Here is a 72,089-nt window from a genome sequence, read left to right on the forward strand (position 1 = left end):
ATTAAAGTGCAATAAAATAAAAATGAAAAAAAAAAAACTCGGACACAACTCCAAAGCTTGGTCCAAATCTTCAAACTATGATAAATGTTCAACTATGTCCAATGGTTCAATCATAGCTTCCGTAAATATATTTCAAAACAACTCTAATCTTAACCTTCAACACAAACACTAGAACAGAATAATAACATAGTGTTTCATCTTCCTTACCACTTTCAACTCTGTCAATCCATCAAATGGCTGATACGTCGCAATCCCACTAATACTCAATTCCCCACCTTCACCACTAAGGAAACTCTTGGAATTCTCCAACACCCAATTATGTATCAAATCCAAAGACAACTACAAAAACAACAACAAATCAATTTGCATCCATTCATCCAATACAGCAATAAATAAAATAAAATAAAATAAAAAGCAACCTTATTTTCTGCTAGCCCAAGCTGAATAACCCCATTAGGATTCTCAACACAATCATAAGGGTCCTCATTCACCTTCTTTAACCCAACATAATAAGCCGAATCCTCAGCTTTCACAATAGAATTCGCTCTAGAAGAAATATAAGCAGGCCCAGTAGAGGCTCTAGGTGAAAGATGAGTTCTTGACTGTGAACGAGTCAACCCAGTTGAAGAATTTAACTCATTGAGTTGACTCAATGAAGTTGAAGGTGATAATATATGACCAGTTGGTGAAGAAGGTGTTGGTGAAGTATGATTATTTGAACGATTTCTTCTTAAATAAATTTGTAAGAAATAAAATAAAGCACATGGGATTATTGAACCTAAAACTAGCCCACCCCTTCCTTGTACTACTCCTTGTAATGGTACTATAATTCTCATTGCTGTTTTCCCACTCTCACTATTACTACTGTTCTTCTTGGATTGGGTTTTTGAGTATGGGGTGAGTTGGAATTGGGTTTGGGTCATGATATTTTCTGAAACTTTGGACTCTCCGTCCGTCTGGCTGTTGAAGCCAGAGAGAAAGAGTTTTGAGGCTTTATTTGTTTGGTTGAGTGTGAAGTGAGTTTGTGAGAGATAATAAGGTTAGAAGTGACAGGGGGGAGAATTTTGCGCCGTACCTTGTTCGGAGAGATTGCCGTTGGATTTTTTCCCCCTTTGTGTGATGTGACTAAATTGTCCTTTTAAAGTTTTTGAATTTTTTTTTTTTGGGATTTTTTTTACCTTTTTGCCTATATTTGTCCTAACTTACACGCATTGCATGTTTCATATAAATACGTGTTCCAGAAATATTGGAGATCCAATGATTTTTCTGCTACCTCATTAATATGTTGGTTGTATTATCAAAATCAGGTAATTGACATCGATTAGTATCCACCGATGTTTACAAGTTGAAGAAGAAGCATTTCTTTCCCATTTATGCCTCCACATATAAGGGTTGAATTCACAAGGTTTTACCATCCAATTACACGATTTTAAATAATTTTAAAAAAAAAGCCGAACTCATCATTTTACACTAAAATATCTTATTTGTTTTAAATTGATTTGTTACACGAGTTTTTATTTGAGCTCCAGCCGTATATAAGACAACTAACTCGACATCAAAGATGTTAAAAGTTCCACCCTTATCCACATCTGTGATTTATAATTTTAAAAAAAAAAAAATATCATCCACAAAGACCACAATGTCATATTTGTTGAAATTGATGTGGTATGGCCGTATGACATATTGACATCAAAGATGTTAAAGTACAAATGGGTTTATGAAATGTGGTACATCCGTACATGTGCTTCATGACTCCAGTAATAAATGTGAGGATAGATGTATAATAATTTCATTGAGAAGACAATCCCTCCCATGAAGCAGTTACTATGTAACAGACAAACATTGGTTGTTCATCGGATTGCAAGGTTGAATGTGTTGAACACTTGACCAAATTAATAACACATCTCAAATGCATAAACTAACAGTGAAGTTAATTTTCTGTGAGAAAAATATCTAATTAGCATTCCAGAGCTGAAGGACATTGGTAGAGAAAAATCATAATGGACTTTATGGTAACATCACCACTAAAATACTAAATTGAGGAGATACAAAAATTTAGTAAGCAGTCGTTAGTGGAACGTGGGGTTTAACATCTCTAGGAATCTCCACTACAGGAAGAATTTAACAGCTTGTGACGAAAATTGGCTTTGGTTGTTTCTCAATTAGCCCTTGGACACTTGATGCCAAATATTCGATATTTGTCGTTCCCAATGTCTACCGCTAATCCACAACTTCGTCTCTAATCAGGGCCCTAGTTGCTTATAAAAATAATAATAAGGGTCCTAGCCAGTTTTACCCATAATGCCAACACCGCATGTCTTAAGTTGCTGTCCATTTTCTTTTGGAGTGATAAAGACACTGAGGACTTTGGTCTGCTTCCACTTCTCAAATATTTGAACATCCCAGTATCCTCTGTGAGAAACTGAGAATTTCTACGATCAACACAAATTTCGTGGGAAACTCATGATTTTGACGGATTTTAAGTTGCTATCAAATGTGACCGAAGTTCAATAGCATAATGCTTAAGTGGATAAAGTGATGTGGTTATTGTTCATAAACTTCAAAGTCATTTCAGAGTTTCAGACTATTATTGGGGCCGAAAGATCTGAAGTTCTGAACACAAACAAAAATGAAGCTAGAAGTTTATGGTGGCAGAATGAGAGTCGTCAATAATGATCCTCTCCTATGAATTACTTCGATCGGGCAATTTGTATGCACGCCAAATACTATGACTTGTGTATTAAGCCGTTAACTGTAAAGTATGGTTTTCTAGTAGCAAGCTAGATTGTTTCTCTTTTTTTCGATAAGTTCAAGCTAGATTCTTGCCGTTGCCATAAAAGAAAAGTAAAATGAAAGTTTAGAGGCCAAATTCAAAATTGCAAGCCTTGAGTCATAAAGTTAAAATTCAAAACTTTAATTACGATATGGAGTATAGTTTTTTACGAAATTTTTTATTTATCTTTTAAACATGCAACTATGCTTAAAAAATAAAATAAATAATAAACCAATTCATTTGGGTATATTGACTCTCGGTATGACTAGTGTTTGACTTAATGTTACTTAGAGCATCTCTAAGTGGTGGACGCATCAACTGTCATGTTTGAGGCTAAATTTGATGCAAGCATCCGCAAACAATGACCAACTTTAGGTGGAGGCAAAACACAATCGCAAATTTGACATAGGACCTACCACGCACGACAATATCACTGTCGTGTGCCATTACTACTGTCGCGTACTATTAAGTTAAAAAAACAAATTTCAGTTTACTGCTTCATTCTCACCCACACTCAAATTCCAAAACTATATCCACAACCATTTCATTTTACTATGGTTTATTCTTCATCATTCAAAAAACTACCCAATATACTGATATTGACAGATCAACTCAACAATCATATTATTTTGATACACTCAATCAAGAGAGGTGTCAAATTTACATCTCAAGGAAACACTTTTCATTATCAAGCAAGCATCTAAATGCAAAGTGTCCTAAAACACTGCATTGCTAAAGTTATATGCTTATATATAGAAGGCATGATGAAGATGGTGAAGAAGTAAATTTTTTGAAATGCATGTATGATACATGCCCTAATATTGTATATAAGCATATATTGTATATGATACATGCCCTAATATATATATATATATATAGAGAGAGATAGAGCCACTCCTATTATAGCTACTCCATCGACTTACAAATTGAATTAAGACCTAATTTTGTGTGGATATGATGTTCTCACAATAGATAGCATGCCTACAAAATTTCATCCTATTTGGATATGTCTAACTTTACAAAAACTAGTGTTCAATTTTAACCATTTATCTAACGATCTAGAATTTCTCAATTTCATAATAATATTTTATTAGGTTAAACGTATTTGAATGAGCCAAAATTTTGTGGGCATATTATTCATGGTGGGAAGATCATATCTACAAAATATCAGCCCTTAATTTAATTGGTAGGATGAGATATGACTTTATATATTTTGGGAGTGGCTCTATCCCTCCCTATATATGTTGTGGCGATGAAGATTATTGGTATAGGTATTGCTCCTATGCACATATATCATGTCTAAATGGTTGTGATAGCGTCAAAGAGCTGAAGAAGTTTGTGAACCTTGAAAGAAAATGTATTGATCTATTGAAGTGCATAGTGTGGAAAATGTGAGTGGTTGGGTATTGTAATAGAAAATGTTAAGATCGAGCGGTTAAAACTATTGTAATCAGGTTATTTTCTATGAATATATAATGTGTTACTTTTAATATAAATGAATTTTTATTTTCTATGAATATATGATAGTTTAATTAAAATATATATAATAAAAGAGAAATTGATAAACATCATTTATTGATGATTATGAGAAAACATACATCTACGAAATTAAATTAAATTACAATAATTGACTCAATGTCGATCACCTTTAATGCTCCATAGAATGCTCGACGAGGCCGCTTTTAAGTCTATCAAACATAGTTTTTTTATTAAACTCATAGAGTCCCTTCAATGTAGCATTTCCGAGTAGGTGGGATATGTGGCCCTTCTAGATCAAGAACGTACCTCCTCATTTTATAATTCTTATTCTTAGCTTCAATTATCACATTGTGCAATATGATACATGCTCTGATAACACATGCCATAATTTGCAAGATTTTGCCAAAATCCCAAATTTAGATTCAAAACCCCAAAAACTTTTTAAATATCTTAATTTCCTTATAGCTTTTTGCATCGTTGCAAATCACTTCGTCTTTGGAGCATTAGGTTTTGAAATTGTTTGTATAAGTGTCGCATAGTCAAGATAAATATCATAAACTAAATAATAACCCATATTGTAGTTATGATGATTTACATCAAAATAAACAATAATTAAGTAGGGAAGTACCATTGATCATGTGCTCAAACACCGGTGAGTTGTCTAACACGTTGTCATTGTGTGACCCTGACATCCCAAATAAAGAATGACATCTCCACAGATCTTCGGTTGCAACAACTTCAAGAATAACAGATATTTTTCCATAACAACCACTGTGAGCACTTTGTCATCCAGTTGAACAATTATGTCTTCCCATTGCATGCAATCAATGCTTCCCAACATACCAAGTCATCCACGTTCAACATATTGTGAAAGCAATATAATTGTTATGTGTCTGCAATATTTGCCTTCGCAAATAAACTGGACTGTACAATTTGATAATTGCATCACATAAATGCATCAACGTCTGGTTTCAATTTCAAATTGATTGCTTAATTGGAAATGTATAATTGATCGTCAACTTGATCAGCCACCGTACCATAACAAAAAATACGCAAAGCCGCACTCACCTTGATTAAAAGATCTATCTCAGGTTTACCAGCATTATTAACTCTAGGCTGAAAGTACTTAAAATGAGTATGAATATTGTTGAAGATATGAATAAATAAATGTTTCTTCATACGAAATACGAAAGCGCTGTTATTATTATTATTTTTTTTGAAAAATAGAACGATCGATGAAGTAGTTGGTCTTTCAAGATTTTCAAAGTCAAAGCATAGTTTATATGTTTCACTTTTCCGACCCTTATTTGAACCACCATGTGGTGCCTTCGGAGCATGCACTTGTGTTTGTGCAAGTACAACCAAAATGTGTTTGATAAAAGGAATGACATTAACAAATTTTCTCATCAATAAGACTATATACCGAGTCTTCCGCCGAAAAAAGAGATGAAGATTAAAGAGAAAACGTTCATACGCTTAATGATTTATTTTTTGGCAATATGTGTGTTGTTTGTTGAGGATTGATGTGAAATTGTTGAGTTGTTTGAATAGAATGTTAGTATTGAGTGTATGTAAAATAAAGACGGAAATGAGTGTAGATATATTGAATTTAAATTCCAACCGTTTTTTGCCGATTTTCTCCTATTGGATAGCTCGATAGTAGGAGTATTGCGCGACATTAGTAATGTCACGGTGGTTATGGTCAAAGTAAAAAAAATAATAATAATAAAATAAAATAAAAAATAAAATACGACTACACAGTTGATACCTACATAGAGAAATTCAAAATGGTGGAGACAATATACAGACGATGCGTCTACGTAGAGATACTCTTATATAATCCTCTTTGTTTTTTTCAGAAAACATTCTGCTTGTTATTCACATCTTTCGTTTTCAGAAAAGGAGGCACCTATCACTTTATCAGTCCTCCCTGATTCCCTGATAGTATCAATGCGACACAATATCCCTTTGTGTAAACTGTAAAGTAACATTTGGACACGTAACTGTGCCTATCGGAGCTTTGTTCTCATATGACAAAAGTCGTGTTTGGATAATCATTGATGAATAAGCAAAATAAAATAAATGAAAATGTGCGTGCCAAGGAGGGATGCATATAACTATATATGACGTGCGTTCGAATTTGCTTAGACCAGATGACTACCAAAAAAAAAAAAAAAATTGCTTAGCCAGATGATCCGGCAACATAATTTAAACTCGAACTGACAACCCTTGAAGTGTGGAACTGTCAAAATATATATATAGTAGTAATAAGTAATAACACTAATGAGACCACACTAGCTTCAAATATTCGTCTGTGTTTAAGGCTTACTGTAAAAGCTAGTAAAATGATGAGTAAATGATATATGCACGTACATTAATTCGATAATCATTGCATAATAATTGTGTTTAAAGTTGACTACTTGACTAAGCTACGTCGTCGCTGAAAATAATTATTCATGAAAGAAAAGCATGATGTTAAAAGCGTTGGGCTTAAGAAATTTAAATAATGGTATGCATGTGTTAAGTGTTTTATACAGTTAGAATTTAGAAAGGCCATTTGAATATCTGAACAATGTGATTATTAATTTATTATAACCCTTTTTTTTGGGTTGTTAATTTATTATAACCCTTCTAATGAACTTTTAGACACTAAAAGAAGTAAATAAAGAACGAATCATGACCTTATTTAGGGGCTATTTGTTTTTTTGGGTTAAGTTATAAGAGGGTCTTATAAGACCATGTGTTATAAGAGGGTCTTATAAGATGATCTTATAAAAATTTGTTTTTCATTTTAAGTTCCTCCGGCAAAAATAAAAAAAAAAATACATAACATCTTATAGATGGTTATTTGACAAAATATAACCCTACTTTTTACATGGATTTAACATGAATAGATTAATTTGAAACAAAATATAGTTTGATTTTCGATTTCAAATCAATTTTGATAATTAGAATATCAATTTTAGAAACCACTTTAGTTGGCGTTCGGTAGTGGTGTTTAATATTACTGTAAAAGTGGTAGTGGAAATAATATTGGTCTTAAACACGATGGTAGTAGTGGTAGTGGTAGTAGTAGTAGTAGTAGTAGTAGTAGAAGTGGTGGATATCTTAATGACGGTGGTGGTAGTGGTGATAGTCTTAATAATGTTGACTAGTGGTGGTGATGGTAGTAGTAGTGGAGGTGATGATATTGGTTTATTCATGAAAGAATAGTGATAGTGGTGATGGTGGTTTTAATAACACCGCGGTGGTGGTGGTGATAGTCTTAATAATACTTTAAATAATGGTAGTGCATGTGGTGGTGGGTTTTAATAGTTTGGTGGTGGTGGTGATGATGGTGGTGGCCATTTGGTGAATTGGTGATGATGATGGTGATGGTATTGGTGGTGGTGATTAATGTTAATGAAACGGTAGTAGTGGTGGTGATGGTAGTGGTAGTGGAGGTGATGATATTTGGTCTTAATAGCGGTGTTTGATGATGGTGGTGGTGGTGGTGGTGGTGTTAATAGCACGGTGGTGGTAGTGGTGATAGTCTTAATAGTACGGTGATGGTGGTGGTAGAGGTGATGATGGTGGTGGTAGTGGTGGTGGTTTTAATAGCACGGTGGTGGTGGTGGTGATAGTCTTAATAGTACGATGATAATTGTGATAGAGGTGATGATGGTGGTGGTAGTGGTGGTGGTGATGATGGTGGTGGTAGTGGCGGCAGTGGTGGTGGTGGTGGTTTTAATAGTTTGGTGGTAGTGGTGGTGGTGGTAGTGGTAGTGGTAGTGGTGGTGAATTGGTGATGATGGTGGTGGTGGTTTTAATAGTTTGGTGGTGGTGGTGATAGTTGGTGGTGGCTAGGGCAATGGAATTATTTGGAGAAGAAGATAATGAAAAGGAAAGAAGAGATAAATGAGGTTAGGGGTATATGGGCCCATTTTGAGTCATTTTTTTCAAGTTATAAGACTTATAGAATTGAAGTAGATCCAATTTTGGTACTTATAGAATTATAACCCTTATAAGACATTTCTAGTAGAATTTTATTATAAAAAACAAACCAAAAAATGTCAAAATCACTGGGCCACATCTTATAAGAGGTTATAAGACCTCAATCTTATAAGACAAAACAAATGGCCCCTTAAGCATCACGTATGGCAAACTTGTCTCCTTTTATTTTCAGCAAGGTATGGAAACCGTGTTCAAGATTCCAATTCCAATTCTGATTTCGATTCCGTCAGAATTCCACCGGATATTTCAGTTTTTAAAAAACCCGGAAAATACAATATAGGATTGAAATATTATTTATTCCGAAATCTTGTCGAAATCAAACTTTGACATAGGTTGAAATATTATCAATTATGGTTTTTGAATTTGTTGAAATTTCAAAAATTCTGAAATCCCAAACTATGATGGAAACACACTTCGAGGCTTCAAGCAGCTCTAAGAGCATTCCCAATGCAAATCACAATGAAGGGGAATAAGGACTTGTCACCCTTATGGAGCCAAAAACCCTTGCCCAATGCAAGGGTGTCAAATCCGGTAACTTTTAACTTAGTGACAATGAGAGTAGTACATGTTACGGAGATAGTTGTTGAGTTGTGAACTTCGGATGAGACCTTTTATTCCGTCTTGCGTCTATTTTTGGTTTTTTTTCGTTGTTGTTGTTGTTTTTTTTCCCCCCTGACAAGATGTTTCATTCCGTCATACAAGTTTTTTCTGAGATTTTTCATTTTTTTTTTCTTTTGGACGGGATATTTCATTTTGTCCGACGTTTTTTTTTTAATATTTTTTCATTTTTTACATTCAAACAGAATGAAACATTTCGTCCAAAGTTTTAAAATCACATCTACATTGGACAACCCTTCATAGCTTTTCACTAGAAAGATAACAAAGAGGAGAAATAATCCTACGTGGAGGTGAAAACTTGTTGCTTGCATTGGAAATGCTCTAACTGCATGTGGACTTGCCACAACAAATAAGCAAACAAAACATCAACTTCCAATGTCTTCCACGCTTATAATCTTATGCTCCAAGAAGAACATATCCAACCGTCCATGGCACACATTATAAATTACCATAATGGTACACGTGCTACGCACGTTTTATTATAACTAACTACTTTATTACACATGCCCATTAAAAACAACAATTTGTTTTCATTTTGTATGTTTTTTCTCTCTCCCCTCATCCCGCTCTTTCTCTCTCTATCCCCTATTCTATTTATATTTTGTGGACCCTACACATAAATGAAAAAAACAACAAAAAAAAATGTTATAACATATATATACAACACATGTCATGGAAGAGGAGAGCTGCAGAACCAATAGAAAGCTCCATCGGCTCACTCACCTACACCACTTATAAGTAGTAGAGATTATACAGTACTCAAAGACATGGATTTTGGTCGAATTTTTCAATCTCAAAATATAAGAATCCCAATTTTTAGACAACATAGATTACATTATTTGAATTGAAAATAATTATTATATTATGAAGTCTAGCTTGTTCTAGAATTTGTTTGGTTGTTGATTTTTCAAAATTGTTTTTACTTGAATTGTTTGTTAGAACTTGTGTGGATATTTTAGAATCATTGTTGGGCTTGAAAATATTGTTAAAATGTACCCATTGATATAGGTATGGACATTGGGTGTTTTTAGACCCATTTGAGGCCCATAAATTAACTTAAACAGACTTAAAACATTGAATAAACAAGACCTGCAAATTTCCTCTGTAAAAATCTCATTATTCAAAAACAAAACCCTAGCCTCCATTAAAAAGAGTATTTTTGATTGAAAGAAATAAAAAGAAGGGGAAGAAGAAGAAGAAAAGGGATTGGAGAAAATGAAGCATATATGAATATTTTTTTGCAAATTCAATTTCGGGTGAGTAATCTAAACCTTATTTTCATATAATTGATTTATTACTATGGTTTAAATTAGTTGCGTATTTAATTCTCTATAATGATATAGAACTTTGAGATTGAAATTATTTGTTTAATCAGAGGCTTTCAGTATATTGAGTTATTGGCACCAAAAGTTTAGCTTTGATATATAGGTGTTGTTGTGTTCAGGAGTACTTGTATATGGTAGTGAGTAAATCATGTGTTTATTGATTGATTGGTAGTACTATATAGGTGTAAAGACTCAAATTCTCATTAAGGGTATTTTCGTAAATTACATAGCAAACCTAGGGACATTTATGTAATTGGTCGGTCGGGTTTACATTTTAAACATACATAAATTAATGAAACTTAACTCCGACTCATAAGCCACGTTAGGTAAGCAACTCACATACGAAAATTTGACAAAAATATCGGTTAACGACTTTTCTGCGTTCGAAACTGGCACGAGTTAACAACTTACACGCATGAGTGGGTTATCGTTATAGCCTGTGGTGGGATAGAATGTAGGAGATTAAATTAAGCTGGATGGGCCGAAAAATAATTACGACGCTAAGTCAAATTTGTTAGTGGTTAGGAGTTTAAGTATGACTTTAAGCCTAATTTAAACATCTTGGGCTTGGGCCTTAATTAGCTTAACAAGTAAAGACAAAAAAAAAACTTATCGCACTAAACAAAACAAAATCGCACGACACCAAAATCGCACCCAATTCTCCAATTTCGCCACCTCTTAAAACCTAGGAGAGAGAACCCTCAATTCTCCCCAATTTCAGTGATTAAAACAAAGAATTGAATACCCAATCCTTAACAACAATGCTTAACGAGTGTGGGGATTCAAAATTGATTGGAATTTCATCGTATTCCCACGAAAGGTGAGTTTAATTTCGTTTCAAATTAATATTTAGATTCAATTTCGATAGCTTGAGGGTGTATTGATGAAATTGATTTAATCTGGGGTGTTGAATGTCGAAGTAGCAGTTTTGGAGGAGCTAGAGTTGAGTGGAATATCGGTGGAGCGAAAGCTAAGGAGAGATTTTGTTGGCTTGGTAAGAATTGTATATATTCATTCTATTTTGAGAAGTTATGTTAGTTGTATATTTGCTTAGGATTAGGTCGAGTGAGGAACGATGAATAAGGAACACAACCGTAATTGTTGCTAGATTTAATAGGAATCAAAGGGTGTAGAATTTGTTGTAGTTGGAAATTTGGAAGTGATATGATTGGTGTTGATGTGAGATACAGTGCTAGAAATGACATGTAGCTCTGTTAACTGTAGTTAGAGAAAAAAAAATCGGAAACCAAATTCGTAGTATCGAGATTTCTTCTCGGCTTGCGTTAGATAAGAATTTCTCGTTAGTTGATCAAATCTAATAACCGACGTATATGTATATGATGTTATAGGAGTTAAATAAGAGTGGATTCGGTTAAGCGGGTTGGATTCGGTTAAGTGGGCTTGAGGAGAACGGAGTTTGCTAAGGTAGGAACTTACATACCAATATATAGCATGCTTATTTTCATGCATGATTTGATTGTTTTAAATTGGGAAAGATAGTTTGCGTATCAACCATGCATGTATATGTGATATTCATGTTTTGCATTGTATTTACTCGATATAAACTAAACATATGAATAGCTTTCGTGTGAAATGGTTTTGCAAAATCTGGGTAGCGGGGATTTATTTTCTTTGTTAAAAGAGCAAAAACTGGTTTTGGGAAGGGTTCTCGCTCTTGTCTCGATAAGGAGACGAAGAGATGGATTTTGTAATCGCGGGTAAATTACCCGGTTGTTTGTAACTATGTGTGAGGTTCTGGATTATTCCACGGATGGTTCGTTGTTATTTACGATGACTCGCCGTTTGGGAATCATCGGTTATCATTTACTATGACTGGCCCGTTTGGGAGTCATAGGTTGCATTACTCGATTGTTGGAAATCCAGGAAGTCACACATACAGAACCAACAGTTTTAAAAGAAAAACTAAATATGTATCTATAGTATTTGGAAATAACCGGTAATATGAGTATATATATATATATTACTATGCTTATCACGAGAGGATTTAGAAAAGGAATTGTTAATTCCTATAAAGAAGGAACTGTTGTCACATTTCCGGAGACGGCAGTTCGCTTTAGGATTCCAACTGTGGTGTACACCTTTCGAGGTGGTGGGCTACCTTTAAAGGGATATATCACTGGATGTAGTCCGGGAATTCCTTTTCTACTTTTCTAGATAACCATATTTGTACGTGTCACGCTGTATGGTGCTTAGCTTGTGTGAGGTTACATGTTACCTCAATGAGTTTTAGACGCGAGGAGTGAGAGTTTAGTACACTCATGGATGTGTGTCAGGATCCTGAGCAGTATGCAGTCGTCGAACGGTTGACCACCGTAAGTTAGGTGACGGCCGTATGGGGTTAAGTGGTCACGAGGCCCATCCGAGCCCTAAAAAGCTTGGGGATTTTGTGTGTCTGAACACAACACAACAACGGCATTTCAGCTCCCTGCCGGTAAAATCAGAAAACAACGGTGCATGGTTCACATTGGGAATCTTGAACCGATATATGCTGTGGTTGAAATTACCGAGTACCGGTACCCCATCATTCTAATAGGATCAAAAACCACAATAGTTGTATGATGTTTGTGAAAACTATATTTTGAATATTAACGAATCATGTCGAAATGATTTCTACTAGTTAGTGATGTATTATATAGTCACGATATTTGGATATTATTATGGAAATCTGCATGTTTTAAATGTTTTGCTATAAGTAGTCTATTTATTAGTTATGCGCGTTTCTACTGGGCATAGTTGTTTGCTCATCCTACATTAACATTTCAGCCGAGCCAGATGCGGAGGAGGCTTTCCCTACCACTAGTGAGGATGGTTATGGGGATTTGGATGATTTCCCCTATGCTTGACGAAGGGCAGAGTCAAGTTCATTTTGGGTTGTATAGAGTCTAGTTCATTCTTTGGTTGTATATATTGAGAGCTAGCTCATTTTGGATGTAATAACCGATGTATTGGAGTGTAGTTAATCTTAAACATTTTTGGATATGTATATGGACATCACTGTTGTGTATAAAGTTAAGATTTTACATATATATGATTGTTGGAAGGGTATTATGCGATGTCCAGGTTTTATAACAGGTTTTCGTATACGAAACGTCGATTAAACAAAGAAAACTCTGCCGAAATTTCAATAGAATTGGGATAGCGACCGCCTCGAGATTCATCTCCACGTCATTGGGATGCATGATGGGTCTCGGGCGTTACAATAGGCCTACAACTGTTTTGAATGATGTGAAGTCATTGGATTCATGTTATAGTGTTTTGATTTTCAGAATTTCAAAACTATTCTTAGTAATTTAAGCATAGAAAATTAGTTTTTGATCTTTTTTATATGAATCTAACGCCTGTCTACTGTAGACACACATATCTACAACTTTCATGTTTTGTAAAATTTAATATCTTGTCGTTTTGCATATTGAAATTTAAGTTGAAGTCTGACGCAGAAATTGAGACTGAAACTGAGCAGTCTGCAGTAATAAAATCATATAAAATAAAATATTTACTCTTTTGTGTTGATTCTAAAACCATTAGAATCTAGACTTATAGAGGTACAACCTCATACTTTGACCCGAGTTCATACTCGTGTTTAAGATTATGAAAACTGACTTCACTATATGATAACTGTTTGTGTACATATTCTGGATATGTTGCATTGTAGGAAGTGTATAGGACACTATACTTTGTAGATTTGTGCAAAACCAAAACCTAATGAAACCTTAGAGAGTCGTTTATCCGACGCAGTGAGCCTCACTTAATTTGGATGAGTGACGGAAAAGATATGACCTCGACAATTCTATGCATCAGAAAATAATTTTCTGCATAGGGTTTGATCACAAATTGCATAAAGCTAGGGGGAGAGTTAGAGTTTTTGTAAAACATGAAAAGGTGAGTTTTATAAGTCTTCTTTCTAACTCAATTGGCCTCGTCATATTCCGAGGTTTGTGGAGGTAGATATGATGTCTGGAAGTTTGACTGGCAGAAAACAATGCGTCAGAAATCAGTTTTTATGCACTGTGTTATAACCTAGTTTTCGTATACTTAGAGTGAGATTGAGTATTGTTGTAAAACATAAAAAAAATAAGTTCTGTGTGTTAGATTTTCAACACAAAAAGCCTTGATGTATTTGGATACCTATGGAAAGAGTTGTGACATTCGGAAGATAGTCCGTCAGAAATCTAGTTTGCTGAAATTAGGATTTTTATTGTTTTCAACCTAAGTTTTTTTTTAAATGGGCTGAGGTTGGTGTTTCGACCCCCACCTACGTGGCAAACGTCCATTAGTAGGGGTCTCTATTTTATTCATTTAATCAACAGGGCTAAAGCCCAATTCGCAATATCATGGATCAATGTACATGCCCGTTAACTCATGTGTCTAAGGTTAACCTTAGCCACATGGCTTGCCACTAATATACATTGATTTATGTCCAGATTCATTTCTTATCAAAGAGATAATTATCAGTTGAGAGTTATATTCTATCACAATGACTCAAGCTACAAGAATACTTGAACTACAAGGATTCTCTACTCTACCTATATAAATACATATCTATTTTTCATTCCGAACTACGTTCTTGAGACTTGATCCCACCGATAATTTGGATGCGTAGGCAACCGCGAAGGTACGATCTCATCATTCCCCGATCACCATCATTTTTCTAATTACTTTTATACGTTCTTCGTCTTTTTATCAACACTTGGTGTTTTGATCATATTTGGTCGAAACATAATTGGCGCCGTCTGCGGTTCTTATTCAAAACCGACGATCACGTTCTACAAAAGTTATGATGAATACTCGACGAGCCTAAGTTCTCGATGCACTTACTGACGATCATCGCGAATGTGTGGTTCCAGGTCAACCTGGCGGTATCGAACTACTCCCTCCTATTCCTTTTCAACATCCGATTGCATTCGACCCGGCTACCGTTCCACCGATGCGCCAAATTATTCAAATTCCGAAGTTATTGCCTCGGCGATTCTTTTCGTCATCCGTTGCGGATAATGTCCGTCATATGTCTCGAGGAATTCTTGTATTGAAAATATTACACCGCCTTGTTTCATCTTTGTCGGGCGTCTTCGCTTATTTCAAAGAAGGAATAGTCGAAGTTTATACTTGTCGAATATCCATTTGTGCAAGTTTTTTTCGCAACGCCTACGGATCGAGTCGCAGAATGGAAAAGTTACCTTAAGCGTTTACAACATTGTCTCGACACTCATACAATTAAACGAGACAAACTTTGGTTTTGCTAATGACTGATTTTCTTATTGATGATATTCCTATGTTGAAAGCATTACTCGATGAGGAAAACGTCAATCTAATTGTCATTACCCTCGGGCGATGACTTGAAATATTTATCGGATATATCGGTGATTGCTAGATTTACACCGATAGTTAAGCATAATAAGTCCGCCTCGGGTCTTGTTTTTTTTGTCATCTTGAAGTGAATGAAGACATAATTCTGCGAGGTCTCTACGTTTGAGTTTTTAACGCTTCACATTATATGGCCGAAAATGAAACTGTCATTTCGCGGTATCGCCTGAACTCTTCGTTTAGGGAGACTAAGTTACGATTAATTATTCTAAATTAGTCGCTAGCCACTTTGAATGATAATATCGCGCTTGCAATGATAGAATGGGCATTTATTTGGACTTATTCAACGAATTGCATGAAATTTTACATCAATCATCATTACCGTATCCGATCCGTTATGATGAAAGGCATTCGATTCTATCGCGATGCTTATCCGTGGAAAATCAAGTCGTCAACATGCGGCGACCTTTGGATTAACCATTTATCTTTGTCGGATGATTCCAACGAGCTTGGCACCGATAATGTCTCCGGTATCTACCGACGGCGATCATCATGCAACCGACGATGCTCGAATTCCGGGGGTGAAGTCTAAGCTCACATAGCAATGACCCAATGGTATTGGTGGCCATACATGCCAAAGGATGTTAAAGCGTTTGTCAGAAGTGTGTGCCTTGTCAAACACATGGTATATAATATGGGTCAACTTCTGCATGATGAGCCATCCAATCCATAAACCTTGGTCATTTTGCGAAAATGGGGCTTTGACATTTTGGTTTATTTCCGCCAAATACGACGGTGTTCATTTCTTGCTTGCTCGTCGCAACAAATTATTTTACTAAGTGAAGCGGACAAAATTAACAAGTTGAACGAAAAATCGGACAAAAATTTGTTAGTCTGTTTCCAGTTCAATTGTTTCTTTTATGTTATTATCTTTGTACTTTTCAAGATTTGGTGATCAATAAAGTCTTTCTTTCACTTCAGTTATAATGGTATAATTATGTTTCCATCGCAACATTATTATCGCTACGACTTAATCTGACGAAGTTACCGCGTTTAGCTTCGTCAGTCTAAGTTGAACGTTATTCACGCACTTAGTTAGTTACTATCGCTATTTACAACAAATCGGCAAAATTACCACGTTTAATTTTAGTCGATCTAAGTTGAACGCTTTTACGCTCGCTTAGTCGTTATTATCGCTACAACAAAATCTGACGAAATTACCACATTTAATTTCGTAAATGGGTCTAAGATGAACGTTGTTACGCCGCTTAGTCGTTACTATCACTACAACAAAATCGGCAAAATTACCCGCGTTTAATTTAGGTGCCTAAGTTGAACGCTTTTCGCCGCTTTCGTCGTTACTATCGCTCCGACAAAATCGGCGAAATTACCACGTTTAATTTCGTGGGTCCTAACTTGAACGCTTTTTAAAGAGCTAGTCGTTATTATCGCTACAATAAAATCGGCGAAATTACCACATTTAATTTACGTCGATCTAAGATGAACAATGTTACGCCGCTTAGTCATTACTATCACTACAACAAAAATCGGCAAAATTATCACGTTTAATTTAGTCGATCTAAGTTGAACGCTTTTACATTTCGGCTTAGTCGTTATTATTGCTCTCGACTAAATCGGCCGAAATTACTACGTTTAATTTAAATTCGGTCCTAAGTTGAACAGCTTTTCGCATTTCAAGCTTCGGTCGTTACTATCGCTCGCGACAAAATCGATGAAATTACCACGTTTAATTTAGATGGGTCTAAGTTGAACAGCTTTTACGCTTTATTTCGCTTTTAGTCGTTACTATCGCTCAGACAAAATCGATTTAAATTACCACGTTTAATTTCGTTAGTCTAAGATGAACGCTTTTTTCGCCGAATCGTTACTATCGCTACAACAAAATCGGCGAAATTACCGCGTTTAATTTAGCCGATCTAAGTTGAACGCTTTTACGCTTTCGCTTTTAGTCATAATCGCTACAAAAAATATGACGAAATTTTTACCACGTTTAATTTAAAATTGATCACGAATTGAACGATTTTACGCCGCTTAGTCGGTTACTTTCGCTATGTCAACATCGATGAAGTGCCCGTTTAGTTTAAAATTCGGTTATCGGAGCATTTTTTTTTTGTTCAATCTAATTTTGCAAGCTTAAAGTTAGCATTGGGGGCGTTTCATTCTATTTCGTGTCATCTATATAATTCAACAACATTGTCAGTTTTCCACAGGTATGTTATCTAACATCACAATGATATTCAATAGCCAACACATACTTTGTTTTATTAAAAAAAAAATTTTAGCTCTACGGTATTACATTCACGCAATCACATAATCATTGGTTTGGGAAAATCTAATGGTTCCTTATCAGTTTTCACTTATACAACTCGTACAATTTTCTTACGGTCGCTTGATTCAATCTTCGTTTTCTTCTTCGAAATCTGTATTAAAAGCCTTTTAGCTTTCAGTTAAATTTTTTCCGACAGCTTCATTATTTTTTCTAAGGCATTGAGCTGATCTTTCTCGACGAAACTTCTGTCAGCTTCTTTAATTCTTCAACGGCATTAACTGACACCTTTCTGCACGAAACTTTTCTACGTTGACTATTTGTAAATATATTTGACTTGTAAAACCACCGTTTTTACGTGCGCGAAACTTCGCATTACGTCAAATGTCAAATTTTCTGAGCGAAAATTTTCTCCAGCTTCTTTCTTTTTTATAAGGCATTGAGATCTTTCCGCTCGAAATCTTTTCTTTGTCGACTTTTTCCTCGGTATATTTTGCTCGTACTACCGCCGTTTCTCCGTGCGGCAAAAAATTCGCATTACGTTAACTTTCTGAGCGGATTGAAAATTATCTTCACCTCTTATTTTTATTTTTATTTTTTTTTCAAGGCATTGAGATCATGCGGAGCGAAACTTTTCTTCGCGGTATTTTCGTGAATTTCTGTCTCTCGTCGTACCGCTGTTTCTACCTGCGACAACAATACAAATTTTTTCGTCAGTCTTTCAGACTTAACCAAAATTTTACGACAACTTATAAAAAATACTAACATACCTGTTTCATGTTGTCAATAATCATTGGCACGCTTTTAAGTATTTTTTGAGTTCATCCACGGTGAGCGACACTTTTTTTTTAGCCATTGGTTTTGAATAGTCACCCGACATTCTCTATCATTCTTTCCTTTACAATCCAGTTCTTTTATTTTCCGCTTTGGTTAACTATTTTCCACTATCGAAATATGCATTAAACCCGGCTTTTAGCTTTTTCGGTTAACTATTTTCCCGCAGTCATTCTTTTTCTAAGGCATTGTGCGCTCTTTCTCAACCGAAACTTATGTCGACTTCTTTAATTCTTCTCGACATTAATTGGCGTCTTTTCTGTGCTAATTTTTTCTCCATCGACTCTTTATGAATATAATTTGCTCATAATACCCGTTTCTCCGTTTCTCCGGCGAAATTCGCGATTACGTCACATTTTTTTGTGAAAACTTTCTCCGGCTTCATTATTTTTCTAAGGCATTGTGCCGATCTTTTCTGAAAAATTTTCCGAGAAAAATTTTCGTCGTATTATTTTTTTCTATGGCATTGTGCCGATCTTTCTCCGAAAAATTTTCAGGAAAAAATTTCCGTCGACCATTACTTTTCGAAGGCATTCTCACGATCTTTCTCTGAAAATTTACCGGTGAACTTTTTGACAACTTCATTATTTTTTTTCTAAGGCATTAAACTTTCTTCGAAATGAAACTTTCCGAGGCTCGTCCAACTATTGTTTCTCCGCGCGGCAAAATTACCATTACGTTAACTTTCTAAGTGAAAACTTTATTCAAATTCTTTATTATTATTTTTCTCGGCATTGTGATCTTTCCGTTTCGAAACTTTTCGTCAATATCTTTTGTTAAGTAATTCCGCCGTTTCAACCTCAGGGACGGCCAAATACAAATTTTTTCGTTAGTCTTTCGGACTTAACCAAAATTTGAAGCTAACCTGGAAAAATAAAATATTAACATATCTGTTTCCGACACCGCTTTGTCATATTCTCCGAACTTTTCTCCGTCTTCTTCGGCAGTTCAAAATAACTAAATAATTGCTCAATTTTTTTGCTTAAATTACACTCCCGCAATTTAATTGTGTGTAAGTCATTACTACTTCATCTTCTTCGACTTTCGTTTCAAATTCGTACACTTCATCCATCTCAAATTTCTCGACTCCTAGTATTTTCTGTATTTCCTTAAGCGACCATCGACGCGGTTCTAGATAGTCGCTGTATCTGTCACCTTCTTTCCACCTCACCAAGTCTGCGATCGTCATTGAGTTTCTTCTCGAGTTTTTTTCGCCCGTGTAGTACAATAGTTATACCTACAAAAGCAAATAAAACCAGGTCGGATAGGTCAAAAATCGGTCGAAAAGCTCAAAACCGGGTTCATGGGCGGGGTTAATGTAACAGGTACGGTGCCCTGCCTTTGCGGGTGTTGCACTATATCCCGTTTGTTATTACTATTTCCGCATGCATGGACCAGGTTATTTAGTGCGTTTACGGTGCCCCTCCTTTTACTGTAGGTGCACTATATCGTGTTTAAAAGTTTCACTTTGTGAAACCGCCAGCACAACACTTCTTCTTCATCGTTCGTCTGTTTTTTCACTTCCAGAGCCTCCACATGAGGGTGAACGGCAAGATATCAACAACTCAAGGCTTACACGGTTGCATAAGCCATAAACGCAATGATGTTACTCCAACTTCGAGCCTACTGGCCGATCCGCAATTGCTAGAACTTCGTGATGGAGTAACATCAACGTTTCGACTCCATATTTCCCGGGCTGTTGTTTTCTCTTTGTGGTTCCTCCTACTCTCTAGCATCACGAAGAGAAGCCACAAAATCAGTTGACTCGATTGCAACAACTTAAAAGTACTAACCTTTTCTTCGTCGACCCAAACCTTTTCTTCATCCAAAACTAACGCCGGGCGATCGCGGTAGCTTACTACAATGGTTTCATTACCTTTGAGAACACGGTGGTGTGTACTTTTGATTTTTATCGTTTATCGGTAGATCGTGGCTTCTCTCTAAGATTTTTTTTCGATGATTTCTCTGTATTGTGCGTTTATATCTACCGGTCCGGTCCAAAGTTTACGTCCGTATGTAATTAAGCCAAACCGACTTCGATGGATGGCTTCATTTGGTAAGCCTTATCCAATCGGATAGAAACTATGAGTCCTAGTTTCGTGGTATTTTCAATTACACCTCTTCTCGTTATTTCGGATATATATCGACTTCAACTTATTTATTTTCCACTTATTTCGACATATATCGAATTAAGCCGTTTTATGTCCGTTCGTTTTGGATAATTCGCGGATTTTTCCTCGTTTAATTTTCAACGGTATAATCCAAATATCGCTATTCCGTTGGCACGCTTCATCGAATTCGATTTCGCGTTATCACGCCACGCCGTTGATGCATTTTAAGCAGCTCAATTTCTTTTTGCACTTTTATTTATGTGCATATTTTATTCTATCTATGCGTTTTCGGCCGTTTTTATTTAACTACGTCATTGCGTCCAATACACGTTAATTTAACATTTTTTTTTCGCTAATTCACGACTTTTTTCCGATTGTCCATTTTCTTATCGTTTACGTTCACACGACACTTTGTTATACACTCCGCTTACTCTTTTATTATTTCACGTTTTCCGTGATTTCTCTTCTCTTCTTTGCCATGTGAACTTTGTTCGCCTGACAAAGAGGGGGCGGTGTTTCGACCCCCACCTACGTGGCAAACGTCCATTAGTAGGGGTCTCTATTTTATTCATTTAATCAACAGGGCTAAAGCCCACCTCGCAATATCATGGATCAATGTATGCAGGCCCATTAACTCATGTGTCTAAAGGTGAACCTTAGCCACATGGCTTGCCACTAATATACATTGATTTATGTCCAGATTCATTTCTTATCAAAGAGATAATTATCAGTTGAGAGTTATATTCTATCACAATGACTCAAGCTACAAGAATACTTGAACTACAAGGATTCTCTACTCTACCTATATAAATACATATCTATTTTTCATTCAACTACGTTCTTGAGACTTGATCCCAATCGATAATTTGGATGCGTAGGCAACCGCAAGGTCTGATCTCATCATTCCCCCGATCACCATCATTTTTCTAATTACTTTTATACGTTCTTCGTCTTTTTATCAACACTTGGTGTTTTGATCATATTTGGTCGAAACAGTTGGGACTTCGAGTTATACATGAAAAAGTATGTCTACATACCCTAGTTTCTAAATAATGAAGTTACATATCATTTGGATGAATGTAGTAAAAACTATAGCTTTGACAATGTGGCTGATAAAAACTACGAATGTTTGATTCCAATCTTGAAAGATTTGGATACGTAGGCAGCTTTGAGCAAAAGTGCAGCCACTACACTACACTATATTATATATATTATATATTACTTTTTGTGATAATTATATGTGTACAATGTTAGTACTTAATTGTGTATGTGATTGTTGTTGTTTAAAATATATTCACGAGACATTTAACTAATGCGTTATTTCTGATTGAACATTTTGATATCTAAGATTTATATAATTGATAATGAGGTGAGTTGATTAGTTATTGTGTTTGGAATATTTAGTAATGAATTATTGTTTGAGACGATATTTGTTTTGTAATGAAATATTATAATAACTGATAACTCTCGAGTGTTAAAATCCGGTGTAAAAGTGTCCGGTGAAAATTTAATGTGTCGCTCACATCTTTAGATCTCTCCACGCCTCTGTGATGAAAAGAAATGTTTATGACTAATGATGTCATGTGAAAAGCCGCCCTAGAAAGGAATTAAGGCATCCGTCTTGCGGGTGGGTTGTATTCCTTGAATGTACGGGAATGTAGGTGAGTATTCCTTGAATATGGCGGGAATGACCCAAGGTATTCATTGAATGTGCCATGAATGACCTGTTAGTGTTATGATAGGTATTCCTTGAATGTGGCGGGAATGACCTAAGGTATTCATTGACTGTGTCATGAATGTCCTGTTAGTATTATGATGGGTATTCCTTAAATGTGGTGGGAATGACCCAAGGTATTCATTGAATGTGCCATGAATGACCTGATATTTTGTTATGCCCAAAGGAGGCTTCGTGATTATGTGTATGGAAAGCCCAGAGATGGTTGTGACTCACAAGTTACGAGTTTACAAGATGAAAGTATGTTTCCTGGAGGCGATATCCCGCTTGGGACATATGTCTTGTAGTGGTACTCAGTGTGAGTGAGGCACACGGATATTTGTGATTTGACAAATGTGTGTAGTGCAAATCGTAGAGTAGGAACTAAAAGTTGGGCTGTGTCTTTTAATAAAGGAGTCAACAAGATAATTAATAAGCAAAGTAAAATATTGATTTTACGTGTGATGGAGTTATTACATATGAATATTTATGTATTATGATGTACATGATATCTTATGAGAAATGTATATGCGGTTTGTGTGAGTTAATACTCATGATGGATAAATGTACTCCCTAGTTGTGTTATATTTCCTCGTTCTCATAAGTAGACGAGTGGTTTTTAAGAAAAATATTGGCTTTAAGTATGAGTGAGTTGTTGGACTTGAATGTTAATATTGATGATATATTATGTCAGATTGTGTATTCTCATGGGTATTATGAGAGAAGTAGATATATGAATTAAATGTTTAGGTTTGGGAAACATAACTTTGTTTTGCAGGATGGTAGGACTTAATGATATTTTGTGCAGGGACGCTGTCCTACCCTTATACAGAAGGGGATATCGGTAAGATTTAATTCAATTACTAAATTATTAAAATAAGTTATTATCACGAGTTAATAGAATGGATGTCTTGCTTAGGAAGAAACTATGCCGGTTGAAATGACGGAACTACCTGTCTTCCAAGCTGAGAATGGTTAAGTTATTGGTACATATAAAGTATTTGTTTGGATAATTAAAGTATGAAATTGTTTTTATGTTGTTGGTCTTACTTATACCAGCAAATTCAATTTGCTGATCCATATTTGCTTTGTTTTGCAACGTGGGTGTGTTCTTGGGAACATAGATGGTGGAATGCAGCGGATGAAGACGCTTGATTATGATTCGCTCACTGGTATAAGTTTTATGAAGTATAAAGTCTTGATTTGAAATAGATGTAATAGAGTGGTTTAGTAAAATCTTGAATTTGTACATTAAGAGTTGTTCTTTTGGTTTTAATTTAATCTCATATTTTAATATCGTGGTTGATAATGGGTTATTAGGGTTTGGTTTCATCCTGTATTTTCAAAAGATGGAATAGGGTGTGGATAATTCCCTATTTTAAATTTTCTTAAAATTTGGGGTGTGACACAAAACTTATCAAAAAGATCAATATAATTGTTGAAAGCCTGAAATACATTCTAATTTTGGAGAAAAAATTTGCACATTCGCACTTAGGAGTGAAAAGTTTCCTAAGCATTCATCCACCACACATCCACCATCTTTTAACTAGTTAATTAAAATCTAACAAAATATTTATTTTACTCTCTCTTGATCAAATCATTCTTTTCCTCTACAAATCTTTCATTTATTTAGTTTTCCACAAAAAAAATCAACAGTGAGGGGAAATTTTGAAAAATTCTTGTCATTAAAACCTAAAAAGATAAAAAAAAAAAAACTTTGTATAATAAAATAAAAACTACTCTAACATTTATGGGAAAAAAATGCTTAAATTTTATCATAGTTTTTTTTTAAAAAAAAAACATAAATGCAATTAGAAATTACAATTTTATTTCAAACCAAAATACCATGATAATAACCATTAAAAAATAAAATTGAGAAATCTGCATTGTAACCCCCCTTGAAAAATTTGCAACATAAAATTAAAAACTTATTTGTAAAAAAAATTAATTTTTAATTGAAAAGCAATATTTTATTTTATATTTATAGAAACACAAATAAAAAAAAGTTTGTGAAGAAAGAATGGGATGATTTGGAGAGAGAATAAAATAAATATTTGATTAGATTAAATTTAACTAGATCGAGTTAATCAATAGTTAAAAGATATTGGATGTGTGGTGGATTGGTGCTTAGGATACTTTTCACTCCTATATGCTTAGGAGTGAATTTTTTCTCCAAAGTTTGGGTTGCGGGATTATGGTGAAAACGTACTTAACTAGTAATCAGTTTGTTGAAATTTTGTAAATTTCAAAATTGTATTTCATTGCGAGCAACTAGAAGAACTAGTTAGGGATCTCTAAGCAAAACTATAAAGCAACATAAAATATAACTGAAGATGACTTAACAGGTAGAAGTCACGAAGCTGCCAATCTGCCATGCATACAAAATAACTACAGTACTAATTGTGTAAGTGAATTAGAGAAACGAATGAAATCTGCTTAAAAAGATGGTTCAAAGCTTCAAGCATGCATTCAAACTAAAAATACGACATAACAAAATTTTAAATTTCTATATGACATTTCCGGTAAAGATATATAAGTAATTGGGTTGAGAGCCCAATTTTAAAAAAATAAATTGCCCTAAGTCCACTCGACATTTTCGACAGATGGCACCAATATAGATATGTGGGTTTCTACCTACGACCTGATGTTGAGGTTTATGGGGAATGACTACATTTTTTTTGGAATAAGAGTTATCTACATATCAAGTTTCTTAGGTGAACTTGACTCAAGTCTTACGTAGTTCATCTCTCTCTACTTATAGGTGTTTGATCTAATTTTTCTTATTTGCTTCAGACTGTTGTCAAGTGTAGATTTATATTTTGTGCTCTTTTGATGATTCGTCATTACTTTTACTGTTACAAAGTAAATGTTTCTTTTATTGGTGCGTTGACTAAGCTTTAAGATCGCGGTAAATCATTTGTTTTCCTGGTGGCGTAGTACGACCTGGTGTGTGGACACATATGGTGTGGTGATTGGTTTGAGAATGGAGGGTACTTATAGTCTTTGTGATTTTTCAGTGATCTCTACCAGTTTTCATGTTGATCAACCAATTATGTACGCTTTAATTCATTTCATTTTTCCTTTATCCTTAATTTTTCTGCCACATATATCCTTGAAGGAGCCCATTCAATTGAATTATAAAGTAACGTATAAGTATATTGCACGAAGATTTTCATGAACCGCAAGTTTAAATTCAACGAAACATAGTAGTCCTTATTCTGGCTGCTGGTGTAGGAACTAGGATTATAGGAAGCTGGAGATAATGTTGTGGATATGGAGAGTGGATGTTAATGTTTGCGGTTTTGAATAAGTTGGTTGCGTGTATCTCAAAAGCAAGGGAACAAGACATGAATGGCGGGCCAGATAAAATTAAAGTCTGAACTGGAGTATCCAAATTCATGAGTTATAGCTGGGAAGTGACGCTCATGTTTGGGTTAGAATGTACAGCAAGATGGCAAAAGTGCAAAACATCCCATCTTTTGGTATGACAATTACGAAAGACTTGTAAGTTGTAACCATCATTAGATTCACAGTTCACATACAATTCGGTACATCCATGCTGAACGATCCAGCTTTCCCATGGGCCTCGGTCCATGTTGAATATATATAACCATGTACGCAGTCCATGTAGAATCTCGTTTTCCAGAATCTCGTTTTCCATACTAAATATTGATAGCTTAGATAACCATTCCCGATCATAATCTCCCTCTCATGTTTTATGAATGGAGTCCCATATTATTAAAAGAAACAAAAAAGTCTCATTTTCTAATTTGTAGTTGTCACTGCCCACTACCGTATAATTGCATATCATTAGGGGCGGCTCTGAGGGTAGCCGGGAGAGACGGGCAGCTGTGGCCTTAAGTTTTTTGCTCATAATTAGGGCCTGAATTCAGTGACGACTATTACTACATATTTTATGTTTTCTCAGTGTTGACTAAGAAAACCACTAGTTTGCTCACAACAGAAAGCCTGCACAATGGCACTTTCTTATTCTCCAACCTATTAATTCACCTCATTTTAATCAACTCTCTATATAGGTTTTTTGTATGATCTCAAAAGTAGGGGCCTCACATTAAATGCTCGGCTAGGGCCCTTAAGAACTCAGGGCCGCCCTTGCATATCATCATCTGAGATGTTTGCGACTTTGTTAGCACCAATCAACTTATACAGCGTGAATGTAACTCCAGCTCCTTAGATGCTGGAATGTTGGATGAGATCTCGTGTTGGATCCAATTTCTTGAACTTTATATATGGTTCAAGGACCACAAACTCAGACGTTTTCAATCATAAAAAACACAGGAGCTTTGAGGAGCCTATTTTAATTGGGAAAAAGGGAGAAGAAAGGGCAGATTTGGTACAAGTCCAATGATATCGCAGTTATTAGGCGTGTTGAAGAGAACATTCTTAGCAGGGAATAATAAATCCATTCAAACTTTTGCTTTTTCACTGGTTTTGGTTAACATAGTTTGCCTTCTTTGTGGAATAGAACCATCCGGGCACGTGCCTAGCGAGGGAAGGGTGAAACCCTAACGTCGTCGCGAGAACTCAACACTTGGCAGTCCAGGAGGCGTAAAGATGAGGGACATTTGGAGGGCCCAAGAAGGAGGAGGGTCATTATAAATAGAATAGTAGAGGAGGGAAGAGGTAGGTCACAACATTTGGCGCCGTGCGTGGGGAGAGAAAAAGAAAGAGAGTAAAAAGAAAAATAGTGAAATGGCAACAAAAAAAAAGAGTGGGGCGACCAAAAGAAGGCGGCGATCCGGAGAGGGCGTGGAGTCAACAAAAACGAAAGGGGGGCGGGGACGGGGAAGAGACAATAATGTGCGGAGCGAGAGGAGACAAGGTTGTTGCATGAGGAAATATCGAGGTTGAGGGAGGAAAATGAGGGGTTGAAGGGAGAAACTATAGAGGAGTCGGAAAGGGAGGTGTCTAGAACGAGAGAAAGAGGAGGAGGAGGGGAAACGGATCTGCGGAAGAACAAAGCGGGGTGGGGCTTACTAAGGAACAAGTCGGGGAAATGATAGCTAACGATCGAAGGCTAGCTTGGGACGGACCAAAGGAGGCGCGGCGGCGGAGTCGAGTGGTGGTGGGGGTTGAATCGCAACCAATTGGCGGTTGATATGGAAGTCGGAAGTGCGAAAGAGGTTCAATCAATAAAGGTTTGAGAGGTATGATGGAACGGAGACCAATGGACCACATTCACCATTTCGGCGGCGGATGCCGTTGTGGCAAAGAGTCGCGGTATAATGGGACTAAGATGTATGATGTTCGGCAAGCTTGAAAGGGGGAGCATCCGATTGGTATTACAGGTTACCTTGAAGAGTATTAATAACTTTCGGGGAGTTGGAGCGGCGCGTTCATTGATCACTTCATACATCAAAAGAAGCGTGTGGTGGACATCAGCGGCCTTGTTCAACGTAAAGGCGAGAGGTCGGGAATCGGTGAGAGATTTCTTGTGCGCGAGATTCAAAGCGGAGACTTTGAAAGTGGAAAATCTAGATGAAAGGGCGGGCGGTGATAGCTTTTCGAGAGGGTTCGCGCCCGGGAACTAGAGTACATGAATCGGTAGCAAAAGAATGAGATAGCAACTCTACGGGACTTGTATCCGAGGGTGGAAAAGTACATTAGGTATGAGGACACCATCACGAAAAGGAGGTGAAGGCGGGAAAAAGGCGGTGTTATCGTTGGATAAAAGCGGAGGCGTCGGCAATATGAACCCTCCGATAAAGGGGCGGCGTATCGAAAGTCTTCATCAGCGGCCTACGAGGGACCGCGAAAGAGGTTAGAAGGGAAGGTCGAGACAAAAAGCCTTACGAGGAGGAAGAAAGCAAGTGCCATTGAATAAGCCCGGCGAAGATACTACCGTTGATCGAGAACCTGCGGGGTATGAGGGTCCATGAACCAAGCGGTGGAGGTACAAGGCGGGACCTTATTGTGCTTATCATCAAATACACAATCCGCGAGGCGGACCGGTTTTTTATCGTTAAGGTGGCTAATTGGAGGATGATAACAAAGGGGATTATTGAAGGAGTTTGTAGCGGAAGGGGACAAAGGGGGGAGCGGCCTACCGGGGGAGGATACTAGGAACGATCAATGTGATCTTGATGGAGAGATATTGAGCCATAATGCACACAGCGACGGGATAAAGGCGGCGGCAAGCATCTGACAAGTGCATGAGAGAACAATGAGGCGTCAGCGGGCGAGTATGGGATCGCAAAAGGAAGGAAGAGCATCCGTTCGTTCTCCGGCGCGGACCTCCGAAACCCATCGACTCCCGCCGAGAGGGCGTTGGTGATCCGCGGTGACTATAGGAAATTACATAGTAAAGAGAGTGTTGGTGGATTCTTGGCGATCTTTGTGGATTTACTATTTAGAGGGGCAATGGGAGAAATGAACATAGAAAGGAAGCGGTGAGACCACTCCAACAAAATTTGTATGGGTTCAAGCGGGGGAGCATGGCGGAACCGCTTGGGAGCTACTGCTCCCGGTGACTACGGGGGACGGTTACGGTGTTTTCGAGGTTTAAGGTGGTGGATGCCGACTCGCGATCTGCGCCATCACAGGGAGAGATGGATTCCGCGAGATGAAAGCGGTTCCCTCCACTTACTACCAAGTGATTCGGTTCCCCCCGGCCGGGATATCACGAGGTCCATGAGGGGATCAGTGTCGGCAAAAATAGCCACGAGTGCGGTGAAGAGATTGATCCGTGGGTGGAGGAAGAAGAGACCTCGCGGTCCGGGAAAAGAAGCGAGCATAGCAATTCTGATTGCCCGTCGAGGGATCGGCGAGTTAGTAGCGGGGACCGAAGACCTTGGATGAGATAGAGGTAGTAAACTTGGGGAGAAGCGGTGAAGAAAGTTCACATCGGTTAAGTCGGTCTGTCGAGGAATGGAAGAGCAAATTAAATCTTGTTCTTATCGCTAACGAGATGTATTTGCTGGATGATCGAGGAAGTCACGGATTGGACCCGGAGTTCGCATGTCATAAGTTACATATGAGGGGGGCTAAACCGATAAAGACGAAGATCACGAGGATCGGACCAAAGATGCGCCGAAGGGATTCGCGAAAGAGGTCGCGAGGTTGAAGAGGCGGGGGATATCTGAGAGGTGTCCTTTACCGGCCGGTTGTCAAATGTGGTAGCGGTACCTAAGAAGAATGGCAAAGTCGCGGATGTCGCGTCGACTTCCGCGGGCGTGAAATTGAGTGCCCCAAAGATAGCTACCCATGCCAGAGAGTAGGCGAAATGGTGGATATAAACTGCGGGGTTTAAAGTGTTTTCTTTCATGGGCCAGCGTCAATGGGATATAACCAGTGGCCATGTCACGGGCGGATCGAGGAAAAAGCGACTTTAAATGGTGGAAGGCGGGGCGTCTTGTTACACAAGAATGCCGTTTGGATTGAAGAAACGCCCGGGGCCACCTTTCGGTGGCTAGGGGAAAATGTTGAAAGCAAGATCCGAAAGGGGATTGAGATTTACATAGGCGACATGGTAGAAAAGAGCATGTCGGAGGAAGAACATCTGGAGGGTTTGAAAGAGACATTTAGAATCTTGCGGTTGTACAATTTAAAACTTAATCCGGAGAAAATGTGCGTTCGGCGTCACCACGGGAAAGTTCACGGGATACATAGTTACTCACCGGGAATAGAAGCCAACCCGCACAAATAAGGGCCCTAGTGGAGATCTGCGTCGCCTCGGGGATGTCAAGGAGGTCGCGAGACTTGCGGGGAAGGGTCGCGGCTTTGAATAGATTCATCTCGAAGTCGTCGGATAAGTGTAGGCCATTATACTGAATTTTTGAGGAATCTGGCGGATTTGAATGGACCCCGGAGTCGCGAAAGAGGCGTTCAAGAGTTGAAGGATTACTTAGGCAAGGCCCCATGCTATCGCGACGAAACGAGGGAGAGAAGTTGTACCTATATTTGGGGGTCCGCGGAATATGCCATTAGCTTCGGTACTAGTCGAATTGTGGGTAAATTGGAAAAGCCGGTATACTTCCAAAGTAAAACACTGCTGGAAGCCGAGACCAGATATAGCAGAATAGAGAAATATGCCTTGGCTTTGGTGTTCTCGGCCCTGAAGTTGAAACCGTACTTTGAGGCGCACTCTGTAGTGGTGGTGACCAATTTGCCGCTAAAGCAAGCATTGAAAGCTGAGAAGTCGGGGAGGATGCTGAAATGGGCAGTGATGTTGAGTTCTTACGAGATCTGATGTCGAGATCGAGCAATGAAAAAAAAGCGCGGTGGTGCGAATTCTTAGCGAGTTTCAATGGGAGGACCCCACGGGAAACGAGATGGTCATGGGGCGGGAAAAGGATCCGCGAACGGGGATTGGTTGGACCCACAGGATCGAAGGAATGGATGGAGAGTCTTTGCCGGCGGATCGACCCGAACAATTCTGGCGGGATAGGGCGATCTTTGAGTCCGCCGGAAAAACAACAAATTGAGTTAACTATGAAGTTGGGGTTAGCGGCATCAAATAACGGCGAAATCTGGCGATAATAGCGGGCATGAGAATGGCGAAGAAGGTAGGGGTGAAAAGAGTTGGCGGTTTATTCCGACTCAAATCTGGTGGTGTGTCGGTAGGGCTAACGGAGGGTTAAATGGCGCGTGCCACGCGTAGCAAAATATCTGGGCGTCTTTGCAAAAGAGGGCTGCGGGTTAGCGAAGGTTAGATTCATACATTTGGGTCAGCGGTGAAAACAGACATGCCGCGCCCCTAGCCTACGTGGCGGCGCAATCCCCGAATCGGAAGAAAGAATGATAAAGGTAAAAGCGATTGGAGAAGCCTAGCGGAGGAGGAGAGGAAAAGAGGGGTGAGGTATGTCATGTAGAGGAGGGCGAAGGGGATGGATCGTACCCATCAAGAGTTTTTGTCGGGGGCGTGGTGGAAGATAAAGGGGAGAAAAGGGCTGGAACGGACATCTCGGAGATCACGTGCTCATAGAGGGGAGCTATATCGAAGGAATTTCCGGTGGGCCTTTGTTAAAGTGTCGGGCGAGATTAGCCCTTGAAGTGTTAAGCGGTTTGCGCATGAGGGAGATTGTGGAAGTCACTCGGTAGGCGGGGACAACGACACCTGGTGATATCCGCAGGGGCTACTTTTGGCGCGTATGAAAAGGGGACGCCGTGGACTATGCTAAGCGATGCGAGAAGTGCGAAGTTATTTCGGATGATCTTTGCACCAGTGAAACCATTACCGCGATTAATGTCAAGTCCGTGGCCTTTTCGCAATGTGGGCAATGGATATAGTGGGTCCGCTGCCCATGGCTCTGAGCAAAAGGAGATTCATGTTGGCGGCCCGCAGTTATTTTACCAAATGGATTGAGGCGGTGGCCTGCAACAAGTTAAGGAGACTCACGTGATCAAGTTTGTGTGGGAGAACATCATCATCGTAGATTTGGGTTGCCATATATTATCATAGCGGACAATGGAACCCGATTCACGGGTCCAAGGTGAAAGCGTTCTTCCAAGCATACAAAGGTTAGCGGGGGTTCGGCCCCATACAATCCCTGAAGGCAATGGGCGGCGGAGATCTTCCAACAAGGCCATTATGAACAATCTCAAAGGAAGCTAGAGGATAAGAAAGGAGTATGGGCGGATGAACTTCGGTCATGTTACGTGGGCTTCTGACGAGGACCACCCTAGGACATCAACAAAGGAAACTCCGCCGGCTTTGGCTTACGGGGTAGAGGCCGTGATTCCCGCGGAAATGGTCGCAGCCACCAGCGAGGGACAAGGCGGCGGTGGAGGCGGGGTTGAGCGAGGGCATCTTGGCACGGATATGATCTTAGCGAAGAGAGAAAGAGACGAAGCGGATCGGACTAGAGGAATACCACCGCGCCTGCAGAGAGCGTATAACAAAGAGAGTCAAAGCCGAAGCGATTCGGGATAGGGGATGCCGTCTTTGCGGCGAGTGCCGCAGAGTACCAAGAGAGAATGATGGAAAGGCTGGGGCGGCTGGGGGAGGGGCCCTATACGATGGTCGATGTGGGAGGAGCCGGTGCGTTACAAGCTAAAACGGCGGGAGGAAAGGTACTTTGGAAAAGCCATGGAATGTGAGAATGCTAAAAAAGTTTCATGTTTGAATGTAATGAAAATCCAGAATGATACACTGGAGCTATTTGTAAATATATAATACAATGGCACTTTTGGGGGACTAAATTTCACCGCTCTAAGTAAACTGCAACAGTCAGACGAAACATAGGTGAGGGCAAGAGACGCCCGAGGACGAGAGGTCCATCTCGAGAGAGAGCCGCGGGTCGGGGAGAGCCGAAGAAAGAAGCGTCTGTATACCGGGGGCAAAGAGAGAGGCCAACGGAAAGCGAGGCCACTCTAACTAGAGGTTGCGGTGGGGATGAGCCTTCCGTGGTCGAGCGGTTCAAATCGGACTCCGCGGCGGTCGAGCTGCCCGATGGAACCTAAAGTCAACGAAGTGACTCAAAGGGGAAAAGAGAAGTTCCCAAGCGGGGGAATCACACATGGGGGCAGAAGAGAGAAGGCCCCAGCGTGAGATAAGGCGAGATGAGTAGAAATAGAGACAAGAAATGACGAAGCGATGGCATGCCAAACAAAGCAACAATTAAAACCGAGATTATACATGTAATCGAAAAAGTGAAAGCGATATCTACTGCGCGCCAACATACAAATGAAAGGGAAAGAACTAATAATATTAGGGGCACACTTTGTTGGAAAAGTAAAGTACAAAATGGCTAAACAATAGCAGACAGCCGACGGGGGGCTAGTCTAAATCCTGCACGGATCTTGGCAAGGGGAGCTTGGTCCGCGATCACTTTCGAGTTGGGGCCCGGGGGCGGCCTCCATAAGCGAGCCTTCAACCTTCAAGCGGCGGAGGAGAAGCAACATCAACCGACTCCGAAACCGGCGGCTCTGCGGCAATGGGTACCGCGGTAGATGGATCTTCCGGCATGGGAGAGGGGGGCTTTTCGGGAAGGAGTCGGCCTTCTTTGAGTAAACGCGCATGCTCCTCGGCAATCTTCTTGGCCACCGGCTTGTCGGCAGGCCTTGAAGCTTACCGCGGTCTCCATGTCACGAGTGTGTTGGAGAAAGAAGAAGCGGTATGCTTCCTTGTCTTTGGAGGGCAAGAGGCGTCTCATTTGTTTGCTTAAGCGGTCGTTCACCCGTCCATGAAGGCTGGTGAAAGCTTCAGGCGGTCTCGGTTCATCCTCGGCTCGGAGTTTGGCCATGTCGGCTGCCGGCGGCTTCGGCTTGGAGGCTTCCGCGAGGTGGCCCGTAATCCATCGGGGCGCCGACCTCCTTCTCCAAAGGATTCCACGAGTCCAAGGATGAGAAGAGGCCGCGGATCATATAGGCCATGTCCGGGCTCACCTAGCAAGGAAAAAAGCGGTCGGGGATAAAGGGTCAAAACGAAAAAGTGAAAAGGGGATGAAAGAGACGGACCTTCTCCCGGCCGGCATACAAGGAAGTCGCGATCTTTGTTCGAAAGTCCCGAGTCGGCATAGGCGGAGTCCGCGAGGAAGATGGGAGCCATAGAACATTCTTGAGGCCCGCGGCGGGTTTTCGAGCGCGAATCCTCTACATTGACCAAGCGGCCACGCACCTTGAAGTGGGGGCGGAAAGTTTGTGGTGCCGCGGACCCAGGGAGAGAGCGAGCGGTTTCTTTTCCGGGCCGCTGCCGATGAGGAGGAGACGGAGGAGCCGCAGAAAAGGCTTGCGAGGGAGGAAGAGGACTTGTGGCGCTTGTGGGGGCTCTTGAGGGGAGGGATCCGTGGACCGCCGCGAGAAACGATAGAGGCGGGACGATTAATGGGAAGGAGGACTTCCGTCGTCATCGTCCGAAGTCAACTGTCGAAACGGTTTGATCTTGGAGACGTCCATAGGAGAAGGTGATGAAATCGGCTGGAGGAATTGGGGGAATATATTGATCGTCCCGTCGGCAAAGGAGCGAAAAGAAGGAGATGTATATCTTGGCGGGGCGGGAAGAAAGGTGTCGCGGTGGACTTTTTGACTATCGCCTCTAGAGCGAGCCCGGCCTGGACTTGGAGGTTTTACGAGTGAAGCCGCGGCCCGGTGGGTTTTCGCGTTAGGACGGCTGGGGCGGATAGTGAGGATGGAGAAGGACGAGGCTTTTCGTTCTTTAGGGGGGGAGGACGATAAAAGGGGAGCTGAATATTTACCCAAGGTGTGCAAGGAAGGGTCGGTTAGTAAGGGGGTTCCGTGAGAGGGATCTATGCCGAGGACTTCACGCGAGAAAGAGCCCAAGTTGCGGAGTTGCTTTCGAAGATTGCGGACGACTTCAGGCGGCGTAAAACCGGGATTTGGAGTCGGACTTCCAACCCTGGGGAGAAAAATAGAGACAAGAAGTGAGTCCAGCGGTATAAGTCAACATAAGAAAGAGAGGCGATAAAAGTGAACTCACCCGAAGCGGGGAAGGTGAGATGGTTGAGAGTCGCCGGTGGAACCTCCGCGGACCGCGAAATTACGAAAACATCTGAGGGGGTAGTGATGCCAAGTTTTGTCCGAGGTGGTGAGTTTGAGAATGAAGGATCTTTGTTTACGAGGCGGACCGCGAAAAAGAATGGTATCCCACTCACACTTTTGTACTTTTGCGTATATAATAATGAGAAATTATGTCGCGAAGGACTATTCGGGGCCTCGTGGTGGAGGTTATAATAGTTCGCGGCATACATGATACGCCAAAATTGCCGATACCCGGCAGGGGAATGTTGAAATGGTTGCATCGTCGTCGTCTAGGTCGGAACGGTGGCGAACGCGCCCGATCTAATTTGGCCGGCTGTGACCACAAGGCATCCGGTTTAGGGGGGAACGGATGAGAAATGAGTCCGCGTCGAGACGCGTGCTTTCGAGGAGGATGTCATTTGGGATGCCATAGCCAACCCTAATCGCTTCAAATTAGGTCGGCGGGAGGCGGGGGGGCGGTGGAAGCTTGAAAGGCGCCCGGTGGTGGAGGGGCAGCGGTGGGATCGGCGGAGGAAGAAGACTCCTCCGCGTCGTCGACCGCGAAAAGTCGGACCGTCGGAATGAGAATCCGACATGGGAGGGAGCTAAGGAATATGAACAGGTTTACAAGTCAAATGTGAAAAGTAAGGAGAAGATTACCAACCTGGTCGTCAATCCAAAGAAAAGGGCGCGAACGTTGGAGAGGCGAGGTGTGTAGAATGGAGGAGCGTGAGGAAAACTAGAAGAGGGATGAGGGTGACTGTAAACAGGAGCGACAGTGGCTGAGAAAAAAGAGGAAGGTGTAAAAATGGCGACTGATAGCGAAGAAGGTGAAGGGTGAGAAAAGAATGAGAAGGAAAGAAGGAATAAGTAGAAGTGGGGCGTGGAGGGTAAAAGGGGAAAGAACTAGGGCCGAAAATCAAGAGGCCGCCCGGTTGAACCCGGAGGAAAGGTGACGTGGAGGGGCAAGAACCGAAGCGACGAAACCAAACACGGGGACACGTCGTCAACAATAGAAAGGCGTCTGCGACCAAATTCTGGGAAAAGGGCGGATTATTTGGGTTCGAGTCCACGAACATTCGGGTGGTCCGCGAACTTCGAGAGGGGCATTATGGCGACCACGGTTTATGATGGCCGGTCCGGCGGATGAGGATAGCCGGAAGAGGACGGGTTGTGGGATGACCAGGCGAAGCTACGAGGCGATGAGGCGAAGAAGCCAAGTATGGAGGCCGAAAATACCGAGGGCGATATAGGGGAGAACCGCGGCGCGAAAGGCTAGCTGACATGGAATAGAACCATCTGGGCACGTGCCTAGCAGGGGAAGGGTGAAACCCTAACGTCGTGCGAGAACTCAACACTTGGCAGTCCAGAGGCCGTAAGATGAGGGGACAGCTGGAGGACCCAAGAAGGAGGAGGGTCATTATAAATAGAATAGTAGAGGAGGGGAAGAGGTAGGTCACAACAATTCCCTTTTGCTCTTCGTAGGCAAAAGTGCAAAACAATGGCCCAAACCTTGAACGTGTCATGATCACTTGCAGAAAGCAAACGTCGGGGCCGGTCCTGAGTTTCAATGGGCCAATGCAAAGTCCATAAAATGAGTCCTTTATTTATTTATTTTTATCTGGGAATGGGCTTTTGTTTAGGCTTTTAATACCATAGTGGGGTTTTTATAGCTAAATGGGGTTTTTTGTTTTGTTTTATTTTGGGGCCTATGGGAGGGATTAGACAACATAGCCTTAGGGCCGGCCCTGGCAAACGTACATAGGAGCTTTAGGTAGGTGACAAGCAGGATCATAAACTTAAAATAGAACGTAACCTAAATGTTTTTGGCTTTTTCTCACAAGCATGGCAGGCTTCGACATTGTGGAGGCCCTAGGCGAACTTTTACATGGGGTCTATAGACATTGTCATAACAAAAAAGCCTAGAATTATTTTTTATGCATCATTTTATATATCTTGTGATATATATAATTTTCAAAAATCATAACATAAGAATTATGTGGTGTAGTGGTTATATATCTAGTTTCGGTGGTTGTAATGAGGGTTTGAGTTATTGCAGCAGTCTAGGCAGCCACCTAGGCGATGCCCAACCAACTCGCCTAGGCCCAAGTCGTTTAAAAAATCAGTAGGCGATTAGGTGGCCTCTAGACGATCCAATCAAGTTTTTTTTTTTTTTTTTTAATAATTAAATATCAAAAATTAAAAACTTGTGTAGGCTTAAGATTTGAATGAGTTTAAAATACTAAAGTCTAATGTAAATTATATGCTTCTATGAGAAAGAGTATGTGTTTTATATGAAGTCGACATTTTCCAACTATTACGCATTTTTGTAATAAGTATTTTTGTTTGTGTTTATTTTTTGAGTTATGGTAAATAATTTTCTTCATTTCTTGTAGTATAAGTGTGTGTGTGTGTATATATATATATATATATATATGCGCTAGGCACTCTCCCACCGCCTGACTACCGCCTATCTTTTTTAGAATATGACTATTATGCATTTTATTGCCAAAAATTAACTTTGGGCCTAACAAAATGCAAACTGACCAGGCCCATGCCAACAAAATCATACGGGGTGACAAAGTTAAATTGAACTTCACATGATCTTTTGCTTGAGATTGGAATATTTGATTATTATTAGGTCATAATCTGAGTGATATCTGATGAGTATGTTTGTACTTTAATAGTTTAGGTTTTGTTTTTCGTTGTTTTTAGGTTTTGTTCTTCTTTTGTAAGAGTCGCTTCGTATTGTTCCCAAATATTTCATTCCAGCCCCTAGTCTCCATTTGGGTTAACCAATGAGAAACATATTATTGTGATTTTCAGGTTATGACAGGTTTTATATTTATGAAATGTCGAAAATACAAAGGAGACTCTGTCGAATTTTTTTCAATTTTAGGGCGTTCATTTTGTGTTTAGTTGGTAGACAAAATGCTAATCTAAGAATTGGGTGTCTTGAAGCATTAAATGCGCTAGAGACGTTAACTGTAGCGCTTATGGGAGGCAACCCATGTTTTTATTTTTGTTGAGTCTTTTGTGCACATGTATCATGCATTCCACTCTAGCACCTTTTCTCCGACTTTTTGGAGACGTGTAACTCCATGGGATGAGACACGTGACACATTTTAGTCATTGTAGTAACTTGGTTCCTCTTTTATATTATCATTTGTTATATCTTTTGTGAGGTACTAATTTTTACAGGTGACTCAAAGATATTATTTTTTGTTTTTGGAAGCTCTTGGTAACCTCTTTCCTTATATACTTTTTACTTGTCCATGTTGTTATCTTTTAAATTACGCATCTGTTTTAACATTGAGGACAATGTCTATAAGAAGTTTGGGGGTGGGAACAAAATGTTTGTTTAGCGAAAAATAAATATGTCCAACATGGTACGATTAAATGGTGATTTTCTATAATGAGAAATTTTAAAAAAAAATTTGATTTCTAAAGCCACTGATTTTCAAGGAATCTATGAAGTTAAGAGAAGTCATTGTTGCTTTTAGACTATTTTCTACCTCTAGAAATAGATTTTATTGATGAAAGTCTAAGCCAAAGTGAAATTTGCACTATTAGCCACCTGATACACGTCAAATTGAAGAGTAATTTAATCTCCTAGTGAACTAGAAGAGGAATATAGAGACTTAACCCGTGAGACTTGAGCCTTTGAATTTCTTGGAGAGTCTTTACGTAAATTCAGAGTCCAAGTTGACTCATTCATTCTTCTGTGCTTAAATTCGTTGTATGGTCTCATTTTTTCTTATTTTGGTCGATCACGAAGTGACATCAACTGGGGAGATAGCTATTAGGTCTTGTAGTCTATTCGAAGCAGAATATCATACTGATAAGTCAAGTAGTAAGCCAATTAGCCTTTATCTATACCACCTAGTAGGATTTTCATGTTAACCCTTTTGAGCCTTATATATTAAGCCTTTTCTTCTCAAACCAACTATACTTAACCCAACTCCAGATAAGGAGTGTAAACCCATATTATTGGCCTTACCCATATTTCTGAGAATTTCTAAAAGACTAAGGAGAAAGCTAGAAGAAAGAAGATTCGGAAGGAAAATTTACCAAAATCAAATGAAGAAAATCATTCCTTTTGCTCAAAGTGATTCAATAGAAAAGAAAGAAAAAATATATATATATAAAAAAAAAAAAAAAAAAAAGAAAGAGAAATCATTGAGCAGAAGTAGTGAGAAAGTCAAGTAATGTGATCTACAAAGTGAAGAAATTTTCCATGAAGGTCAAGTACAAGATGGTCTTCAGTTGATTCTTAGAAATTTTTTATTCCTTTTTACCATTTTCTTGTCAACCTATCCTAAGCCCCGTCTTAATACCCAGACTTATCACAAAAGTATGATATGAAGTGTAGAATAGGTGAGAGAATGCTAAAGTGAAGGACCCGACACTTCACATGTGATTGATGTTCTTTCCATGAGACTAATTTGTTTTTGAAATTTTATAAGTCCGTCTTTCTGGCTAAATATGTGGGATGTTCTATTATTTTACTCATTTCCCTGCATACAGAGGTAAAAATTGAAAACTTATCTAAAAGAGAGACTTTCTTGTGAGTATGAATGGTGAGGATTGAGGTTGATATGTTCTTTGGATAGTAAGTTAGGAATTCCGTTACTTGGATATGAGCTTGTATTAGTTTGGCTAAACACACACACACGCTTTGGTTTGGAGTAGTAGTAAATGATTTCTATCTTTGGAAGTAGTGATGAGTCTTGGTGATGATGATGTAAACTGTGACAATTGCTAATTTTTGAACTTGTTTAGTAGTGGGCGAAAAAGATTTTATCTCTGAGAAAATTATTTCACCATTGGTTATGCTATGTTAATGTTTGTGGGTACCGTTTATGAAAACCCTCACGAGACTAAACTCGTCCACTAGGGGTAACCTAGGGGTTTAAAAGGCTTGTTACACATGCTAAGTGTAATTGTGATTCCTACGAAAGTGAGTTAGGATTTTTGTTTTTGTCATTAGTTTAGTTTTAGTTTTGCTTGAGGACTAGCAAAATGTAAGTTTGGGGGTATTTGATAAGCACGTAAATGCTACATTATTTACGCCCAATTTTATATCAGTTAGTCTATTTATTTTATTTGTTTGATTAAGTTGGTGTATTTTTAGTGATTTTGCAGGAATTGAAGTAACTTGATTAATAATGTCGATATTGGAAATAATCGAGATACCAGTGCATGACTTTAGTTGGTACCCGAAAGAACATGGAAGAATTGGCTAATTATTTGGATGGGCCGAAATAAAAGAATGAAAAGTAATGGGGCCATAAACTTTAGTGCGCATGTGACCAGTAAGGGGGTGGATTTAGAATTATAGACCGGAGCATGTGCAAGTTTTAAAACCAGCCCATGTGCACCCAATTAACCTACCTACTTGGACCACCGGATCGAAACTTTAGTTTCCTTCTCCAAATTGAATTCGCACGAACAGAGAAACCGATCCCTCTAATTTCGGTAATCCAAATCAGCACCCGAACCAATCAAAAATCCCAACCGACCGAGCCGCACCATCTGGTCACCCATGGGCTTAAACCCTTATTTCTAATTCCGTTTTTTCTTTTGGAGAAAACAGTATCCAATTCCTAAGAGACGTGAGCAGGTCAATCTTTGGGTTTGCAATCCAATCCCGAATTTCACGCAACTCGACCGAATTAGATACTTCTAATTCAAATCAAACTCTGAAGGTTAATCTATTATATATAGAAGAGAAAACAAATGAGAGGGCTTCAACAACACCCGAACACGAAAATCAGATCTTGGGGAGGAGAAACTTCGAAAGTTAAGCGCCCGGGAATTGAAGCTTGGGCAAACCGAATTAGGAGAAGACGACACCACCTTCTTTGGACTACGGTTTTTCGCGATGATTATCTCTTCTTTTAATTTCGTTTTCCATTCAGTGATATTGTTATGTGTAACTAAACTCGCTCTAGGACTTTGATGAAACTTTAGATTACCGTTTGTGTATTGGGATTGATTTTGATGATTTCCAGTTGGTTTAATATCGTTATATTCTTCTAAGTTCGTAATTTGATAGCAAGAATTTATCTTTCATATAGTATGTCACGCGACGCGATATAGTTCGATATTAGTCATTATTGATTAAGCCCGCTTTTAACTGTTTGTATCAAGTTTAGATATTACTCGTGGTCGTAAAAGGCGAAAGTAATCTTTTTGAGTTTGATCATTAGTCTTTGAACTTTTAGAAGATACATGTTTAGTTAAGAGTGTCACGATCATATCTTCGAGAAAGCAAGGGTTACCTTTCCTTGTGCTACTCAGATTAAATCTGGAATATTAAAATTACTCCTAGAAATATAAACAGAAGTCTAAGGTGGATTCAACAGTCCTAGAATTCTCTCTATTTGATAAAACCCAATTATTTAGTTTATAGTTTTCGTAAACGTAGTTAAAATAATTAGCTTTAGTTAATAATAATTTCAAATTTCTATAAAACAACATTGTCGAATTAGGTTAGGTAATATTTTAGTACTCGTTTGTCCGAAGTAGCAATCCCTGTGGGATCGACCCGTTTGCCGCAACTATTTTCAACGATAGCTGTGCGCTTGCGGTTTAACTAAGGTTAGATTAGTCTATTTAATTAGACCGACTAATTGCCTATTAGATTTCGTAGTGCTCTTGTTGTATGTAGATGATATGTTGATAGTTGGCCAAAACATCAACAAGATTTCCTAGCTGAAGAAAGACTTGAGTAAGTCCTTTGAGATGAAGGATTTTGGTCAAGCAAAACAGATACTTTGTATGCGGATCACTCATGATAGAAAAAGTGAGAAGTTGTGGCTTTCTCAAGAAAGCTACATTGGGAAGGTGTTGAAGAGATTCAACATGGATCAACCGAAGCCAGTCAGTTATCCGCTTGGTGGCCAATTCTGCATGACCAAATATATGTGTTCAAAGAGTAAGCATGAGCATAGTCAAATGGAAAAGATTCCTTATGCATCCGCAGTGGGCAACTTGATGTATGCAATGGTGTGTACAAGACCGGATATTACTTTCGTCGTTGGTGTTGTAAGCCGATTTCTATCAAATATGGGTAAAAAGCATTGGGAAGGTGTTAAGTGGATATTGAGATATCTCAAAGGCACTTCCAAAGCGTGTTTTTGTTATGGTGGGAGTAAGACATTGCTTGAAGGCTACACAGATGCATACATGACAGGTGATGTTGACTCGATAAAGTCCACTTGCGATTATCTGTTTAATTTTGCAGGGGGAGTAGCTTCTTGGCAATCTAAGTTGTAAAAATGTGTTGCCCTCTCCACTACAGAAGCCAAGTATATTGCAGCCACAGAGTGTTGCAAAGAGATGCTGTGGATGAAGAGGTTTTTCAATGAACTAGGGCTAAAGCAGAACCAATTTGTAGTTTTGTGTGACAGTCAGAGTGCCATCCATTTGAGCAAGAATCCGAGTTTTCATTCTAGATCCAAGCACATACATATGCGTTATCATTGGATTAGAGAATTCTCAAAGACAAGCAATTGTGTATTGAGAAGATCCATACCGACAAGAATGAGTCGGATATGATGACCAAAGTTTTACCGAAAGGTAAGTTTGATGTTTATTGTACTATCGTCAGAATAGTAGCACACTCCTCCTGTTGATTTGGGAATGCATGGAAGTATCCCCCTTCATGGCTTGGGAGGGGGAGATTGTTGGAGTTATCCCTCACACTAGGAAGAAGGAAAAATAGGTATTGTTCGGTGTGGAAGTCGAGAAGTCGAGGCGCTGCTTTCAGATTAATTAGGTGCTTGGCAGGCCTTCAGCCATGAAAAAAAGAAGATAGTTTTTTTTTTAGCTCTCACGAAACATGTCTACTAGAGTTTGGAAACTGAAAAAATAAGAGGGAGCGCGCACTCAGATTAGCCTTGGCAAGAGCGCGCCCGCGCTCATGCCTAAACATGCTGGGTTCTGATTTTTCTATAGTAAACACAAAATTTTGCAAACGCGCCAAAATTTTAGATTACTATAAAAACAAAAGTTAGGTTTTGGAAAACCAAGTCTTGGATAGAAACCCAATTTTGTGGGAAACTAAAATTGTGAGGAAACCTTTGCAAAGAGTAAAAACTTGTAAGGAGGGAAGAGTGATCTAGTAAGTTTGGAGAGACTTGAGAGGAGTGATTGTAATCTTCATTCCCACACTTATAAAATGATTAGCTCTTTTGGAAGTAGGCATCATTGGCCGAACCACGGTACATCTTTGTGTTGTGGTATGTTTTATTTTCTCTATATTTCTATTGTTTGTTTGTAATAGTTATATCCATAGTTTAGATTATGGTTGTTGGTTGTCACTAAACCATAACAGACTATTACTAACGACAAAGAATCATTACTAATAATATTCGCAACGCTTAAAATGCGTTGCAAATATGGCGCAGGTAAAGTCTTAGAAATATTTGCAACGCTTTTTAACCATTGCAAGCAAACTTTTCCAACGGTTTTTAACCGTTGCAAATATTATTTGTAATGCTTGTTTATGCCTGTTTCGTACAAAACTTTAGCAACGTTTTTTAATTTGTGACGGTTATGAACCGTTGCTAATGGGTTGCGAATAAAAAAAAAATCTCATATTTTGTAGCGACCAGCTAAACCTGCAAAAAATATGCCCCTCTTACACCATATACAAAAATCACAAATTCTTATTTAAGCTAAATTTATCCACAATGCATTTTGATACCATTTTACAAAGAAACAATAATATACATAGGAAAAAAAATTTGTTAAAGTACAAAACTAATCCAACCATATACATTTACAACTTTGAGCGATTTTCGAAACCTCACAACCATATACATTCGTAGCTTCATACTCATCATAGTCGGCCTCCATAAAATGGCGCTCCGCTGCTGCTATTGCCAAGAGTTGAGGATCATGCAAATCCAGGGGAGTACCAGAGATTGTCCAACCCTCACTGCAAAATGTGAATATAATAATAAAACAATTGTCCAACCCTCACAGAACACAGAACACATTGCTCACAGAACACAGAACACCCTCCCCTCACAGAACACAGAACACCCTCCCCTCTTATATGTGCTATACTGTTCTAATGTTTCTTTCCAGTGTTAGTGATAGACTGTTCTCAATAGATTTCAGGTAATGAATGCTTTGGAAGACCTCTCCCCAATATTTTGCCTTCATTGCCTAAACATTGGATGAGTGATGTATAAGAATTAGAAGCTAAGTTATGCTGTTACCATCATCGTTTGAGAAAAGTCCCTCTAAACAAGAATCCATCACCATCAAAAAATTCTTTCCACATATCAGATCAAGTGCCTGGGAGAAAATGTATCAAAACCTTCACTTTCACACTTCTATGAACAATATTTGAATGGACACTTCTCACTAAAATCTCAATTTTGACTTGTGAGAAGGACATAAATAATTGTGAGAGTCTGAACACTTACAAGGTTGTCTAGCCAATGTCTCTGAGAAGCCAAGTACTTTGGTTAAAGTGGGTACACACTCACTACCGATAATTAAGAAAGATAGATATTTTGTGGTTACCCAAGAAAATGTTCAAGTGCAGTACAATTGCTCGAGAAAAACAGATATCTAACCATTGCTTGCATTAAACTATTCGAGATATTTGTATTAGATAAATGCATTTCCGTCAATTTCCTTTTAACAAACAGGACGCGATCAAATTCTTTAACAAACTGGGGAGATGAACAAACAACACCAAGCTTGACACTTGTAGGGATAGAGGTCAACAAAAGACCTAAGTTTGTGACTGACCCCCTATCTAACACAGATAGATGGTAAACAACCACAACTAGTTTTCTTTTCCCAATACAGTTTCTATGCTTAGGATCTTAAGTTTGCGCAGCAGACCATGAAACAAGAGATCTGAGAAAGGATTTTCGATAGCTAATGTGTTTTCATGTCGTTTTGTTACCATCATGAGTTCTCTTTCATTTTTTTTATTCTTTCTGGAACAAAACTACATAATTTTTCTTACTCTCGATCAATATCATTGTTTTCCCTCATTATACTTATTTTATAGATCTCATACTTGTTTTGGTTGTCTGATTGTGACCATTATCATTTTCATTGTAATAATGGAATACTACAATGATTTTTCAGATATAGCACCACATCTCATCTTAGGCATTGCAAAAGGGGATGATTTAGTTAACAATTGACAATCCTCACGAGTATTGAACTTGTCATACCACCTCAACCACACAAAGGCAGCAAGCCATATATTCACCTTTTCAAATATTAGATTGTCAATCATAACACTTTAAAAACACACTTGCGCATTGTAATGAACATAATATCAATGTATGCAGAAGCTAAGAGCATTGAAGTCATTGTAGTAGTAGTTACCTAAAGCTATCAAGACAGTAGTCAGATGCTTATCAAGTGTTTGTCTATAGCCAATCAACAACCATAGTATAATAATGAAAAGAACCTGTATTTTTAAGACTAAGACAGAAGAGGAACTTACATGGCTTGGAGGAATATGCTTACCACTAAGAATGTCAAGCAATAGAGATCCAAAGTTATAGACTACACTTTCTGCTGTTACTCTTCCTGTCAAAAATAAATAAATAAACAAAAAAACATTACTTTATTTTGATCGAGTTTTATTTCAGCTATACAGCATGTAAATCTAGGAAAACATTGAAAATCAGAATTGCTTGCAGCATAGTTTAATGATTGGTCATGCTAATAAGAAACATAAAGACTTGAAAACCAAGCAGATTCGCATGTAATGCAGTATTTAACCTTTCTACTAAAGTCAATAAATTGTAGAACGCACAACAGTTATTCAGAAAGAGTTGTTCACCCATATGCTCTCGAATAACATCATTTGCTCAGATTGAACAAAGAATATGCACAATGTCATATGGTTGTTTAAGGATCAGACTTGCTAATTGGACAACACAAACATGATAAAAATTATTTACAAGCTTAAGTGGCATTAGCAAAAACAACCAAAGCATATGTTCCATCCAAAATTTTAGCACAAGCTATCACGATAAAAAGGATCATGGTTGCAGGTTCTGAAATTCGAATATCATAAAGGCTTTAAATCGAAATCGCAAAGAAAGTTAACAATGTACTCTTTGTTAAGTAGTATTTACCTGTCCTCATGTACTCTGGAGGCGTAAATGCCAAGTTTGTACTGTAACTCTTCCCGTCTCTGCTATTCTTCATTAGACCAAAGCACAAGAGCCTGGGATTACCATCCTATCAACAACCGCCTAAAAAATAAGGTTTAGATAATAGAAAGCAACTTACCTTTCATTGAGAAAACATGAAAATAAGCATTTTTCTAAAAGAAGCATTATACCTGATCAAACAAGATCCTATATGCATTGAGGTCATGGTACATACCTCTCCCTTTACTACTGTAATAGTCCAAAGCTTGAGACAAATACAGCACTACTCTCAATCTCATAGCCCATTTCATGGGCTGTGCGTCCCCTTAACCATTTCCAACCAAACTCATTTCAATTAAACCAATTCAAATATAAGAAATAACACAGACAATCAAACTCATAAGTACTGCAGAAATAGTCCAAAACAGTCTATAACTAAGCACATTACTAATTAAGTATAAGTAGTAACCTACATTTGTTTAAATCAACTAAAAAAACTACTTACAGTGAAAAAGATGCTTAGCTAGCGTTTCGTTTGGCATAAACTCAGCAACTAACAACCACTCATTTCCTTCACAACAACACCCAATCAAATTAGCCAACCTCTCATTTCTCAATAGCCCAACTAACTTCGCCTCTTCCTAAAAAACTCTTAGAACAGAGGTTTTATGGGATCTGTCGGGAAAACTCATTTTTTTGGTAGTGAAAGTGAGGGAGATGGGGACGAAGTGGGGAGTGTTTCATTTGGAAAGTAAGGGGGGAAAATAGAAAGAAACGGCGTACGAGATGATGATATAAAACTGGATCTGGATCGAGATGATGATTTTGAGAAGGTATTGAGCCTTGAGCTTCTTGAATAGAGAGAGGGAGAGTGAGAGAAGAGTGTAGCGGTAGTGAGAGAGAGAGAGGGAGGAGACTGGAGAGTGTACCGGCGGTGAGAGAGAGAGAGAGAAAGGAGAGAAAGTAAACATATGTTTCATATTTCGACTGAAATAATAGAGCGCGATTTTTTGTGGTTTCCCTCTTTTGTGAAATTTTCAAGTTTTTAGTTTGTAAAAGCATCTCTAGGAAATTTTTTGGAGAATCTGGTCGCAAATTTATACCAACTCTAGGTGGTCGCAAATTTCGACCACAAAATTGATTATAGACCCCACCACGCGCGCCATTAGTAATGTCGCGTGCTATGCCTGTTTAAATGTCACACGACAGTCAGACTTTGTCATTTCACACATTTTTTTTCAACCTAGTTTCTCTAGTTCTAACAAAAAAATGGATTTCGACGACGAATATGTCTATAATAACCAAACAAGATGGAGTGGTAACGGTGAGGAGGATGAAAACAGTGGTAATAGTGCACTTGTTTGGAGCAATCCCATGGGTGATCTAGATGATGAACCAAGCACTTCTGGAGCTGGAAATTAGAGAGTCGAGCCCCATTTTATCCATTCTTTGCCCGAGATCGCAAGTCGATTTTGAATTTCCTGCTGAGGTTATGGATTTCAGCCATCTTAGACCGGTGTCTTTGAGGTTTTATGATAGGCATGTCTCAAGAGTTGTTTTTGAACAACAGGTATGTATTTTAATTTCATATATTAGCAGTAGTAGTAGTTAATTTTAGTAGTTAAATACGTGCATTTTTATTTTTATTTTTTTAATTTTAGTTTCATTTTATTACATCAAAGATGTGTTATGTATCAGGTTCGGTGCACTCCACATGCGCTTAAGACGTGGTGGGATGATATTAAAAAAGTCGGTGCACTTGACCATGTTAGAGATGTAATTCTAGCGACGCCCTTTGGTCATCTAGTTGACATACCTTACAATAAGACTGACATTCAGGGAGTTATATATCAATGGTTTTGTTGAGAGATGGTGGGATAGTACACATACTTTTCGCTTCCCTCAAGGAGAGTTGGGCTTCACTCCACTAGATTTTTGTATGATATCTGGTTTGACTATAGGATTAGGTCAGCCGTTGAGATGTAGCACTGAATTTCAGAGTTGTGCCCAAATGATGACTTTATTGTCTAACTGAGGAGTCATATAAGAGTGCTGGTGTTAGGATTTCTGGTATCAAGGCTGCATACATTACACCGTTGACTAATGATGATGGGTTACAATTTTTAATAAATTATTTGTCACTTGATTCTGATGATCGTCAAGCACATGTTGATGAGTATGTAAGAGCTTTCTATATGTATTTGATGGGCGTCTTGTTTCTTCCTTCTGGTCATTCCACGATTAACTTAGGGTATCTAGCCAACTTTGGGGGGGGGGGGGGATGTAAGGTCTTGTTAATGTGAGACTTTATGGAGCATTGGAGAGCAATGACGAAGCATTGATAAGCGTGGCTGAAGCTCTGATCTTGATGAAGATAGTTGTCACGTACGTTGCTGACCGGTATCACATTAAGTTGGTAGTTCGTGAATAAGTATTCGATCGAATTGCTTGGCAATCTTCTTTGGAAGTCGTTGGTTCGTTCTAGAGAGAGCTATTACGAGCTCATGAAGAAAAGTGTTCTGTGATGAGTTATGTTGGACACGTGTATAATATACACTGGTTGTGTATATTAGTCCCTTATAGGTATGAAGTATGAAGTGAATTTAATTCTTGCATGAATATCCATAATTTGATGCTATATATTGTGTGATTGAGACAAATTTAACATCATATAGAGTTATATTTTTATTTCTAGCTATTCTACGTTGCATTGATTATGAAATGATAGTGTGTAATCATTATGTAATTTAAATATTTTATTATTGTTTGTTGATGTGGAGTCAGTATTAAGCTTAAGAGTCTAAGAAAATTGTCAATATCTATGATAAACATTCATTATGGAAAATTGTAAATATCTATGATGATGGGTTACAATTTTTAATAAATTATTTGTCACTTGATTCTGATGATCGTCAAGCACATGTTGATGAGTATGTAAGAGCTTTCTATATGTATTTGATGGGCGTCTTGTTTCTTCCTTCTGGTCATTCCACGATTAACTTAGGGTATCTAGCCAACTTTGAGCACTTGTATGAGTTGGGTGGTATTGATTTTGGTGGAGCCATATACTATAATTTGTTGTGTTGTTTAGATAGGGTTTCTCGGCAGACTGGTGTTGTTAGTAGTCCCCAGATGGGAGGGTTTGTCATTCTCTTAGAGGTATGGTTTTATGAGTACTTTCGTGCTGCAAATCATATCCTCACAGAGTACACCGATGAGAGGCCTAGGCTCAGGGCTTGGCATGGACCTCATCGAGCTCGTCTGACCAGTGAGATCAATCATAACATAACTTCTATCTGAACCCAGATCGAGCTTAGCACACAAGCTTCTATTGTTTGGAGGCCTTGGCAGACATCTGTGCACATCGGTGCGAATGACTGTAGATATGCATTGTTCATTTCTCATAGGAGGATGATATTCACTTGTGGGAGTGATATGGAGTGGTATTTAGGGGATAGATGTTACAGACAGCTCACACCATGCTTTGGTATCCCCCCTGATCTGCCTACCCATGTATCAGAAGCTAAGGACATGACCTTATAGCAACTCATCTAGAGAAACGTGCATTGGACTTATAAGCAGTTACATTGTAGCTTCTAACCTAGTTACATTGCAGACTTATGAACAGTATTACCGTTATTGGTTTAAGGTATCTATTGGTCATTTGCTCCCAACTGTGGGTCGTACAGGAAACATTCATACGGTTAACATAATGGGTGTCAGACGTGAATTTCAGATTGGCCAGCCGTCACAGCCGACGTTTCAGTATGGACCTGTACACACATTTGTTCCAGTGCCAGATCCCCCTCAATCAGAGTAGCCTTGGGTTTTCAGTTTGAGTGATTTGAGTGGCCAGACGATTTACCATCCCATTTCTTCTATTGATGACACTCACGTCGTACAGTTAGAGCCTGACCTTGGACATCTACCTATGGTAATTATTTTTATTGGTTTTGATTTATTTTTTTTGTTTATTATGAAAATGTCATAAATTATTAATGAATAATTATTTTAGGATGAGCTATGCATGAGATATGAGACATGCCTTCGTGTAAATGATGGCTTGCGCTCCTCGTAATTCACCTACAGTGTTGAGAGAGAGAGACTTCTTTTCCAGGATCATGTGGATTATGATGATTTGCAATGCCAGGTTGATGAGTTACAGGCTCAGATTCATCGCACAAGGGTGAGTTCATCACATGGACAGACGGAGAGTTCAGCACAAGGACAGTCGAGGAGGAGTTCATGGCAAAGGAGGCGTATGTAGGAAGTGAGGACTCGATGATTTATAATATTAAGTTTGTTGTATGACGACTATTATTATATTGTGTGATTTAGAATTGTTCATTTGATCATTTTGATAAATTCTAATTTAGTTCCTTTGATCAATTTGATTTAGCAAATGAATTGCAATTTTTATTAATAGAACGACAACTAATACATGATTGCAAAAACATAAAATAAAAATAAATAAATAAATAAAAGACAACTATTACATATCACCCTTATTACATACTATTAGAGTTACTCTAGTTATCAAGCCAGTCATCATTTTCTTCACCGATGCATATTGTCCCTTGTTATATGCTTCCCTACTCAACAATCGGAGGAGGTATGCATTCAACATCTCCAATGCACCGTGGAGACAACATCCGAATTTCGCTTTGGCCAAAATAACCAACAACGGGGCTCCTCCGTGTTTCGCTTAATCCACCGCTCGACCTACCAACAATTTTATTCCATACCGCCAAGGAAATAATCAACAATACCAACAAGGTCAATTTCAAAATAATTCCAATGCTAACTATCAAACCAACCGCAGCCTTGTTCTAGCTAATCCAGATCCCAACTATAATCAACAACTTCTAAGAATAATCGAAACTACTACCTATTGCACAACCTCGCAACCCGCTTCGTGATAGGACAAATGACTTTTAGCTTACATGAACCAACAATATCAAATTTTAACGCCTATCCAACAATCACTTCAACAATTGGCGCGAAGAAAAGAGTAAAAGGCGGTTTCCTCGCACAAGCAGTTCCAAACCCTAAACCAAAGAAACACAAACTTTGAACTCACCACATTAACGCCCTCGTACAAGCACCCCAACCAAGGCGAGGTGCATGCAATCACTACTCTACGATCCGAAAACCAGACAATCAAATAATGATGCCGATGATCAACCAAAGGAAAAGAGGGTTCCAAAAATCTATTTCTAATAATGAACCTACGTAAGATTCCCCAGATTCAACAAAGTCAACACCTCCTCCTCAATGTAGAAACAAGCAAGTAGACCCTTTGCCAAATTCCTCTAAGGCAATCGCTTTCCTCGCGACGCTTTGGCAAAGAATAAACCCGATGAGAATTTTGCTGAAATTCGAGAGACTTTTCAAAATTTAACAATCAACTTACCTTTTCTCGATACCTTAAAACTATTACCAAAACATGCAAAATTTCAAAGATATGTGGTACCACAAAAAGGAGAACTAATGTTCCTCAACAAGCATGCTCTCATCAACGCTTTCCTCCATCAACACAATGGTATAGTAAAATACAAGGACCCCGGTAATTAACCGTTCCATGCACCTTAGTGACAAATACACGGCCATCGCGACTACTAGACCTAGGAGCTAGTGTGAACTTACTTCCATATTATTTATTTAAACAACTAGGTCTTCATGAGCTCAAACCTACCACCATGACTCTACACGCTAGCCGATCGCTCCATAAAGTATCCAAAAGGAATTATGGAAAACGCCCTTGTCAAAGTCCAAGATTTCTTCTATCCCGTAGACTTTGTTATTTCGATACGGTTGCATGTGATTCCATTCCTATCATCTTAGGACGCCCGCTCTCGCCAACGCTAATGCTCTTATTAACCGTAGATGGTTCCATGACCATGTCCTTCGAAATCTTTCGGTCGAGGTGAATGTGTTCAAGTTGATGAAACAACTTCCGAGCCCGACATTGATGGGCGAGGTCAACAGGTTGACAAAGATTCCGCAAAGAGTATTTTCACAAACTCTTTTCCCCGGCGATGAAGTGTACCAATTTCTTTCCTTTAGTTTAATCCGAAGCTCGAGGACGATGATTATACACAAGAAGTAAAATGAAGTTATTAGAGTCGCACTCATTATTCGACCCTACAAATGATGTCAAGTAACTTGATGATCATCAATCTGTTTACTACATGGATGATGACCTTCCTTAAGAATCTTTAATACCCACTCACCCCTCGAATTAAAACATCTTCCTTCGAATTAAAATACGCATAACTTGATACAAATGGTCGCCACCCGCTTATTATTTCTTCACAATTGACCGACGCATCAAGAAGCTCGCTTAATTAATGTCATTCAACAACATCGCTCGCTATTGATGGTCCCTCGATGACATTAAAGGCATTGAACCTAATGTGTGCACCCATCGCGATACACTTGGAAGAAAATGGTAAGACATCGCGGAACCACACGCCGCCTAAACCCTACCATGAAAGATGTGGTCCGAGAGGGAAGTGTTAAAATTACTAGATGCTGGTATTATTTACCCTATCTCTCGATAGTGTTTGGGCGAGTCCCGTACACGAAGTTCCAAAGAAATCGGCATTACAGCTTGTGTGAAATGATAAAGATGAATGCATTTCTCGCCAGATCCCAAAGAAAATGGCTTAATATGCATCGACTATCGCGAAACTTAATGCCGCCACCGTAAGTGATCACTTTCCACTTCCATTCATCGATCAGATGTTCAACGCTTATGGTCATGCCTATTACTGCTTTGATGGTTATTCAGTTATTTTCGTGATAGTCATAGACCTCAATCGATCAAGAAAAGACAACGCTCACCGTCCATTTGGTACATTTGCATATGCATTTTAATGCCTTCGGCCTTTGCAATGCACCTGTACTTTCCAACGCCGCAAGCTTCATATTTTCAGTGATATGGTTGAACGGTTTATGGAAGTATTCATGGACGACTTTCAATTTATGGAGATTCTTTTCGATAGTCGCCTATCAAATCTTGAAAAGGTCTTTACATGTCAGGAAGAGAAAAAACCTTGTTCTTAATTGGGAAAAAATGCCATTTCATGGTTACTAAAGGAATAGTTTTAGGACACATCATTTCAAAGGACGGAATCAAGCTTCCACAAAGCTAAGATAGAAAAAAATTGCTTCACTTCCTATACCAAAAATAGTTCGAGACATTCGCGATTCTTAGGACACGGTGTTTCTATAGAGATTTATTCAAGATTTCTCAAAGGTTGCTAGACCTTTAACCAATCTCCCCGCTTAAAGATGCCGCTTTTGATTTCAGGGGCCAGTTGCAAACAAGCCTTTGAGATATTAAAACCGCGATTAACTACCGCCCCCATAATTCAACCACCGATTGGTCTAAACCTTTTGAATTAATGTGTGATGTGAGTGACTATGCTATTAGAGTCGCACTAGGGCAACGCCAGACGATAAGCCGCTTGTCATTTACTATGCGAAAGTAAAACCCTTAATGAAGCTCAACGTAACTATACCACCACCGAAAAGAGTTTCTCACCCAGATATGCGCTGATAAGTTTCGCCCTTACCTAAATGGGTTCTCCAACTATCGCCTACACTCCACCACGCGGCACTTCGCTATCTATTAGCAAAAAAGATGCAAAACAAAGGTTGATCCGATGGATTCTCCTTTGCAAGAGTTTACTCCTCAAATTAGAGATAAAAAGGTAGCTAAAATGTGGTTGCGCACCATTTATCAAGACTTGTCGCCGATGTTGATACCGATAATCGAACCTATCCGCGATTCCTTTCCGATGAACACTTGTATTCTATTTTTCGTCCCCTTGGTACCGGACATAGTAAATTACTTAGTTACCGAGGAAGTCCCTTTATCTTGGTCTCAGAATGACCGAAAAGTTTTATCCACCGCGGAAATTTATTTCGATGATCCCTACCTTCTTCAAGTATTGTTCGCATTAACTAATCCGGCCAGCATTCTCGACCGGGAACACAACGATGTGTTATCCTTCCCGCCATGAACAATCTTGTGGTGGTCATTTTAGTGGTAAGAAAACCGCGCCAAGGTTCTACAATGTGGTTTTTATTGGCCAACACCGCTTAGAGATGCACACGAGCATCAGAAAAGCATGCAATCGCTGCCAAGAAGGGAGGATTACTCAACGCAATATGATGCCCTTAAATCCCATTCTAATTGTGGAAATCTTTGATGTATGGGGCATCGACTTTATGGGTCCATTTCCAAATTCTCATGGCTTCCTATACATACTTGTAGCAGTTGACTATGTGTCAAAATGGATCGAGGCATTGGCATGTCGCGGCTAACGCATCATAAAACGGTCGCTTTGTTTCGTAAAAAGAAAATATTTTCTCTCGATTTGGTGTTCCAAAAGCTATAATTAGTGACGGGGAAAACATTTCTCGCAAATAAAATTTTTGAATCATTAGTAAAGAAATATGGAGTCACGCGACAAAGTGGCAACTCCGTGATCATCCTCAAACCAAAGGGTCAAGTAGAAGTCTCTAATCGAGAAATCAAATCCATTTTAGAAAAACTATCAATCCATCTAGGAAATACCGGTCTCTACGATTATCCGATGCCTTGTGGGCATAAATGCCTTTTAAGACACCTATAGGATGTCTCCGTGACGCCTCGCTTTTGGAAAGTCTTGTCATCTCGGGTTTGAACTTGAGCACCGCGGCTCTATGGGCCATCAAAAGCCTCAATTATAACACTAACGCGGCAGGCTTAAAAGAGAAAATTGCGCTTAAACGAGCTTGAGGAAATTCGAGTGATGCCTATGATCTCTCAAATCCTATAAAGCTAATATGAAAAGAGTGCATGACAAGCACATATTGAGAAAAGAATTCAAAGTCGGTCAAAAAGTTTTGATGTACAACTCAAGATTACACATTTTTCCAGAAAATTAAAAACTCGATGGTCCGGGTCTTTTCATCGTCTTGCCACCCCTTATGGGCTATCTCTCGTGAAAACGTGAAATGATGGTAACAAATTTCAAGTAAATGGCCACGACTTAAACATTATCATGAGTTGCGCCTCCGTGATGTCGTAAGAGACTCTTCTCAATGATCCAGTCTACACGCATCAATAGATTCGCAAAGTACTTCTTTCCATGTATTTAAACAGAAAAGTATGACATTAGGTAGCCGGCCCTCTTCTATTTTCTTTTCTAAAAATCCCTAGAGTGTGTGGTTGCAAGCTTAACCTTAGCCCACAAAAACTCTATTTCGTGAACTCGAGTATAAATGTCTTCTAATAATCGAAAGCAAACGCCTCCCCGGAAACAATGGGTACCAAAAATTTCAAATCCTTCTTTCTTCCCTTTTCTATTCTCTTCCTCGCTAACTCCAACTCATCATTTGGTGTAAATCTCACCCATCTCGAATTGGTAATGGTCGTAGTACTTTATGCCCGAAAAGTTTAATGGCGCTTAAAAGGATGGGGTGGTGTATGAATTGTCAACAACGCTCTCATTCTGTGTCTTGATCTATTATCCGAGATGAGCCGGTATAAGGTATATTATTGTCCCACACGCAAGCAGCAAGATAAACTTCGCCGCCACCCCGCTATTCCCACAGTCGGGAATCGCCTTGAGGATCCGGACGCTAAAAGACTCACAATCGCCTTTGAGGATCGACGCTAAAAGACTCACATTCGCCTTGGAGGATCCGACGTTAAAAGACTCACATTCGCCTTGATGATCCGACGAAAAAGACTCAACATGTATATACTGCTTTTTTTTTTATTAGCACCCAAAGATGGTGCCCAAAGAGAGTCGTGATATGCCCCATCGAACATTTCCTAGTTCAGACGAAATGGATTCCACCGTGCCAACCCCGACATCGCTTTTTCTATGTGATCGTTTCATGCGTTTGAGGCTATACCATATGTACTAAGGGTAATATTATTATTAGACCATTGCACATTGGTCGTGGATGGTACCGCCCCGAACCCTAGGCCCCCAAAACATAAAGGTTAAGTCACCCGGCTGATCGGGTTAGCCCGCAGAGTCGGCTATGAAAGTTGCCCGAAAGTTAAGTCAGTTGATGTGTTGTTTTATTTGACTTCCTGTTGTTGACACGCCTTCTCGACTTGTACATTTGTATATAAATGTGTAAATAAATAAAACCAAAGTTTAAAAAAAAAAAAAAAAAAAAAATGAATGTGATTTTTTTTCATATTCTAGTGGATGGCATTTTAATGCCGATCGCTTTGATATCTCATCCGCTCAATTTGAGTTGAAACTAATCAATTTCCACATTTGAAATTTCGAACATTTCGACATAAAAGGAATTTCTGATATTCATTTGGGCTTGGGCCAAAATTTTGACCCGACCCAAAAATCAAAAAATCCGGGTACAAAGCCCAAGCCACAGGCACCCATGCGCCCACCCTCTCATTTCTTCTTCCACAAAAATCGGATCTTGGTCCCCCTTACATCACTGGCTACGCGGCACACTGAATGAATTTTGACCAAGACGCTGGCCAAAGTACACCAAACTCAACCCCTTCCTCCAAAGACCATCTCCTCCACCTCCTCTTGCTATTTGCACCCTCAAAAGATCATCTACACCGCTATGGCAAAGACGGCGAGAATCACAGCTTGAGAGAAATTTCGAAATCTCTACAATTCCTCGGATGTTTCACCCATTTTTCGGCGAAGAAATTGCTAGTAGAGAGTGGGAATATCTATTGCAATCAATTCCAGCTCAAGATTCAAGATTTAGTGTTGAAATTTTACAACAATGGAGGTTTCCGGGTGACTAATTTTGATTACGGCGATGGGTTGGAACGCGAACTCACGCTGAGTTGATTTCAATACCACACGTATTCCAATAAACTCGATAGTCCGACTTCGTTATTGTCGTGAGTATCCGACCACGCAGGGATTTGATGTTTGACACGCCGGTGGAGAGTACAACACTCGCTCGAATCAATGGTACCAAAGATTCGCCGACGTAACCAATTAGCCGCCACTAAATGGTCGGGCGCATAACGCCATCGAACTTCAAAGACGCCTTTACGCGAACAAGACTTTCTTGCACCTGCCGTGGATCCTACAGAGAGGAAGAACACTTTCTCAGATGGTCCATTTCTTGGGCCATATTCTTACGAATCGCAAAAACAGTCAGCTCCTCTTGCTATACTTGTTACTCAAATTTTATGCTTAACTTAGGGTTCCAAATCTTCTTTACCCTTTCATTGAAACAAGGTCTTTCGAGAATTTTGGAATTTTTGAGACTTGTTTTTTAGACCACCGGACCCAGAGCTAGAGATGACATTGAGCATGATAACGCACCTCCTCCTCCTCCTCACCACCCGGATTGTTTTAATGAAGATACCATGCTACCAATCAATACTCCTATGGATGCCTTCGAGGCACATGAATACTAGTATGCGCAGGATGTTTCTTCGCCAGAAGAGATGCTTGCTTCCCCTGCACGACTTCCAAAGAAGAAATGAGAAATCGCCAAGGCCGCTTCCAGAGAATGATGATGGCAAATCAGCAGCAATTCCAAGATCGGTTGTTACAAATTATATAGGCCACATTCCGCACTCCCATTTCTCACCGAAGTTCGCCATGGCGGTAAGACGAAAACCGGGTTCTCTTCGCTAACCCGCAGGATTCACAAGAGTCGTTTATTTTCCTAGGCTTAGCAATGACTATGTCAATTATTTCCCTTATGCATTGCATTTTTATTTTTCTAGTGATTAAAAAAAATTATATATCGTTGATTTCTCATAATTTTGTATTTCCGCATCGGTTTGAATGAGAAATTATTTATGTTATGCACGAGTGTACTTCCTCATATATTCCTTTGATGCATGGGCCTACTCTCAAAGCCCAACGGTCGACACCAACGGCCCGATCCAAACGGGTCGATGCCCAACGGTCGAAATCTACTTATAAATACAACTCTCCTTTTTCCAATTTCACTCAACCCCTTTCTCTCATTCTTCACAAATTCTTCTTCACAAATCCTCAATTTCTTGAACATAATGAATCAAATAGAGCGATGGGAAAAGGAGCAACGCTAATGGGCTATCACATTAATCGTGGATAATGTTGTTTATCATTATTCTCTTGTCACTATGCATAACATGATCCGTAACATCTAGATCTATGTAACCGCCTCTTTTTCTCGATTTTCATTTTGTATATTAGTATGGTGTGTTAAATAATTCTCACACATTTGTACGGTTACGATTAAATGGAGAAGTTCCGTATTAAATATTTGTGTATATTAGTTGTCTTTTCCTCTCTAAAAAAAAAATAATAATAATAATAATAATAATAATAAAATAAATAATAAAAATAATAAAAAAATAATAATAAGTAAATAAATAAACAAACCATAACAAAGAAAGGCCATCCAAAACTCACCAAAATAATTAATGGATACACATGGTGTTCAGAGAAAATCGCAAGACGCTACAAGGTACACATAACACTTGTCACACATGCAAATGATTATTCTATCCATATTCTATTATCGAAGTTATGATCATCATTTTTCAAATTACGGTAAGTCTAACTACCCTCGCGAAACTTTCCTCCGTATTTTCTAACATTAAACCATCTCATTAATTGTATTTGATATCCGACATGACAAAGACTTAATGTGGATCCCCTATGATGTTGTTCATAATCACATGGGTCATTAACTACACTTGACTCCAGATTGGTATAGACTCATAGATTGGCTATAAATCTCTTCTTTTTCAGCCATTCTTATTCAAACAATTTTCACTATCCTTCCTCCGAATGGCTCAACCAAGAAAAAAATAACGGCAGAAAAGACTACCCAAAACTTTCAAGAGGGCCGGTTTTCTCCTTATTTTGACACCTAAATCATACGTCATGATGGACGCCTCTTCTATATCATTCAAGAAATGGTTATTCCCGAATTGGTTTTGATGTTCTACCAATTTAGCGGATATGAAGATGGAAAATTCTACTTCAATGCCTATGGACAACGACATTGAATTGAATAAGGAAATGATCTCCTACATACTTCAAATCCCAATAAATACCCAGAGTCCCTTTTTCAAGAGTCATCATTTGATTCCGCGAAAAACTTTATCACGAAACTACCGTGATCTCATGGCGATGTCGAAAATACACATCACATTGTTCTTCAACGCTTTTGAAACAGAATCAACGTGGTGTTGTGCTCCATCGGTTGGGACATAATGTGGTAGGTACATCACACCAATCGGTTACAAAACCTCAACTTCACCTACTTTGGATTTTGCAAACTCAAAGAGATGACTTTTGTCCGATCCAACACCTCTGAACGTAATCACCAAGAAAACAAGAAGGTCAAAGACTCTACCCACTTTAGTAATGCAGATTATGATGCGTCAGGGTTATCCAATAATTTCTCCGTAGACCCCTTCAAAGAGCATATATAAAGGTACTCCAAAAACAGACTACTCCGCTGGTTTTGGACCCCGATAACTGATAGATGAGCGTAACAACCCAAGCTCAAATTCCAATTCATTTATTTGATGAAAATGCCATGTCAATATTATTAATCCCATGGAAGACATTAAACTTCTTCATCGTATTTGAGGGAACTACAAGCTCGGCGTAATATCATCATCACAACTCTTCGATTTCTAAGATCGCCAAGCAACGCATGACGTCAACAGAGGAGATCTTGGAAAATCATTCTCAATCCTTGCAAAATCACGCCTCCTAATGGAAAATCAAACTCAGACTCCTCACCAAGGGGACATTCAGATGCAGCTCCTCGCCAACAAATAGAAGACCTAAACAACCTGGTGCAAAATATGCATCTCCAAGATCAATATAAGAATCCATGATATTACTAAGTCAATAAGTATATAATCATATATGTTATTACGCTTTTTCCATCGCATCTATGTATTTTGTCTTTATCTTTTGTCTTTTTTTGTATGCAATGCTTAGTAGGATTGTCATCATTTCCGCAGGACTAATATAATTTTAACATGTGCTACAGAGGGTCTATTTTCTTACATACTCATTTTTCCATCCAAATGCCGTATCGCTACTCCATTTCTTTACTTCACCCACCATGGCATCTTCATCAAACATTGCATCTTCATCATCCATGGTACCTCCCAAACACATTCCCCGAAAGCAATCCTTTCTTCCTATGATGGATTCCAATGCCTATGGCCATCTCTTCCATGATTACATCACAAACATCGGGTGGTCTTCCCTAATTCTTCAACCCGACCAAACTTATTCTCCGAAGTTTGGCTGCATACTTTTATGCTAATATGGAAGACACACCAAAGATTCAACCATGTGCATGGTTTCTACTTGACGGGTTCACAATCCGAAGTTTGTGACACACCTCATATCTTTTCTGAACAACAACTTTGCCCTAACTTTGACCTTCCATACCACCTAACCCGGCCAGATCTTGGCATTACATCTATCAAAAATTTTACCGCTCTTTCAAAGGGCAAGCATTTCACGACTTTTATGGTGATGGTCTTGAGATCAAACGAAGGAGATGGCCATGCCCATGGCGCAACATCACCATTCCATTAGCAAGCATGACCATGAGCACGGGACTCCAATGTTATTTGTACTCCGTAACATTATGGGAGATTGGCATTTTTCTACCGCTAATGAGGCTACTTAAGGCCATATTCAAGTTGCACTAGCTCGGTCATGCATTATTTAGCATTTTAGGTTGTGTTAAGTCTCCAACCTGAAACGAGCTCGCACTTTTCGTGATCGCGATATATACTTTTACCACCGCTTGCCAAATCATGAAGACACATTTCCCACGCTTTGCGCCTACTTTTCATGATCGGTCAAGGTGGATTCCATGTGCCCAAAGAAACGTAATCATTCGCCATTGAGGTTTCACAATGGAAGCCCCCCACTCGATACCGAGGCATGTTCGATGTTACCCAAAGGATCTAAAAGATGAAGACCAATTTGAGGGAATCCGGAGACAATGAATGGGCAGAAATTTGGCAGACTATTATCTATTGGCTCGATGCTAAGGAAATGCATTTCCTTAAAGAGGACGCCAGACCTTCACATCCTGCTGGATGGTAAATTTGCACTTGCCATTGTACATATATCTAGATAAACCTCATGTTTGGTGTGCTATTGGTTGTCATGTTCATATGCTATTGTTTTTCATTATTTCGTGTGCTATGTATCGTGTGCTATGTTTAGTGTGCTATGTTTAGTGTGCTATTGAACATTTTATTGTTCTTTTTGAATAATATATTATGATCTCCAACCTCTCTGTTCCAAAGAATCTAGCCCTAATTTTGCTCACTTAGCCTCGTGTACTTTCTTTTTAATTATTGATCCTTCTCGAGGACTAAGCATCATTCTCGCTTGGGGGTGCTTTTAAACCTCAGAGTAAAAAATTAGGCATATTGTAGCCTATATATAGTTTTTATTTTCATATTAATAATTGTACTTAGTGACAAAGTCTTGTTTCCTTACCTTTCACTGAACCGTTCATCAAACCTTTCACTTTCACCAAAAATTCCTTACCCATTTATTAAACCAAATAAAAGAACCTACCTAAGTGATGAAGTATGAGAAATAGGATGAAATGTGGAAAGAATAAAGAGAAAGACTTGTCCCAAATAAAAGTCAGGCCATTTGCTTCAGAAAGAAAAATAGAATCATGTTTTTAAGCCATCTAAAAAAAAATATAATAATAAAAATCCATTAGAGGCTTAAGAACAAGGTTATAAACTCGCCAGGAAGAAGGAAAGAAAAACAGGATTCCTCTAGTGTAAATATATGAAGACCCTATTCTCTCATACTCATAAATTTTGATTATCCATTTCCATTTTCTTGTACACTATCCACCTAAGCCCCCACAATACCTAATAAAGACCTCTAGCTCAATTAGGAGTAGGGTGGTGTGATAATAAGTAGTAGACGGATTAATCGACATCGCTCCTCCGACCGCCATCGAGATGTGAGGAAACGTGTGCCCACTACACACCGGAGTTAACAAAACCCGAAAGGGTAAAATTTTGAGTGAAATTGTGTTTCGACACATACCGCGGAGAACCCATTTAGGCACGCCTCCAAGGGATCCAAAACAACCCCTCGCTAGTATATTTCAATGAAAAGTTCAACCGCATGAATAATCATATGTAGATGTTTTAATTATTGAATACATATTAACTTGAGTTTTCAAAGAAATCAATCCTCGCTCCCTCGCTAAGGAGATGTATGGATATCCGAGATTAATTTAGGAAACGAAGTTTCTCACATCGAAGTCGCCAGAAGTATAAAATGAAGTTTGTGAGTATCTTTTCTCGAAAACTCTCACGAGGTTATAACTCGGCCACTTAGGGAATTCCTAGTGGTTTAAGGCCTTGTTGCATATGGTCAATGCAACCGCACTCGCGAAAACGAATTAGTTTAGGACTACACATTTTGGCCACTTATCTATTTTAGTGTGTTCTTCTTTGCTTCGAGGACAAGCAAAAGTGTCGTTTTGGGGTAGTGTGATAAGCACCCAAAAGTGTATTATGAAACCCTATTGAGACATATAAATTTGGTTAATTATGTGTTTAATAATCATGAAATAAATATGTTTTCATACTTTTGCGTGTATTTGCAAAAAAACATGGAAATATTGGTTAAACCTCAATAAAAGCACGAGGAACGGCGATATATAAATTCTCCCAAATCCAATACGTAGCATCAAACTTCCAAAGCTCCTACCTCTCGAACCAGGACTCCTAATGCGACAAGAGAGCTGCTCGCATAATCAATCGTGGCGATGAACTCTAATGATATAGGCGAAGTTGTAAACCGCCTAAAAATACCGGACCACCATCGATCTGCATATATGGACCCACTATATGGGCCACAAGATTGATGAGTCATCAATCATGGAGCATGTCAAGACAAAATAACAAATTATTGGTGCAAAGTTGACACCTTGCATGTAATAAATTAGATTAGGTGTTAATAGTGAAAAAAGGCAAGGTGTCACTTTGTTTTAATGTGGTGGATAAAAATGAATTAATGTGGTTTGATGATTCACGGGAGGAAATGAGATTTCTCTCAAATGGAGAAGAAATTAGACAAGGGTGGGGGACACTCCATTTACTCCCTTGACTTATTTTCCTTACATGGTATTATTTTAGTTCCTTAGTGAAAAAAATCATAAGTTAGTTTTTAGTTTTGGTAAGAAGCTTGTAATAGTTTTAATGGAGGAAACACTTGTTTTCTTCTAGAAAATAAATAGAAGTGAGTTTGATTGTTTATCTTCTTCCTTTTTCTCTCTTTCTTTGTTTGTCTAGTTTAAATTCCTTGTCTCAAGGATCATGAGCTAACTTCCCTTTGGGGAGTTAATCCAACTCATGTGAGGGAAAACAATTGGTGTTGGTTTGGTAGGTTTTAGAAGAACAACTAACTCTACATCCTATCCCAAAATGATAGTTGGTGTAGTTGTCTAGTTAGGAATCAAGCAATGAGCTTAGAGATAAGTCATTGCTTGAGCTTTTTTGCTAGCATGTATGAGCTCTTTAGTGAGCCATACATGCTAGGATCAAATCTTTTTTCCATTAGGGACTTGTCTATGTCTAGGAAGAATCAATAAACTTTTTCAAATCAACAACTAAATGTTAGTTTCACATGAGGAGGATTAACTCTCCACCTTTTTCTTAGTAATTTGTATTTTGTTTAAGTGCATGATTTCAAACTTTAATGTTTTTCTAAATGTTTATGTAGGAAAGAAAACCTAGCATTAGTATTATAACCTTACTCCTTAGTTCCCTTTATCAGAACAACCAATTTGTAGTTGTCCCAGACTTTAGGTTGGTTCAATCCTTATTCCAACTCTACTAAAATCAAGATCGTGGAGTAAGGACCTTGAGTTGCTTTTGCATCAATTTAGATAGTTCAAACCTCTAAGTAGTAGTAAAGAAGCATATATCACCGATATCGAAAGTGACGCTTTAATTGTTTACGCCTCGAAATTAATCTTTGGTACACGCAGCTCGAAAGCCGTTGTTGTACTCTCCCTCGAGAAGCGTGGTCAAACATCAAATCCCTCATGGTCGGATATTCCGATAATAACAGGGTCGGACTATCGAATTTATCGAATCATGCGGTATTCGAAATCAACTCCAATAAGTGAGTTCACGCTCCAACCCATCCGCCGTAATCCAAAAATTGCCACCCCCGAAACCTCCATTGTTGTAAAATTTCAACACTAAATCTTCGAGTACCGAAATGGAATTCGTGCAATAGATATTCCCACTCTCTACTAGCAATTTCTTCATCGAAAAAATGGGTGAAACATCCCGCATTGTAGAGATTTCCAAATTTCGCTTCAACCGTGATTCTCCTTCGTGATGCCATAGCGGTGTAGATGATCTTTTGAGGGTGCAAATAGCAAGAGGAGGTGGAGGAGATGGTGCTAGAGGAAGGGGGTTGAGTTTGGTGTATTTTGGCGGCGCTGGTCGAATTCACACACGCCTTGTCGCTACGAGTGATGATATGTGGGGGGACCAAGATCCGATTTTTGGGAAGAAGAAATGAGAGGGTGGACGCGTGGGTGCCTCGCGGGCTTTGTACCGATTTTTGATTTTTGTCGGTCAAAATTTTGGCCCAAGCCCAAATGAATATCAGAAATTCCTTTATGTCCCGGAATGTTCCAAAATTTCAAACGTGGAAATTCGATTCGCTTCAACTCTAAATTGAACGGATGAGATATCAAACGATCGGCATTAAAAATGCCATCCACTAGAATATGAAAAATCACATTCAAACATTTTTTTTTTTACTAACTTTGGTTTTTATTTATTTACACCTTTATATACAAATGTACAAGTCGAGAAGAACGGTCAACAACACCGAAGTCCAAATAAAACAACACATCACAACAAATTTTAACTCGTGCAACTTTTATATGTCGGCTCGGCTAACCCAATCCAAACATCCATCGGTGGCTTAACCTTTATGTTTTGGGGCCTAGGGTTCAGATTCGGTACCATCCCCCACCTTAATGCGCAATGGTCTAATAATAATATTACCCCCTTAGTACATATGGTATAGCTTCAAACCGCCCCGAAACAAATCACATAGAAAACCGATCGGGTTGGCCCGGGTGGAATCCATTGCCCGTATGAATTAGGAAATGTCCGATGGTGCATATCACACGACTTTTGGGCACCATGTTGGGTGCTAATAAAAAAAAGAGTATATACATGTTGAGTCTTTTTTACGCCGATCCTCAAGACGCAATGCGAGTCTTTTAACGCCGATCCTCAAGACGATCAGGACTCTTTTTAACGCCGATCCTCAAGACGAATGTGAGTCTTTTAACGCCGATCCTCAAGACGATTGTGAGTCTTTTAACGCCGATCCTCAAGACTAATGTGAGTCTTTAACGCCGATCTCAAGACGATTCCCAACCCGTGGGGAATAACGGACGACGACGGTTTATCCGCTGGAGCGGGTGTCGATAATAATATACCTTATACCGCTCATCTTGGATAGAAGATCAAGACCTGACGTAAAGGAGTTTGATACATACACCACCCCATCCTTTTCAAGACGCCGCTTTCGAAAGCAAAAGTACTACGACCTTTACCAATTTGAGATGGGTGAGATTTACACCAAATGATGAGTTGGAGTTCGCGAGGAAGAGAATAGAAAAGGGAAGAAAAAGAAGGATTTGAAATTTTGGTACCCATTGTTTTCCGGAGGCACGCTTGCTCGACATTATCGAAGACATTTATACTCGCCTCAAGTAGAGTTTTGTGGACTAAGGTTCCGCGCTTGCAACCACACACTCTAGGGATTTTAGAAAAGAAAATAGAAGAGGGCCCGCTACCCTAATGGCATACTTTTCCCCGCTTAAATACATGGAAAGAAGTACACCAGGGAATCTATTAGTCCGTAGACTGATCATTGAAAAGAGTCTCTTCGACATCCGAGAGCCAACTCATGATAATGTTTAAGGCGCCGGCCATTTACTTGAAATTCGCTACCATCATTTACGCTTTTTCACAGAGATAGCCCCATAAGGGGTGACAGCAGAGAGACAAAGAAAGGACCGCACCATCGAAGTTTTTAATTTTCCCGAAAAATGTGTAATCTTGAGTTGTACATCAAAACATTTTGACCGACTTTTGAATTCTTTTCTCAATATGTGCTTGTCATGCACTCTTTTCATGTTGGTTTTATAGAATTTCGAGAGATCATAGGCATCAATCCAATTTCCTCAAGCTCATTTAACTACAATTTTCTTTTCACCGCCACGCTAGTGTTATAATTGAGGCTTTTGATGGCCCATAGAGCACGGTGCCTCAAGTTCAACCGCAGATGACAAGGTTTTCCAAAAATGAGGCGATACGGAGACATCCCTATAGGTGTCTTAAAGTTGTTCTCAGATGCCCACAAGGCATCGATAATCGTCAGAGACCAGTCTTTCCTAGATTGATTGACAGTTTTTTCAAAAATGGATTTGATTTCTCGACAGAGACTTCTACTTGACCATCGGTTTGAGGATGATACGGAGTTGCCACTTTGTCAGGACTCCATATTTCTTTACTAATGATTCAAAAATTTTATTGCAGAAATGTTTTCCCGCCACTAATTATAGCTTTTGGAACACCAAATCGATCGAAAAAATATTTTCTTTTACTTAACAAAACGACCGTTTTTATGATCGTTAGCACGACATGTCAATGCCTCAATCCATTTTGACACATAGTCAACTGCTACAAGTATGTATAGGAAGCCATGAGAATTTGGAAATGGACCCATGAAGTCGATGCCCCATACATCAAAGATTTCCACAATTAGAATGGGATTTAAGGACATCATATTGCTTGAGTAATGCGACCTAACCGGCCGGCAGCGACAGCATGCTTTGCAATGCTCATGTGCATCTCTAAACAAAGTTGGCCAATAAAACCACATTGTAGAACCTTGGCCGCAGCTTTTCTTACCACTAAAATGACCACCACAAGATTGTTCATGGCAGAAGGATAACACATCGCTGTGTTCCCAAATGGAATGCAACGGCGGATTAGTTGGTCCGAACAATACTTGAAGAGGTAGGGATCATCCCGTAAATAGAATTTCACAAAGGATAAAAACTTTTTCCGGTCATTACGAGACTAAGATAAAGGAACTTCCTCGGTAACTAAGTAATTTACTATGTCGGGCGCACTAAGGGACGAAAAAATAGAGTACAAGTGTTCATCCGTAAAGGAATCACGATAGGTTCGATCGCGATCAACATCACCGACAAGTCTTGATAAATGGTCCGCAACCACATTTTCGCAACCTTTTTATCTCTAATTTCGAGTAAACTCTTGCAAAAGGAGAATCCATCGGATCAACCTTTGTTTTGCATCTTTTTTCACTAATAGATAACGGCGCCGCATGGTCAAGCAGACAATAGTTGAGAACCCACTAGGTAAGGATCGAACTTATCCAACGATATACAACGGGCGAAACTCTTTCTCAATGGTGGTATAGTTACGCTGAGCTTCATTAAGGGTTTTACTCGCATAGTAAATGACAACCGGCTTATCTTCTCGGCGCTGTTAGTACAGCCCTATATAGCATAGCCGGCCACACATTAATTCAAAAGGTTTAGACCAATCAGTGGTTGAATTATGGGAGCGTAGTTAATGCGTTTTAATATCTCAAAGGCTTGTTTGCAACTGAAACCTAAATAAAAATGGCATCTTTAAGCAGGAGATTGGTTAAAGGTCTAGCAACCTTTGAGAAATCTTGAATAAATCTTCTATAGAAACCTCAAGCGGTCCTAAGAATGCGCCGAATGTCTCGAACTGTTTTGGTATAGAAGTGAAGCAATTTTTTCTATCTTAGCTTTGTCGACTTCGATTCCGGCCCTTTGAAACGATGTGTCCTAAAACTATTCCTTTAGTAACCATGAAATGGCATTTTTCCCAATTAAGAACAAGGTTTTTCTCTTCACAATGTGTAAAGACCTTTTCAAGATTTGATAGACAGCTATCGAAAGAATCTCCATATATTGAGAAGTCGTCCATGAATACTTCCATAAACCGTTCAACCATATCACTGAAAATATGAAGCATGCAGCGTTGAAAAGTACCAGGTGCATTGCAAAGGCCGAAAGGCATTCGTCTATATGCAAATGTACCAAATGGACAGGTGAACGTTGTCTTTTCTTGATCAGCAGGGTCTATGACTATCTGAAAATAACCTGAATAACCATCAAGAAAAAACAAGAATAGGCATGACCGCTAAACGCTCGAGCATCCGATCGATGAATGGAAGTGGAAAGTGATCCTTACGAAAGTGACGGCATTAAGTTTGGCGATAGTCAATGCATATTTGCCATTTTATCGATACGAAAGCGAAATGCATTCATCTTTATCATTTCGCACAACCGAATGCCGATTTCTTTGGAACCACGGTACAGACTCACCCAAACACTATCGAGATAGGGTAAATAATACCGCGATCTAGTAATTTTAACACTTCCTCTCGGACCACATCTTTCATGGTAGGGTTTAGGCGACGCCGTGGTTCACGCTGGCGCCTTAGCATTTTTCTTCCGTGTGTATCGCGATGGGTGCACACATTAGGTTCAATGCCTTTAATGTCATCGAGGGACCATCCAATAGCGAACGATGTTGTTGAATGACATTAATTAAACGAAGCCCCGATCGATCGTCCAATCAGAAGAAATAATAACCGGTGACGACCATCCGCATCGTTTCATCGATTTTTAATTTCGGGCGGAAGAGGTTTTAAATCGGGTGGGCGGAGTGGGTATTAAAGATTCTTAAGGAAGGTCATCATCCATGCAAGAAATGATTGATGATCATCCAAGTTACTTGACATCACAAGTATAGGGTCAAATAATGGTAATCCGACTCTAATAACTCATTTACTTCTTGTGTATAATCATCGCCCTCAAACTCAGATTCGCTAAAGGAAAGAAATTGGTACACTTCATCTTCGTGAAAAGAGTTTGTGAAATACTCTTGTGGAATGTCAAACCCCGTTGACCTCACCATCAATGTCGCTCGGAAGTTGTTTCATCAACTTGAACACATTCACCTCGACCGAAAGATTTCCAGGGGACATGGTCATGGAACCATCTCTACAGTTAATAAGAGCATTAGCAAAGGGGCGAGGAACGGACGCCCTAAGATGATAGGAATGGAATCACATGCAACTTCAGATCCAAAATAACAAAGTCTACAGGATAGAAGAAATCTTGGACTTTTACAAGGACGCTTTCCACAATTCCTTTTGGATACTTTTATGGAACGATCGGGCTAACTGTATAGTCATGGTGGTAGGTTTGAGCTCATGAAGACCTAGTTGTTTAAATAAATAATATGGAAGTAAGTTCACACTAGCTCCTAGGTCTAGTAGTGTAGTAGCCGCGGTATTTGTCACCTAAGGTGCATGGAACCGTTGGTCTACCGTGGTCCTTGTATTTTACTATACCATTGTATTCGTGATGGAGGGAAACCGCTCAAATGAGAACGCTTTGTTGAGGAACATTAGTTCTCCTTTTGTGGTGCACATATCTTTCAGAAATTTTGCATGTTTTGGTAATAGTTTTAAGGCATCGAGAAAAGGTAAGTTGATTGTTACATTTTGAAAAGTCTCTCAAATTTCAAAGAAAATTCTCATCGTTTATTCTTTGCCAAAGTCACGCAGAAACGGTGCCTTTAGGGCGAATTTGGCAAAGGGGTCTTCTTGCTTGTTTCCTACATTCGGAGGTGTTGACTTTGTTGATCCGGGGAATCTTCCGTAGGTTCATTATTAGAAATAGATTCCTTGGAACCATCTTTTTCCTTTGGTTGATCATCCGCATAATGATCCGATTGTCTACGCTTTTTCAGATCGTAGAGTAATGATTGCATGCACCTCACCTTGGTTGGGGTGCTTGTACTAGGGCATTGGTGAGTTCAAAGGTCGTGTTTGCTGGTTTAGGGTTTGGAACCGCCAGGCAGAAACACGCTTTTCTCTTTTTTTTGCTTCAATTGTTGAAGTGATTGTTGGATAGACGTTAAAATTTGAGACCGTTGGTTCATGTAAGCTAAGAAAGTCTCGCTTTGTCCTATCCGAACGGGTTGCACAGGTTGTCAGGCAACGTAGTAGTTCACGATTATTCTTTGAAGTTGTTGATTATAATTGGGATCCGGATTAGCCGGAACAAGGCTGTAGTTGGTTTGATAGTTAGCATTGGAATTATTTTGAAATTGACCTTGTTGGTATTGTTGATTATTTCCTTGGCGGTATGGAATAAAATTGTTGGTAGGTCGAACAGTGGATTAGCTAAAACCCGGAGGATCCCCCATTTGTTGGTTATTTTGACGCCGCTTAAATTGGATGTTGTCTCCACGATGCATTGGGAATGTTGAATGCACAAGCCTCCTCCTCCGATTGTTGAGTAGGGGAAGCATATAACAAGGGACAATATGCATCGATGGTCGACTAAGACAAAGGACACAAGGGGGTGTCAACGCTCATGACCGGTTTTGGTAGTTGATCGCTTACTTGAACCGCAAGGGCATCTACTTTTTAGTTAGGGATTCTATCAAATTTTTTATTTCGATCGGGTTTTACCTCAAAAATAGATGTGGCCTTTGTAACATTGTCCTTTGATGACCGAGACGACTTCGTTTACCCCAAAGGTGTACCTTTTTTCGCTTGTTTTTCAAGAAAAGTATAAGCTTCGGGTAGCTCCTTTGTCCATGAAGCAACCGATGTTCATTATATCAAGAGTTTCTTTTTGATGATCGAAAGACCATTAAAGAATGAACGAACAAGGACAAATTTGTCCAACCGTTGGTGATGAGGACATTCTAACAGAAGATCAAGAAACGACTCCATGCTTCAGAAAGGATTCATGAGGATTTTGACAAAAGAATTGAATTTTCCAAGCATTTCCATTGTTTTTTCTGAGTATAAAACTGAAGCATGAAAGCTTGAACTAGTCTATTCCATGTATCTATGGACCGGGTCGTTGTCCCGCTAGCCGATTGACGCTTTTTCCGCTAAAGTGAATGGAAACAAATCGCAAGAGTTGTTCCTTAGAGATCACTGGATGGTGAAATGTTGTTGCCACTTGTTGAAGCCTACAAAGATGATTGTAAGGTTTTTCGTGCTCCAAACCATGATATATAGGTAACAAACTGAAACGCTTGGTGGGATACGAAAAATCACCGACAATGTCCTCAAGTTTGATGCGGGAAGAAGGTCCTTCCAGAATGCAAAGATAGAAGTCCGAGAGGGGCTTCTCGTCATGAAGGATCGTCGGCCATAATGACAGAAGTTGATGGCGATGAAGGATTGTGATGAAGGTAATTAGCAGAAGAAGAACAATTTTTAGGTGAGAACTTACGCAATTGCTTATCGTATTTTTTTCGACGATCGGTATGTTCAATTTCTTTTGTGGAACCAGACCTTAATCTCATGCAGGCATAAAATTAGATCTAACTTACAGAAGGAATTTAGTAGGACTTGAATTTTATTATTATCTTAAGCATTAGAGTTGAACAACATATGCCTAAGCTGCTGCTAACGTAGCAGTAAAGCTAGTAATACGTGTGCATAAACCAACAGCCAGGTCACAAGAAAGATATGAGGGAGGATTTCCATGCAAGCACGGTTCTAATTAAGTAACCTCAATCTTTCAAGTTTCCTAGACACCATTGGAATATGATTAAGATTTATGGAATTAAAATTTATGCAAAGGCGGTATTAAATTTAATTTAATTTAATTTTTTTTTTTTTTTTTTTAAGAGATTTATGCAAGGGTTAAAATACAAACATGCAAATACGATCTACTCATACAATACTAGGTGCGAGGGATGTGAAGATATTCTACTCATAATTATAGCTATACCTAATAGGCAAGCTTGTGTCATCGATAAATACTTCCATACGCATACAGAAAATATACATCAAGAATAATGATATATATACGCTTAATTTGTAAATCGATATTACGTAAACGATATCAACAAGAATGAGGCAAATTTGAAT

At 39.1% G+C, this 72,089-nt stretch overlaps 2 protein-coding genes across 6 annotated transcripts in view; both read right to left on the minus strand.

Moving 5' to 3' along the window:
- LOC147514160 (putative aminotransferase ACS12) overlaps positions 1-1,199 on the minus strand; it is a 4,078-nt gene extending 2,879 nt beyond the window's left edge. Inside the window, exons 1-2 of the mRNA XM_086597577.1 lie at positions 420-1,199; positions 208-339 (exon numbers count right to left, since the gene is read on the minus strand). Of these exons, the coding sequence (XP_086453703.1) occupies positions 208-339; positions 420-923 (636 nt within the window). The 5' untranslated portion in view covers positions 924-1,199. The remainder of the gene's footprint in view (positions 1-207; positions 340-419) is intronic.
- Positions 1,200-43,559: 42,360 nt separating this feature from the next.
- LOC147514161 (serine/threonine-protein kinase BSK5-like) lies at positions 43,560-46,987 on the minus strand. 5 transcript variants are annotated; one of them, XM_086599604.1, is made up of 6 exons: positions 46,547-46,987; positions 46,233-46,355; positions 46,024-46,129; positions 45,384-45,469; positions 44,128-44,206; positions 43,560-43,841 (listed from the first exon to the last, which is right to left on the minus strand). In XM_086599604.1, exons 2-6 carry the CDS (start codon positions 46,350-46,352, stop codon positions 43,780-43,782), a joined length of 453 nt encoding a protein of 150 aa, XP_086455730.1. In that variant the 5' UTR covers positions 46,353-46,355; positions 46,547-46,987; the 3' UTR covers positions 43,560-43,779. The 5 variants fall into 5 exon arrangements, 4 of the variants coding, with proteins under 4 accessions (XP_086455730.1, XP_086455729.1, XP_086455731.1 ...); XM_086599603.1 differs by having other exon boundaries at positions 46,233-46,366; XR_015217464.1 differs by having other exon boundaries at positions 43,782-43,841; positions 45,407-45,469; positions 46,233-46,366.
- Positions 46,988-72,089: the final 25,102 nt, after the last annotated feature.

This window comes from Coptis chinensis, chromosome 3 (genome assembly GCF_015680905.1).
Source record: "Coptis chinensis isolate HL-2020 chromosome 3, ASM1568090v1, whole genome shotgun sequence".
NCBI lineage: Eukaryota > Viridiplantae > Streptophyta > Magnoliopsida > Ranunculales > Ranunculaceae > Coptis > Coptis chinensis.

Excerpts from the sequence above, each read along its gene's own strand:
- LOC147514161 (XM_086599603.1), bottom strand. The coding sequence starts at position 46,583 with ATGCCAAACGAAACGCTAGCTAAGCATCTTTTTCACT. Across the intron at positions 46,367-46,546 it reads AGCTAAGCATCTTTTTCACT|GGGACGCACAGCCCATGAAA; the intron begins GTAAGTAGTTTT and ends GAAATGGTTAAG. Across the intron at positions 44,207-45,383 it reads AGCATATTCCTCCAAGCCAT|GCACTTGATCTGATATGTGG; the intron begins GTAAGTTCCTCT and ends ATTTTCTCCCAG.